Consider the following 70,676-nt stretch of genomic DNA (forward strand, 5'->3'; position numbering starts at 1 on the left):
ATGTAAATGATATGTTATCATTATGTTCGTATATCTGAGAATAAAATAATTCATACTAAAATATTAATAAAAATTTTGAGAAAACAGGATCTAAAATAAATAACTATATATATATAATTACACCAAAATAAGATAGGTCGTTTTCAGTTCTCGTAACTCGGAAAATTGATGAAAAAGCTGCATCAAATAACAATCTAAACGCTGAAGGGTAGTCTAATCTGCCGTTTTAAAGAGAGAGAGATAGAGAGCTCTCCGGCAAACGCTGCCGTTACCAAGGACATATATGTCCATTTGTGGCATTATCTTTTTGATTAAAAAAGGAAAGGAAAAAAAAAAAAAAAAAAAAAAAAAAGAACAGCTAGCTGGCGACAAAATCGTGAAAAACCGGCGCTCCGAGTTGTCTGGCGGAAAGGCGCCTGGCTACGGGGTCTGTTGCGGTTGCGTCCTCCTCTCTCGGCACTTATGCATTGTCTGTAATCTCTCCTTCCGAACACAGACTTTCGGGCTCTGGAAGCCACCTTCCGACCCTCGATCCGTCCGTTTCCCAGAAGAGAAGCTGCAGGAAAAAATACGGGTCTAATTTAGAAGATCATTATTAGTTTTTTGAATATTTTCCTTATTATTTAATTTGTCATGTCTTCGTTTATGACCACAAGTCATAATGATAATTAATCAACGAACGTGCGGACTTTCGTATGCAGATCGAGTGAGGGGGGCGGGGGGCCGGGTACGTACATCTTCAACATTGAAGAAATGCGCGGGTGACACCAAAAGATCGAGTAGGATTCCAGTGGTGCGTGGGTAAGGGCAATGATGCAAGGAAGCATGCATGCGAATCCACTGCCTCCGCCGCTCTCCGACTCCAACAGACGTATAATGGAAGATCCCAATGCTCCCTCCCAGCGTGTTTATCAAGTTTGGAAAGGAAACAATGTGAGCCCTTTATTTATCCCCGTGTCTTATTTACATTATCATAATCTTTGTTTCTTTATAAAGCCAAAGCAACTGGCTATAATTCTTCCAAAATTGTATTTTCTCGCAGAGATTCTGCCTGGGAGGCAGACTTATATTTGGTCCAGACGTGAGGTCCATATTCCTGACGCTGTTTCTGATTGTGACCCCAGTAATCATGTTTTGCGCTTTTGTTACTCGGAGCCTCATTAATGAATTCCAGCACCCTTTCGGCAATCTAATAGTAACTATATGCGCTGTCTTCACTGTATATGTGAGTACTTCATCTTTCTTTTGGTGGCTTCGCGAATTACCAGCTTCAAATCGCTGGTGATACTTATTCAATTCATATTGTTGCTGATACTTATACAAATTCGGGTGGACATACGAATAGGCATATCCAAGAATCTGGATAGAATTATGCAACTGCATTTAGAAAACAAACATTTTTGCATTCTCTGGTGGGTAACACTCAATTTCTATGTAGCTTCTATTTCATAAAGGTTCTTCTGGTTGCTGGGTAACCAAGGAGATCGGACAAAAGAGAAAAAACGATTTCTCTTCTAATCTGTATTTCAATTCAGAAGATAATGAAGATCCCTGTTTAACCAAGTTAATTGACTGCAAATACTTGGCTGATATTATTCTTTTTTATTTTCTTTTCTTCTAGAACCAAGTAAGGTTATGCCAGTATGAAATCCAAATGGAGCACAAGGAATGAAACAATTTAAATTTGTGTAACCGTAGAGTATATGGAAATGAAAGTGTTTTTATAACATTTTCTAAAAAACTTTAATTAAGTTGAACAATGTTAAAAAAATAAATAAATAAATCCCTGTTTGATTTTTTTGGTGTCTTGAATATTATTGCACTATCAACTTTGGTTAACAATTGGATAATTAAAGTTGTTGAGTTGCCAACTATTGCAGGTGATAACTCTTCTCTTCCTTACTTCTGGAAGAGATCCTGGCATCATTCCTCGAAATCCACATCCTCCAGATCCTGAAGATGAGGACAATGGCTCAGGTATCTCTGCTGATGGAAGGCAAAGTAGCGCTTCAAGTTTACCACCTACAAAAGATGTTATGGTCAACGACAAGGTGGTTAAAGTCAAATATTGTCAAACATGTATGCTGTATCGACCACCACGATGCTCGCATTGTTCTATTTGCAATAACTGTGTCGAGCGTTTTGATCACCATTGCCCATGGGTGGGACAGTGTATTGGAAAGGTATTGCTCATTCTAAAAATCTCCTCTTACATTTGTTGTCATTGAGTAAAACTTGGGTACCTTATATCATGTAGCAACTTGAACAGCATTGGGGACTTGATTATAAGATAGGAAAAATGCCAGTTTTTTTAGCAAACTTCTAGTGGTGTATGAAGGATGCTTATTTTTTGGATGCCCACCAGTCTATTATCTCTGCCTGCCTTGAGTCACTTCCGTGTCCTATGGAATATGAAGCTGTCACTTTAGAATCACAAGTCCTTGCTCTTATCTTAGAAGCTTCTTTCTTGAAAGAAAATAACTCAACATTGAATTGTATTGAGATAAAAATGGGGTTTTCGAAGATTATGTAAATTTAAATGGGAAGTAGGTTCACATTGAATATATTGTACACTTATAAACTTCCATAATTTTGTAGTAAAACCAAATGTCTCAATATTCAGAGTGTGCAGTTCATGTTAAATAAAATTTTCCTGGATAAGTAGGTTCACATTGAATATATTGTACATTACAAACTCCATATGTGCTTATTATTTTAATCTGTTTCATTTCACCTACAATAATGATTGTGTTCTAGTAGTTAAGTGTGTCCACGCATGTCCATAAATTTTTTAATCTTCCTACTCTTTGAACTTTATTACCTCCTACAGCTGGTGTATTTCCTCTTCAGCTCCCCTGTATGTTTCCATTTTTGTCTCTCACTTTTGTCTTTAGATCATAACCATTGGCATCCATTATGGCTGAATATTAATAAGCACGGGAATATGTTTCCCATTCAAGTTTGGTTGCATGTAATTCAAAGTCAAAGGATACCTGCCATCCTTGGGGGTTCACCCATAGGTCATAGGATCTATGGCTCTCATTTTCGCTGAAGTGAAACTGTTGGAATCATGGCACATAAGTCAACTGGGGAAAAAGAGGTTAAGATTATATGGATTTTTATTTGGATGCTTGTTAAAAACCTGCAGTCAATGAAGCAGATTGTTGTCATTCTTGAAAATGTATTAATGTGATTGCACGATTCTTGATCTAATCATTCACATGAATCTATTATTTAATAATTAGATTCATGTCGTATCTTCTCTACTTCTGAATAACTTTTGGCAGTGTGTATACCAGTACTCATATTTTTTTGGTGAATTTCTTTGTTGTGGGAAATTGTAATAACCTGGAAGATGGATTTATCAGAAAATGTCCCACTAATCCTGGTGGCTGGTATGGAGTTTTCCCTCTGGTAGAAGAAGCCTCTTGTATAACTCCTAAATTAATTTCCAGGGTTTTAAGTGAATTTTTTTAAAATAAAGAATTTCTGGGTACTCTGATCTGAATTGGAAGATTTTCAGTCTTCAGTATGATTGGGTAACTCTTTACTTTCTAATTGAAAGTTAGTTCCTTGAACTTGCTCAAAGAGTTCCAAAGAGTTCACTGTTTGGATGAGCTATCTGATCATCCTAGTTATTGCAGTGCAGGCAAATGATTTCGGTGTTGAAATGATTTTTAGTTCTGAGTTTTATAATGTTCATTATTCCCCGACTGGAGTTGTTACATCATCATTTGAACTCTATTTGGCAGCTACCTATATATGTGTATAATATCTATGTATAACATTCATTGACAGATGCACCTGCATCGTTCGCGCACACAAATATACATCTATGCATGTAGAGTTATTTTTCTCAATTGAGGTTGAGAGATGAATTTTCTTTATACTGTGCTTCTTGTCATTCTTGGATTTCTTGGCATATGTTATTCACTATGTCTGGTTCTTCACTGAACTAAGTTTCTAAATATGGGTCTCTCATTATACTCTGCTGGTTATCATTGTAGGATACATTCTTACCCTTCATTGTCCTAACAAGGTTGACATGTTTTCTTTACAGAGGAACTACAGATTCTTCTTCATGTTTGTGTCCTCTACAACCATGCTTTGCCTCTACGTTTTTGCCTTTTGCTGGGTCAATCTGGGGAAAATAATGGATGCATACCATTGTAATCTCTGGAGGGCTTTTCTCAAGTCCCCTGTTTCAGGAATTCTGATTTTATATACGTTCATAGTTGTTTGGTTTGTTGGAGGTCTTACAGCATTTCATGCCTATTTAATTTTCACCAATCAGGTTCCTATCTCCTACTTACCACTATCGTTGTTTATGTCCCCATTGGTTATTTTTGTCTTGTTAAGCCTTGTATTGCATTTCTGCAGACAACATACGAAAATTTCCGGTACCGGTGTGATGGGAAGAAGAATCCTTATAATCGTGGGTGCTCTGGCAATATTCTGGAGATCTTCTTTTCTAAAATTCCCAGTTCTAACAACAACTTCAGGTCCAAGGTCAAGGGGGATTCATCTTCGTCCTTAACCACTTCCATGCCATTGGGTCATGCCATGAGCCCAGAAATGCCCAAGAGAAGCTTTGACATAAAGACCGGAAAACGACAAGCTGTTTCTGCTGAAGATTTTGAAGATATACTGAGTCAGATTGAGAGTGTTGGTGGATTGGAGAGGTGTGGGCAGCCAAGACATGCAAACTGGGATCACAGAGCGAACTGGTAGATCTCACCTGATATCCGGATGTTGGCAGACAAACATAAAATTCATGGATGGCACTACAGCTAGCTTTTGATACCTACCCATTGCGGTGAGGATAATATTCTAATCTTGAGCCAAGATAAAATCGTAACCTGGCAGATTGAACTTGGAGAAGGATGTCTAGCCATGCTTTTTTTTTTTTTTTCCACGTGAAGAAAACTAGTTCAGTTAACATTCGGAAAGGCGCATGTACATCAAACTGCTTTCGTGGACACTTGGGGTGAGTGTTTTTCTACGATGTAGCTGTTTTTCTATGGGAGTTTGGTTGGGTGTTGATAAATCTTGCTTTGTTGGAGTCATCATCTGTGATGAAGTAAAACCAAAAGCAATATAAGCTCTAATTTTCTTGTGTCTTCTCTTTTATAGATAGTTTTAACTAATTATTGAACATTAAATGATTGTTTATATGATGAATGATTGGACCTGTTTTTTGGGGCCGGTAGGGTTTCAATGCCTTTCTCCTCTTTTTCCTTTTGTTTTCGTATCTTACGAGGTTATAAGAGACCTAGACTTAGTCATTACAAACATTTGAGGATATGTGAACGTGCACTCCGTCTGTATGAACGACTTCAATACCACCAAAAGCCATTGTGATTTGTGAAGTGTTTCATTCTTGTAATGCTCAAATGCATTCATACTTGATCGATCGGGAGGTCTCAAAATGGATAAACTAGTTACTGGTGACAAGCAGATCGAGGAGGTAGATAAATTTAAGTTTTTTCTTTAATTGCCTCAAAATTATCATACCTGAAAGCTTTGTCAATTGCCTTCAGCGGACGCTCGGAGCATCATGGATAGTAATTCACGTTAACCTGAAGTCGAATGAGTTTAGTACCATTCCGAGTGCACGCTTTGCTGTGCATTTGAATATTCCAACCCAATTACATTACCATCGTAACTTCTCTTCTTCCCAGCGCTTGAATTCCCAGCTGATTCCACCCCTAAGAAATCAACAGTCATTTTTTCTCCTTCTCCAATGTATACATGTCTTAGTAGATTACCAGCATGTCCAGGTCCATATCCATTTTCCACGTGCAAAGAAAGAGGAGAGTGAAACAATCCAGTTTGAGAGTGAGAGATAGTATAACTTGGTTCATGATCCGCGGGATCTAAGGTTTTAGCATATGGTTCTCGATCTCCCACAATAGAAACATTGGTGTTTGGCCCCATAATGCCTCCAGAAGAACCCACCTGGACAGATCCTGATGAGTTCCTGCTGCTAATAGGGTACCCATTAAATCCTTTGAGCATTATTGGGGCAAATGAATTATCGCTGGTTTTAGCACCCATTTCTGCAGCCTTCTGTAACAAGGCTGTTGCAGATGTGTAACACGAACCAATTGTCATCGGATAGGCATTTGATCCACCTTCAGAGCTAAAACATGTCCGGGTTGTTCTTGGATCCAAAGTTGGGTCCAAATTGCTCGATATCATGACTCCAGCTGAGCCAGAGGATAATGGCTTCAGTGAATTGTCAACGTTCTCATTAGATATTGATAGGTTCATCGTTGTGTTTGTACCTGAGCAGGAGTAGGAGCCGGGCATTGATGAAATGAAAAGCTCCTGTGCATGGCTCTGCAACATTCCTCCGGTGGCAGCAAACTTCTGGTTCACTCTGTTGTTCTCCTCCGTCAATGCATTGCAGAAGGCTCTATGTGTGACAAAGCTGTCCTTCCTGTACAAAGGCAAGACACGGACTGTATTAGTTTTGCGACAAAGCCTTCTGCTAATATATATTGCTCTAATCGATGTTTTGTACAACATATAATACCAGACAGGCTAGATTTAAACACTTATAATAAAAGCTTCTCACATTTGGAATTACAACAATAGAATCTAAAAATTGTATAGTTTGACCTCGAGAAGATTGTGCCACAATCACAACGATATTCTCGGGTTCCACAGATCTTTGTGTGAGCCTTCCAGCCTGATTGAACAGCATAACGTTTGGAGCACCTGTCACACTTCCATTTCTTTTCTCCATGCTTCCTACAGAAGTGTTTCTTAATGCGTGAGGAGGTTTAGGAGTATAGATGAGAATTTTGAATTTGAGATAAAAGTTTAAAATATTATTTTTAATATTATTATTATTTTAGAATTTGAAAAAGTTATATTGGAATTTGAAAAAGTTAAATTATTTATTATATTTTATGTAAAAATTTGAAAAAATTATAATAATAAAATAAAAATTTTAAATTAAAATAAAAATTTTGGAATGAAACATGTTTAGCAAACCTAAAGTTCGGCTTGGGTCATAATGCACACAGTTGCTCTGGACAGAGGTTCTGATCTCTCTGAAATCCCTTGTGGCATGCCTCACAAATGTACCTATTTGTTGCCATTAGTGTTCTTGGGGACAGAGCCACAACCTCTGCATCTGGGTCTGCACACAAGAAAAAATTACCTTTCCATCAATCTTCTCTTCCAAAGGCTTAGAGACTTTGACCTAACGATAGCTTGTGAAATTTCCCATGGCGTGTAATATTCTCTCTTTAGATCTTAGATAGGGTGAGAAATGAGACAAACTGTCCAACATTTATAGCATAGATTTCAATTACGACTCAGTAAATTTTAAAACTATACAGTACAATTTAACATTTGCCAAATATCTACATCTGCGTAGATGGTCATATAGATTAATAACTTATTGATTTGATGATTGTACAATTCACAACTTAACATTTGCCAGATAGTATCTCCGGTAAATTGACAAAGTAAATGGTTTCTAGCTAGGTAATCATATATCTATAAAACAAAGTCAGTTGACCACAAAGTGTAGTTTGGTGCAATCCATCTGTTAGACAGATGTGCTTCTCCTAATTCTAGTTCTCATAATGTACATATTTTCTGGAAAAAAATGCTCTTAGTTATTGTTGAGCCTCTAACCTATCCGAAAATCACATAAAACAATTTTAAAGTGGTTCAGCAAATTGCTTACGTCCACTGGAGCCTCTTTTATAGAATTTGTACAAGATTTTTAGAAAATCTATAAAATTCTATTTCTCTCTCTCACGTCCCTCTTCCTTTCCTCACTCCACTGCCTTCTCTGCAGATCAAAACTCTCCTATTTATAGGAGGAGTTCTCCTCAACTGCTGAATACGGTGCAGCAAATTTCTGCTAAAATTATGGGATCGGTGCCTAACAAAAAAAACAAAGCACCGAACGGTGCCTACCAAAACAAAGCACCTTACGGTGCATGTGCAACTCATGCCACTTGGGTGGCTTTCAACAATCACCCCCTCCACCCAAGTGTGCCATACCAGACTGTTTGCAAATTGATTCATTCTTCAAATGAATGCACCCCTTTCTTTGACATGAGAGACTTCTGCTATCGAATATGCTCTATTGCACCCGACGGTGCTCAGCAGTGTACAATACTGATCAAGTCCAAACAATGTTGGAACTTGATCCCTGTGACGACCTTCGTCAACATATCTGCTGGATTATCTTCAATGCCAATCTTCTGAAGTTTGATGTCATCTTCTTCTAATATTTCACGTACAAAGTGAAATCGGACATCTATGTGTTTTGTTCGAGAGTGATATACTTGATTCTTGGCCAAATGAATTGCACTCTGACTGTCACAGTAAACGGTAGCCTCTTGCTGCTCAAAGCCCAAATCTGTTACCAGTCCTTGTAACCAAATAGCTTCTTTCACAACTTCTATTACAGCCATGTATTCAGCCTCAGTTGATGATAGTGCAATTGTCGACTGCAAAGTTGATCGCCAACTAACTGGTCCTCCAGCCATAGTGAATACATAACCAGTTGTCGATCGGCGTTTATCAAGATCACCTGCAAAGTTTGAGTCAACATATCCAGTTACTAGACTATCTTCACTCTTCTCGAACCTTAAACCAACATCTACGGTCCCAACAATATACCGTAGAATCCACTTAGCCGCATGCCAATGAACCTTTCCAGGATTATGCATATAGCGACTAACTAAGCTAACGACCTGGGAGATATCAGGTCGTGTACACACCATGGCATACATTAAGCTTCCAACAATACTTGCATACGGGACATTCCTCATGTAGTCCCGCTCTTCATCGATTTTAGGAGACTGCAATGCACTGAGCTTGAAATATGAGGCCATAGGAGTACTCACCGGCTTCGTCTTCGAGTCGATGTTGAATCGTTGCAATATTCTCTTCAGATACTGCTTCTGAGTAAGGTGAACTGTACCTTTCACCCTATCTCTGCTAATCTCCATCCCCAGTATTCTACGTGCTTCTCCCAGATCTTTCATTTCAAACTCATTACTTAACTGAGTTTTTAAACGATCTATCTCCCCCTTACTTTTACATGCAATTAACATATCATCTACATATAAAAGCAGATAAATGAAAGATCCATTTGCAAGTTTTCTGAAATATACACAATAATCGTATTGGCAACGAGTGTATTTCAGATCCATCATAAAGCGGTCAAACCGCTTATACCATTGCCGAGGTGACTGCTTCAAGCCATAGAGAGACTTCTTCAGACTGCATACCCAATTTTCTTTGCCAGCTTCTTTGAATCCTTCTGGTTGAGACAGATAAATCTCCTCTTCCAGATCACCATGTAAGAAAGCTGTCTTCACATCAAGCTGTGCTAACTCAAGATCATATTGTGCAACCAAAGCTAGCAATATCCGAATGGAAGAATGCTTCACAACAGGAGAGAATACTTCATTGTAGTCAATTCCCTCTGTCTGAGCGTAGCCCTTGGCTACCAATCTAGCTTTGTATCGTACTCCATTTTTAGCAGCTTGATCATCTTTCTGATTGAAGATCCACTTACAGCCAATTACCTTCTTTCCTTTTGGAAGCGGCACAAGCTCCCAAGTCTGGTTCTGGTGAAGAGAATGCATCTCTTCATTCATCGCCTTTGTCCATTCAACTTGTTCACTGGACTGTACGGCTTCTCTGTAAGTGGTTGGGATCTCACCCCCTTCAGCTGGTAATGCATATGTCACATAGTCTGCATAACGTGTCGGTACACGTTTCTCTCGTCTTGGTCTGTTGGTTGCTATTGATTCGGGTTGACATGGAGGTACTGTGACTGGATTATCAGTCTCATCTTGTCCATGCTTCTTTGAAGTAATAAACTCCACATTCTGCGAATCATCTGATGTTTCGCCATCACTGCTGCCTTCACTGGAATCTTTATGCTTATGTGACTTAAGCATCTCAGATTCGTTGAATGTAACATCTCTACTGATGATTACCTTTTTGGACTCTATGCACCAGAATCTATACCCTTTTACACCGGTACTAAAGCCCAAGAATTTTGCTTTCTTGGCTCTAGGATCAAGCTTACTTTCTTTAGCATGATAGTAAGCAGGACATCCGAAAATGTGTAAAAAGTCATAATCAGTAGCATGTTTACCTCTCCACATTTCAATTGGTGTCTTCCCATCATTGGCAGCTACGGGTAGTCGGTTGATGAGGTGGCAAGCATATGTCACAGCTTCAGCCCAAAATTTCTTACTGAGTCCAGCATTCAGTAACATACATCGCACTTTCTCTAATAAAGTACGATTCATTCGTTCTGCCACACCGTTCTGCTGCGGTGTACCTCGTACCTTGAAGTGTCTGACAATTCCCTCTCTCCGGCATACTTCCATGAAGGGGTCTGAAGTGTACTCACCTCCATTATCAGATCTGAGCCGCTTAATCTTCCTGCCGGTCTAAGTCTCAACCATTTTCTTCCAATCAAGGAAGATCTTCAGCACTTCATCTTTATTCTTCATCGTATACACCCACACACGACGAGAATAATCATCAACAAAAGTTACAAACCAATGTTTACCTCCCAAAGATGCATTTTGGGTAGGTCCCCAAACATCAGAGTGCACATAGTCAAGAATTCCCTGTGTATTGTGTACTGCGGTTCCAAACTTGATCCGCCTCTGCTTCCCCAATACACGGTGCTCACAGAAAGACAGTTTACCAGTCTTGGCACCTTTGAGTAAGCCTTGCTTCACCAGTGTCTGCAAAGCTTTTTCTCCTGCGTGTCCCATACGCATATGCCAAAGACTGGTGGTGTCATCATCAGTCTCATCTAGCTTCTCACAGCCTGTGTAAGCTCTTCCAGCAATAGTACTTCCTTGCAAGAAGTACAAGTTTCCTCGCATCAAGCCCTTCATTGCCACCTGAACTCCCATTAGTACTTTGAGAGTTCCGTCTTCAATGACGATTCTGAATCCCTTCGAATCCAGAGATCCCAGTGAGATGAGATTCTTTCGCAAGTCTGGAACATACCGAACTTCTGTTAGAGTCTTGATGCTACCATCGTGCAGCTTCAACCGAATGCTACCTATTCCCTGTGTCTTACAGGCACTGTCATTGCCCATAAGTACTGCTCCACCCTCGATCTTTGTGAAGTCAGTAAACCAGTCCCGATTGGGACACATATGATAGGTACATCCGGAATCCATAATCCATTCATCGGAATGACAAATGGATGATGAGCTTATCAAGGAAAAATCTGAATCATCATCTCTGTCCACGACATTGGCTGTGGTGGGTTGATTCTGCTGTTGTCCCTTCAGCTTGGGACAATCCTTCTTCCAGTGTCCTTTGTTGTGACAAAAGGAACACTCGTCTCTGGCGAGCTTTCTTCCGACTGATGAACCACGTGATGTGGCTCGGGTTTTCGAATGAAAACCGTTCTTCTTTCTGGGATACCTTGACTGTGGTCTCCCTCTTGCTGTTAAAGCTTCACTTGATGTATCTTGATGTACCTGCTTATCCTTTTTCCGGTACTCATTGCTAATTAAAGAACTAGATACATCGTCAAAACTAATACTTTCCTTCCCATACAGTAGAGTAGTAATTAAATGCTCATATGTATCGGGTAAAGAATTTAACAAAAGTAAAGCTTTATCTTCATCTTCAATTTCAACATCTAAGTTTAACAAATCAGCAAGAATTTGGTTGTAACTATTCAGATGTTCAGACATAGAAATACCTTCACGAAATTGGAATCTGAAGAGCTTCTTCTTCAAGTGCAAACGGCTCTCAATGCTCTTCTTCATGAACTTATCCTCCAATTTCTGCCAAAGTACCTTAGCATTTGTCTCTCTCATGACAAAATACTTTTGTTCTTTGGTAAGGCATAATCGGATTGTACTACAAGCTTGAGTATTAAGCTTCTTCCAATCCTGATCAGTCATATCATCTGGCTTTCCTCCCAACGCAATATCCAACTCTTGTTGGATCAACACGTCCATGACTTCACACTGCCACATGCCGAAATTTCTTGTTCCATCGAACTTCTCAACTTCAAACTTGGCATTTGACACAGTGGACCGACGCCCGGAGCTACTGGCATTATCAGAACTCCTATCTCTTCCAGATCTTTCCATTTGAATTTAGAAATTTTAGACTCAAAATTTCAAAATTCTAACTGTACGGATGAGTCCGGAACGATCCAAATAGTAGGAAAGCACTATTTGATTGTTGAAATCGGACTCCGAATGGCTCAGATCAAGCCGAAATTGGATCTGAAAAACGGACGGTTCTGATCTGTCTGGCGCGTGAGATACACGCGCTGCACAGTGCGCGTGGGCAGCGACTAGGCGCGTGTGTTACACGCGCTACAGTACCTTCTGCGCGTGGGGTAGTGTGGCGCGTGGATTACACACGCCGAACCTTTGTAGGGCGCGTGGGGGCGCGTGTCTGTCACGCGTCTTCAACCTTCGGGCGCGTGGGGGCGCGTGTGGCTCAGTCATCTTCAACCTTCGGGCGCGTGGATGACAGCAAATACACGCGCTGACCTTCTAGGGGCGCGTGTGGGCTCTTCCGACCTCCGTTTTCGATTTCGTTTGCGGCAACGGATTCGTCTCGACGCGAGGAACACCCTGGAGTTGTCAAAAATTGATTTTGAGCAACTTGAATTTTCAGACAGCTCGAACCAGAGCTCTGATACCAATTGTTGAGCCTCTAACCTATCCGAAAATCACACAAAACAATTTTAAAGTGGTTCAGCAAATTGCTTACGTCCACTGGAGCCTCTTTTATAGAATTTGTACAAGATTTTTAGAAAATCTATAAAATTCTATTTCTCTCTCTCACGTCCCTCTTCCTTTCCTCACTCCACTGCCTTCTCTGCAGATCAGAACTCTCCTATTTATAGGAGGAGTTCTCCTCAACTGCTGAATACGGTGCAGCAAATTTCTGCTAAAATTATGGGATCGGTGCCTAACAAAAAAAACAAAGCACCGAACGGTGCCTACCAAAACAAAGCACCTTACGGTGCATGTGCAACTCATGCCACTTGGGTGGCTTTCAACAGTTATTTCCCAGCCAAGTTCTTAGATGAATGGACACTATTTAGAGAAAAAGATATGTAGAATGTTTGCTTGCCTGATTCCCTGGAAGATTCCTTTTCTTTTTCGATACGGTGGATGGAGTGGATCCATCACCACTTTTTCTGCGTGAGGCGGACTGCCCGTAGAAGACTTGGAAACAATGGTGCTTTGGAACTGCTCATCATCTTCGAATTCCGGAGCAAAGTTTGCCATGTTTGGTAAGACTTGTTGTGTAAAACGACGATAATGAATTGAAGAAAAGAGAATAAAAATATGGAACAAGTAAAGCAATCACACACGATACAAGATTTACGTGGTTCGGCAAATTGCCTACGTCCACGGGAGCTACAAAGGATTTTATTATTGAGGAATATCACACTACAAGATGGATCTCAACACAGTACGTCCACTGTGCTCTCTCATACATCAACCGTACGACCATATGATGTAAAACATCATATATATTGTTAAACGACGGAAAACCTTAAAAATGCATGTTCAATCGAGTGGCGTGTCAAGCGCGCGTCGAGTGAACTTCCCTTCCGCATCCTGCTTGAGCTCACTGTCGAGCAGACATCGAGTGTTCAACTCTGCCTGACTTCGCTCGAGCGGCCAATGCCTCCGCTTGAGCGAAGGCTTCCTACTCGAGCTCACTGTCGAGCTAACATCGAGCATTCGACTCTGTCTGAATTCGCTCGAGCGGCCAATGCCTCCGCTTGAGCGGGGTGGACCAGACTCCACAACACTCAACAGTTCTCCCACTTGGAGACTGGTACACTCGCTGTATCGCCATCTTCCTCAAACATGATATCCTCCACCTCTGCAACTCACTGCCCCTGTCTTCATGCTAGAAGACCAACTGAAGTTGCGCACAACTTCAGTTTCTCAAGCGTAACACCCTTTGTCAACATATTAGCAGGGTTCTTGCTTCCACAAATCTTTTCAAGTAACAACTGTCCGTCATCTAACAATGACCTTATGAAGTGATACCTGATCTAAATGTGCTTGGTCCTGGAATGGAACGCTGGATTCTTGGCAAGGAATATGGCACTCTAACTATCACTGTAGAGAGTGCATTTCTGATTCTTCTTACCCAATTCCTCCAAGAAGCCCTGTAGCCATACCATCTTCTTTGCAGCCTATGACACTACAATATACTCAGCTTCTGTTGTAGACAAAAAAACTGTTTTCTGTAGATTAGAACCCCATGACACTGCAGTACCACCAAGTGTATAAACAAAGCCCGTGGTACTCTTTTTGCTATCAATATCTCCAGCTAAATCAGCATCAACATAGCCCTGCACCTCCAAGCTCTCTCTAGAGAAACACAAACAGGTTTCTGAGGAACCCTTTAGGTACCTCAAAATCCACTTCACTGCTTCCCAATGTTGCTTTCCTGAGTTACTCATGTATCTACTCACAACTCCCACTGCATGGGCAATATCCGGTCTTATGCAAACCATAGCATACATAAGTGAACCAATAGCTGAGGCATAAGGAACCCTACTCATGTAATCTTGTTCCTCATCTGACTCTGGTGACTGATTCTTGCTAAGTCTGAAGTGACTTCCTAAGGGTGTGCCAACTGGTTTGGCCTTGTCCCTATTGAACCTGCTGAGTACCTTTTTCACATACTCAGCCAGTGAGAGTCTCAACGTACCTCTGACTCTATCTCTGACAATTCTCATGCCAAGAATTTGCTTTGCAGCTCCCAAATCCTTCATTGCAAAGTGCTCTGACATTTTCTTCTTCAGATTATTGATCTCATCAATACTAGCCCCTGCAATCAGCATGTCATCCACATACAACAACAAAATAATATAAGAATTGTCAAAATGCCTGACATAGCAACAATGATCTGCCTGACATCTAATGTACCCTGCACTGTGCATGAAGTTGTCAAATTTCTTGTACCACTGTCTAGGAGCTTGCTTTAGGCCATACAAGCTCTTCTTCAATCTGCAAACTGAACCTTCATTTCCCTGTACCACAAACCCCTCAGGCTGGTGCATATAGATGTCTTCTTCAAAGTCTCCATGAAGAAATGCTGTCTTCACATCTAACTGCTCAAGAAATAGATCTTCAGTAGCAACCATAGCCAGTACTATCTGATAGTTGTGATCTTCACCATAGGGGAAAAGATCTCAGAGTAATCAATACCCTGTTTCTGCTGAAAGCCTTTTACAACAAGTCTAGCCTTGTACCTCTTATTGCCATCATGCTCAGTTTTCACCCGGTACACCCACTTGTTGTGTAATGCCTTCTTCCCTGATGGAAGTTCTGTCAACTCCCATGTCTGATTTCATAACAAGGAATCCATCTCATCTTTCATGGCCAGCTCCCACTTGCTAGAATTTTCATCTTGCAAGATTTTTTCGTAACTCTGCGGTTCTCCACCATCTGTCAATAGAATATAATTCAAAGTATGTGAGAAATGCTATGGAGGACGTATAGTCCTAACTGACCTGCGAATTGCAACTGTAGGAGTGGACGGTTCTGAAACTGCCTGCGAAATAATAGGAATGGGTGCACTCACTTTCCCCGTTACTCACATCTCTACACTGCACTGTGACCTCTGGTAGGCCATCCAATCTTACGAACTCGGACTCCTGAGGAGCTAATGCAGAAGCTGTACTAGATTTATCCTTGTACATAATTTTCTCATTGAAAATCACATTCCTGCTTCTTATGATTTTTCAACCCTGATCATCCCAGAAACGATAGCCAAATGCCTCGTCTCCATAGCCAATGAAATAACATTTTTTTGACTTAGCCTCAAGTTTACTACGAGCATCAGAATCAATTAGCACATAAGAAAGACAACCAAAAGTTTTAAGGGGAGAAAATTTAACCTCTTTCCCGCTCCAAACCTCCTCAGGCAATCCACAATCCAGTGGAACTGATGGCCCTCTGTTTATCAAGTAAACGACAGTGCTGACTGCATCTGCTCAGAAAGTGGGTGGTAGTCCAGAGTGCAACCTCATGCTTCTAGCACGCTCATTGATGGTCCTTTTCATACGTTCAGCAACTCCATTTTGTTGTGGTGTCCCAGGAATGGTCTTCTCCATTCTGATACCCAGAGCTGCACAATACTCTTTGAACCCGCCATCGACATACTCACCACCATTGTCAGACCTCAAACATTTCAGTTTCAAGCCTGTCTCTGTCTCAACCATAGCTTTCCAATTTTTGAACACATTAAATACGTCAGATTTATGCTTTAAAAAATAAACCCATACCTTCCTACTATGGTCATCAATGAACGTAATATAGTAGCGAGAAACTCTAAGAGATGCCATTGGGGAAGGACCCCACACATTTGTGTGCACAAGATCAAGTCTTCCCATCTTAGGCGTCCTGTCACTTTTCAAGAAGCTGACATTTTTTTGTTTCCCCATCACACAAATTTCACACATACTGAGATCAATTGACTTTAGTTCTGGTAGCTTGCCTCTAGACAGAAGTTCTTTCATACCCTTCTGACTCATATGGCCAAGCCTGCAATGCCACAAATCTGTTGTGCTCTCTGCAACGGTAGTAGCAATAGTGTCAATCAAACCAATAGTCATATATAGTGTACCAGTTTTCTTACCCCGAGCTAGTACCAATGCCCTTTTTGTGACCTTCCAGGTGCTATCTGAGAACACCACTGAATGACCACACTCATCGAGCTGCCCAACAGAAATGAGGTTCTTCTTCAACTCAGGAATGTGCCTGACCTTTTGCAAGGTCTATTTGTTCTTGCCAGGGAGTGCAATATCAATGTCTCTCATCCCCACTACGTTCAAAGCCTCACAATCAGCCAAATACACCTTCCCAAAATCACCTGCAACATAGTTCCGCATTAACTCCCGGTGGGAAGATGTACGTAAGGAAGCCCCTGAATCTAGTATCCAGTCATCAATTGGACTATGAATTGCAAGTAATAGTGCATCCTGTACTTCTTCAGTTACCACATTAGCACTATCATTCTCCGTCTTCTTAGGGTTTTTGTAGTTCTTCTTTATGTGGCCAGCTTTGCTACAATTCCAGCAAGTTGCCTGACCAAGCCTCGACTTGCTCTTGCCCCTGTGCTTTGATTTTGATCTTCCTCTGTTTGAGTTCCTGTCGTGTGATCTCCCTCGATAATCAACATTTAAAGCTGAACTCAAACCCGAGGTTTCGCCTGAATCTTTCCTGCGCACCTCCTTAACCAAAATCTAATCACGAATATCATCATATTTTAATTTAGATTTTCCAGCAGAATTATTAACAGTCATTCTCATGGCTTCCCAACTATTTGGCAGTGAAGCCAATAGTATCAGTGCACGTATCTCATCATCAAATTCAATTTCAACAGACGACAATTGATTTGTGATAGTATTAAAATCATTCAGATATTGTGCAACAGACGTACCATCTGCCATCTTTAAATTGAATAACTTTTTCATCAAATGTACCTTGTTATTCACTGATGGCTTTTCATACATATCTGACAAAGCCGCCATGAGATCCGCAGTCGTCTTATCCTTGATGACGTTGTGTGCAACGGATCTCGACATGGTTAATCGAATAACCCCCAGAACCTGTCGATCCAACAGGTTCCAATTAGCATCATCCATCTTCTCCGGTTGCTTCCCCAATAGTGGAAGATGAAGTTTCTTCCCATAGAGGTAGTCCTCTATCTGCATCCTCCAGTATCCAAAATCCGTGTCATCAAACTTCTCGATCCCCGATACCTTCAAATCATCTCCAGCCATCGTTTTTCCTCAGACCCGAACCTTGGCTCTTGATACCAATTGTTGTGTAAAACGATGACAATGAATTAAAGAAAAGAGAATAAAAATATGGAATGAGTAAAGCAATCACACACGACACAAGATTTACGTGGTTCGACAAATTGTCTACGTCCACGGGAGCTGCAGAGCATTTTATTATTGAGGAATATCACACTACAAGATGGATCTCAACACAGTACGTCCACTATGCTCTCTCATACATCAACTGTATGGCCATATGATGTAAAACATCATATATATAGTTAAACAACGAAAAATCCTAAAAATGCATGTTTGCTCAAGCGGCGTGTCGAGCGCGTCTCGAGCGAACTTCCCTTCCGCATCCTACTCGAGCTCACTGTCGAGCAGACATCGAGCATTCAACTCTGCCTGACTTCGCTCGAGCGGCCAATGCCTTCGCTCGAGCGAAGGCTTCCTGCTCAAGCTCACTGTCGAGCTAACATCGAACATTTGACTCTGTCTAAATTCGCTCGAGCAGTGTGGACCAGACTCCACAGCACTCAACAGGACTCGTCTATCCAATGCTAAGAAGGGTGGGGGAGCAGCTGATGATATAAGTCAAGAGAAGGTAGGACTTCAAAGTAGCAGACAAAAAGAAGTTCCATACATACCAACGTCAAAGAAAGACCTTGGTCTACAAATTAGTATTTAAATTCAAATAAGAATTCTCTGAGAAGACATTGTTCAATTAAATAGCATTATGTAATAGGTCAAATATCAATAAAAAAACACATCAGAAGTTGGGTCTGTTTGTCCTTTTTCTAGGGGAGAAAATCATCAGAAATACCCTTTGGAGCTCTTACAATACTAAAGACACAGACATAAATGCATTGCATTTCTATTTTGAAATGCACACAAGTGTATCTTAAAGATACAGATCACATTTTTTTGTTAAAAAAGGTGATTAATGCTCATGTCTTCACATTAAAAACTGGTTGAGGTTGGTAACCATAAGACCAGAAGGATGGATACAATTCAGAAAAGACATAAGAGTGGATCCGAAAGGAGAGATCCATAGAAAGAGACGACTTTAGCCTTCTAATTTAATTATTTTTAGATTGTCATACCTACCTGCTTCCATGATCCACCTGTGACACCGATCACCCTTTGGCATATTTGAGCTTGTCTTTCCTGTTTGTCATTTAGTTTGATCAATCAGAACAAGTTCATTTACATCATATTAATGCGGACCTAAAATGAAAAGGTAAAAATGGCAGCCTATTACTTGAAGCACTTCCTGTTTCTTCATGCCACTTCCAATAGTTTCTTTGGTCAGTTATGATTGTCTATTTGAAGTACTTCAATGGTTTAATTTGGCACATAGGGATAGACTGTGTTTCTGGGAGCCTAAAACTTATTGCTCTCGAACGCTTCCCCAATCTTAGAAACAAAAATATCCACTCAAAGTTCGTCATGGAATAACGAAAAATATACTGATCAGCAGCATATACCATAATAAGATTCTCCAGGGTTTTTTTGTTTTTCCATTCAAATAGTAATAATTTTCTACATGAGCATAGCTACCAGAATGATCCCATGAATACAATAGGCACACAATCTGTTGTGAAACGTGCGATTGTTAATGAATTGTACGGAATGATCAAAAGAGAAAAGTAGAAATCGACACAGAAATTTAACGTGATTCGGCGATGTGCCTACATCTACAGGGAGCGAGTGGCACGACATTCACTATCATTCAATTAGAATTACATAATATGTATTTATACTAACTCTAGACGTAAGGATGTATTTAAAAAAATTACAAAAATACCCCCCATACCATATCGTGGGGGCTTTGTCCCCACATCCCCAACCTAATGAGCGTCCCAAAAAATATATCAATCCCGAAAGGCAAATAACCTAATCTACCTACTTTCAGTGTATGAACCATATACTTCAACACAATCTTATCTCACAAGCCTACCGGAGCTGGATTTGCTCACTTTAAGATTCATTTCTGATGGAAAAAGGTCTAATCTCACCAGTAATATTGTTCAATATGATCATAGAATTAGTTCAATTGGATCGATCATCTGAAAAATTTCTTTTCTTTTTGGATTCATGGAAAACTGGTCTTGGTCTTGCACTCAACGTACCTCGAAATCTTCACTGGCAGGACCAGAAACACTTTCATCACCTTTGAACTAGTAAAACCATTTTATTTATTAAGCTCTGGTAAAATAAATGAAACTGGAGCCATCAGCGTGCGGCTTCCAGTTCCCTCACAAAGGACCCCTTTGTTTTAGGCTTTTGTTTTTTTCCTCTTTGTTTAATGAACTTGCAAATTTACTTGGCCATTGGAGTTGTTCTCGGCTGCAATGGCCAAGTAAATTTGGATGCTTCATTCATAAAACTTGGTAATTTGAGTTGGTGTGGCATAAAACATTTTCCACTAAAACTTGAAAATTTTACAGATGTTTTACATGTTGTCATATTGAGATTGTAGAAGCAGGCTATCACGGAAAGCGATACACGTACAGCATGTTTATTTGATTTTACAAAGATTCTGAAGCTCAGATCTCATATGTCATTCCAACCCTTACAAGCCTAGTGTGGGGAATAGCCAGAACTTTCTCCCCCTGCCTAAAATTTTTTCTCAAGAAACTATAGGCATGATTGACGACTATCTTCTTCAAGAAGGATGCTTTCTGTTCTGCCACAACTTCTGCTTCTCCAAGGAGGTAAACCACACCATTCTCCCTCGCTTTTTGGACAAACTGCATCTCCTCTTCAACTCCCTGGATTGGAACAGAGACAGTTCGGTTAGAAGAATTTGTCGATTTAGCTGCATTGACCGACCGAATGGAATTAGACCCAGATGAAACCCCGGATGGATTAGGCAGTTGTAGTAATTCCTCAGTGTGAACAGCTGATCCTCTTGCGTTTCCATCTTTCACCAATAGAGAAGAATGCTGGAGGTTCACTGGTTCAGCAATTTGTTCAGTGGTTCCTTCCTCAAGCATGAAGTGTTCATGGCGGATGAATTCTTTCAACTGTTCCACTAGCTGCCTCTCAAACTCCTCAGGTTCCTCGATCACATCATTATAGCCATACCTCACCACACAGCGGAACATGTGATATTCCCTCGGCTCAACTTGTCGGAACAGAAATCTCTCCTCCAGTACAACTTTGCTAATCGGGAGGGACTTAATTGAGACACACACTAGAACAGAATGGATAGATGGTATATTAGAGATGAAGTGGGGAAATATTGGAGGAATACCCTGTACAAGCTCGGAGTACAGGAATCCCATTCCTGGCACCCGTTGTATATTTGGGTTGACAGCCAATTCTTTGATGAATTCACTAGAAACCTTGTTCCTGAGCTCAAAGATGTATCTTTCTTTGTGTACATAATGCCAAATCGCCATGATTGTCATTAGGACAAGCGCAAAGACCAATGGAAGGAACCCACCTTGCGTAAACTTGTACAGGACAGACGATAGATAAATCCCCTCTATGGAAGCAAACACCACAAAGAAGAGAGCAATTTTCCATATCCTCGTCTTCCAGATAACAAGCATTATTAGAGTAAGCAAACTGGTTGTGATCAACATTACAGTAACCACAGCAATTCCTGCATTCATTATAATTATAAAAAGTGTCATTGTTAATTCCGTCCCCAGTTTCCTTAAAGAATTTTAATCTTACCATATGCATTGCCGATCTTGTCAGTAGTCTTGAAGGCCACAGTGACTATAACACAAGCAATCATGAGAAAGTAGTTGGCCTCCGGGATGTAAACCTGGCCCTCATACTTTGCAGAGGTATGAACGACCTTTATTCTAGGAAAACAACCTAGATTTTGCGACTGAGAAAGAATTGCAAATGCCCCAGATATCATAGCTTGGCTGGCTATAATGGCAGCAGCTACAGCCACAACGAATGTTGGCCAGTATATTGGGTCTGGATTGGGTACCAGTTAACTTACATCAGTTGAATATTGCTCAGAAAACACAGTTGTAATTACCCGGAAAAGATTTCCTTAGACTGGATCTACACATATATGCTGCGAGAAAAAAACACTAAACCTGGTATGGAGTCGTAGAAAGTGTTGTCCACGTTCCTGGGGAATTTCCTGAGGTATGCTGCTTGCCCACTATATGCAGTTACTAATGCGGGAAACGTGATGCAAGAGAAACTGATCTGCAATAATATCATGGTGAAAAATTATTGATTTTGTCTATCATGCTAAGCTTGAATAAGTAGAACGGCTGGTTTAAGAGAACAGAACCGTGGTCATTGAAGTTGAAATTCGTCAAGGATTATGAAAGAATTTACGCAAATTAACTAGCTAGCCTAAGAAAAGAATGGCACTAATGCATGCGCCTTGCACTTGGCCATCAGTGCAAGTGCTAGGCAGTGTACGAGGGATATATGGCTTTCGCTGTAAAACTCATGAGATGTGAGTCACTTGGCCATCGGTTGGTAATTCAAAGAAATGGGGGAAACCCATTTGACTGTGGCGTTTGATGGTTTTGTTAAAGTTTGGGGACATGAGTTGGAAAGACTTGCCGGAAGTCGGAGGCTAGCTGAGCGGCCCCTCTGGAAGCCGCTTTTTGTACAAATTAATTATAATTTTAAGAATAATGCTACTTAAAGTCATAGAATGCATAAGCATTTAGTAATCATTTTGAAAAAGAATATAATTTATTATTAAAAAATTAATTTTTTTTTAATGTGAATCTTATTTTAACTCATTTCTTTTAAGAGATTGTATGGTAATTACATACTCTACAACTGTAAATATAATTCCTCTAATTTTAACTACTTGAGTTTTTAGGAGTGTAATTTAACGTGTGCCTGTGCATTTGATCATTTAATTAAAAAAAAAAAGTGTCATGAATGTCATGTTTTGAAGGTACTTACTGATGATTGCGTAATAAAATTTTTATTTTTCTGAAGGAAAAAAATCATATATTCAAGGTGCATCCCTCGCACAGAAAAAGAAAATAAAAGACTTGAATCTGCTTACTTGAACCGCTTGAACATTGAAGTGACCCAGATCTGCAAACATTGCCTCGGTCCCTGATTTATGTCACTAGTCAGATAGAGAACCCAAGCCAGACGGTAGAAATTAATGTAAACAACATTAAAAACGAAAAAACAAAAAACTAGTACTGTACCACTAACCTGTAATGCACAGAAAAACTCCACCAAAGGAAATCCATCCTCGTTTGCCATTTCGTTTGAGGTAATCAATTATGTATGCTGGATTGAAAGCACGTAAAACTCCAACCTCATATGTGAACAAGTTGTGAAGACCAATGCCACTGATGACCAAAAACCACAAGAAGATGACTGGGGCAAACGAAAACCCCACTTTATCCGTTCCGAATCGTTGAACAGAAAACAGAACTATCAAGATTGCCACTGAAATCCCCACAACAGCATCTGGATCGAAGCATGTTTAATACGTCAGAGATAATAATCTAAAGAACTTTCTAGTTCGCTTATAAAAGATTAATGATTGACATATAACATATATAGTACTTTTGCCTAGCGAGTGTATCCCAGCCACCGCAGAAAGAACTGCATGCATGCAAAACCCATTAATTTGTTAAATGTTAGAGATAACATGTTTAGGCTTGTACTGTTTTCATCAAGTGCGAGAATTTTTCTGTCAAACTGACCTGAAATGGATGGAGTAAGAATCCCATCTCCAATTACCATGGAAGTTCCCATGATGGTTACAACGAAAAGCAAAATTTGTGCAGTTTTGCTATTCTCAAGCTTTTCCTTAATCTTAGAAGCCCGTCTCGACTGGTTGGATGGTGTTTCAAGTCTGTAGTTGGATAGCTCCCTGTCCTCTGGCTCCTGATTTGGAATCAAGCTCACCTTTGCATACCGGCACAACAAGGAATAAAGTGCAAACGTTCCACCTATAAATACCTTGCAAGGAGTCAGAAGATCAGAAATATATATATATATATATCTTTGATGTATATAGGATCCAAAGACTGCATATCAAAACAGGAATTAAGGAAGATGAAGCGGTTTCTTTTCTTACCATCACCATTGTCATTGGCCCACAACACAATAAAGACATACTTCAGCATGGCTATAAGCGCTATGGTGTAGATGATAAGGGACAAGACACCAAGAATGTCGTCTTGGTGTTGAATACCATCGGTGAAAGTGTTTTTGTACACATAAAGTGGAGACGTCCCTATGTCCCCATATATCACCCCAATGCTCTGAAATGCTAAACTCAACGTCCTCTTCCAACTCACCTGCTTCACACCACACCCACCAAGCAGAAGTTAAAAAAGACAAAAAAAGAATCACTCAAGAACTTGATGGGTTTCTAAGCCCAATGAGGCATAAGTCAAAACGAGCAAAAGAAACTATGACATTAACATGAAGAGAGACCTTGGAGGCATGGCTGTGAGAAGATGAAACCCTTCCAGCCTCTATATTCAACGAGTCCACCCGGCGCAGCTTCGCCCACGATATCTTTCGCTCTTTCATGTTCTTCCCCACAGCTGTTGTTGGATCTGTTCCTTCATTTATTTCTGTTTCTCTCGTCTCCAGACTCTCCACCTCTTTCTGATCTGCCATCGTTTGATATTCTTTGTGCTTCTGATCCAGTGATGGCTTTTTACCGGTGCTTTGCTGCCTTCATGAGTCTTTATAGGCGCTGATGTCAAACATGCTTTTTTAGTTTATCATATATGTTTGGTTTGATTTGTTTTTTATTTTATTTCTTTTTTGCCATTCAGTTTATTGAATTTTGCAGAAAGTCCTCATCGCTGATCAAAGTCAGAATGGAGCCTTGTCTTCACTTGGATGATCCGATCGAAGATTCATAAGATTAGCAGCTTTGACAATTTCATATATATTGTATTTTTAATTCTAACAAGTGTACGAATCGGCATCTCATTGCTCGGAATCGATTCTTTTGCTTATATTTGGAGGAAATTTTATTCTAGTTTTTGTCACTTGAAAAGTACTCTTTCCACCCATCCATCTCCGGATTCCTAATACCACTGGCTCTTAATCATTGTAGACGTACGTGTTATACGGAAAAAACTAACGAGATACACAGCTTCAAAATGTCCAAGAGACACTCGAATGGTATTAAAAGACTGTCATAAAAGAAAAATTCTATTCATTATTTTTATACACTACACATTATATATAATTTTTTTTAATTTTTATATTTTTCTTATAAAATATATAATATATGAATGATGAGGAGAATAATTTAATTAATTTAAAACGAATAAAACTAAAATAATGTAAAAAAAATAAATGAAAAGGATACTAATACATCTACAAATGAATTACACAAAAATAATTTCACAAACTATTATAGTTTCTTCTTATCTATTAAATCTACTTTACAATAAAAGTAATTTTACAATCTAACGAATCATATTAAATTACATTAGTTTGTGTGATTACTTTTGTGTAATCCTTTTGTTACTAGAGTATTTTTCAAATTTAAAATAAGTGTGATGTATGGTGTGTGAAGATAATGAGAAGCAAAGTTCTAGAAATAAATAAAGAAAATAAATCTTACAATAGTTAGTCTCTTCGTATAAATATTTCAGATAGTAATAAATATAAATCTCAAAATATTTATATAAGAGAATATATTTACAATCTTATAATGTGCAAGACTCGTGCACCCCTCTTAATAAAGTAATTAAATTTGAGATATACATGAAAAATCATTCTATTAATGCTGGACTCTATTTTTTTAAAAGTGCGCACGATTTATATATTTATTGCCTCGTTTGTTTATCCAGAACATCTTATCTCATCTAATTTTTTATAATAATTTTCACAAATTTTTACATAAAATATAATAAATAATTTAACTTTTCTAAATTTTAAAAAAATATTAATATTAAAAAATTATATTATAATAATATTTTATTTAATTTTTAAAAAAATATCACATCACATCTATATAACGAAACGATTTCCCTAACATTACAAATTTGTACAGCCAAGTTGTAAAGAAAAATATTTGCCCTTATAATCCACTTACGAATCTACGTTGTAAAGAAAATACAGAAAGGTTTAGTGGATCCTTAATTACTAATCTACGTCATCAATTGTATTATAAAATCTCATAATCCACTTCCTATTCCATTATATTATCATTCGTTTTGTTCTACACAATGCAACCCCAAATCTAAAATATTTTTCCAACAAAAATGATTAATTTAAAAATTAAAAAGCAGTTGCATTATTCAGACTAATTTCAGAGTTCTTCTTATTTCAATATTCGATTACATGCCAAGTAATGGTTGGTTTGGGTACAAATAATATTTCAGAATATTTATAAGTAATGGTAAAATGATTTATAAATAGTAGTGAAATAGTTTAAATTAAAATGTTTTATTAGATTTTAAGAAATGAGAGACAAAAGTTAAATAAAAATATTATAAAGTTAAAAAATAATTTTGTCAATATTAATTTTATTTGATAATTTAGGAAAGTTATAGTGATTAGATAATAATCATATCAAAAAGTTGAAAATTTAAAATTTAAAAGTGTTGTGTTTGTGTGATATTTGGAAATTAAATATTTTAGAATATCTAAGAAAAATAATGTTATATATAGTCATGGATGGTATAAATGTTACACTTCTTGAAAAAGAGTAGAGTTTATTATTAAAAAATCTGAAATAATATTTATAGTTATAGAGTACGAAAGTTCTGCTCAGTCATTTTAAAAAAAGAGTAAATATGAGACTTGCATAAAAAAATAATTTTTTAATGATGAACTCCACTTTTTTTAAAATGAGTGTACGGCACTTGCACAAATTATGACTGTATCTAATATTACTCTTAAAAAATTAATTTTTTTCATATAAATCTTATATTTATTCCATTTCTTTTAAAATGAACGCACGGTATGTGCGCATTCTATGATTACAAATATTATTTTTTATCTAAAAATATCTAAGAGCAATTGTATTTAGGGGTAAGATTCGGCCGGTCTGGACCAGACTAGACCCAATTCAGTTCGGTCTAATTTTTGGAGGACTGAACTCATTCAGTCCAGTCCCGATCCAAGGGTTTTCCACCATAGACCAGACCGAATGAAAAATAAAAATAAAATATAATTTATATAAATAATTTTATAAATTAATTATATAATATTTAATTAATACTAATATTTATAATTATATACTAATACTAATATTTATACTAATACTAATAGTCTAATATAGTATTAAAAAAATAATACTAATAGTCTAATATTATAATATACTATAGTTATACTTATACTAATATAGACTATATGATTATATTAAATACTATAAGTAATACTAATACTTATACTAATATAGTTATAACTAAATCACTATAATTATAACTATATATATTTAGTATGATGTATTATTATATTATTTAATGTATAACTATAATATATAGTACTAATATATATTAATATATTACATATTATAAGAGTTATAATATAAATTGTAATATAAAAATTATAATATACTAAATTACTATAACAGTATAACTAATACTAATATATAGTTATACTATTAGTCTACTATTAATACTATTATATAGTTATACTTTTCACTATAATTAATACCAATATGTAGATATACAGTATACTTATACAGTTATATTAATAATATTAGTCTATTATATAGTCTAAGACTCTCTATTCTAATATAGGCTATATAATTATAACTAATAATAATATTATTAATACTAATAATATAGAAAATAGTTATACTATCTGACTGATTTAACATACTAATATTACTAATATAATATAGCTATACTAAATTACTAATAGTCTAATACTAATACTATTATATAGTTATACTAATCATAAATTCATAATAACTAAATCATTATAAGTCTATAACTATATATATTTAGTATTAATGTATTATGATATTCTTTAATATATAACTATTAACTATAATATATAGTACTAGTATATATCAATATATTAACATATTATAGGAGTTATGGTATAGATTATAATGTATTATATATGTATAAATTTATAATAGTATTATTATAGTTAACTTAATATGTAATATGTTAGTATTAAATCACTATCACTATATAGAGTATTAATAATATAATATTTAATATAATTACATAGAGTATTAGTAATAAGAGTATTAGTATTATTTAATATAGTATGATATAGAGTATTAATAAATGTGTGGGGTTTGAAGAGATATAGTAATACTAATATATTACACATAGTATTACTATTATTTCATATAGTTATTAGTTCTAATATTAATACTAGTGTATTATTAGTTATAGTAAATAAGTTAATAACTATTACTAATTTACTATATACTAATAGACTAATAGTATTAGCGTATTACTAATATATATATATATTAATATATATATATATATATATATAATAGTATACTATATATATATTAAATATATTATAATATAATTATATAAGTATTAAATAAAATTCATTTGGATTAAAATTAAAAAAAAAAAGAAGTTGAAGGTGGACCGAATGGACCGAACCTTCCAGACCCTTAGGGAGTTCGGTCAACCGAATAGGTCCTGTCCGATCCGGTCCACAAAACCTCCCTAGACCGAACTCCTCCTAGTTGTATTTCCAAACAAATCTAATCTTTTCTGTACGTTTCCCTCTATATAAGGGAAATGCTCCCATGCTGCCAAGTGTACTGTTAAGGTAAAAAATATTATTATTATTTTTATTTGCTTAATAATTAAGAAAATAATTTTAAGTGTATTGGTATATATATTTTTTTATTTGGTGATTAAGAAAGTGATTAAAAAAATATTAAAAAAATTAAAAAAAAATAAATAACACTGGGCGGCGCCCAACGGCAAGGATGGGGCGGCAGATCGAGTAGCCCCATCCCTCTATATAATGTCTCTCACAAGTCTTAACTATATATTCATTTATAATTCTCTATCAAATTTTAATGCATTTTTCAACGTCTGAATGTGGAGTAGTTTATCTCCAATTATTGCAATAATTTTTAATTTATTCCATTTGATTATGATGAAAATGCATGAAAGCGATCTGAATATAAAAAACCATTAATCTACCTCTAATAATTGCGATAATGATCAATACAATAACATTAACAATTAGGAGAAATGAGAACCAATAATGCCTTAAAATAAACCACCAAATTAAGGTCAGCTACCTGTATATATATATATATATAGTTTGAACTGTTGAAAAATTCAATTACGCGGACTCTCAGCAGTTTTTGACTCTTCCTGCTATTATTATGCAAACTACAATATATTAATACGTGGAGTTCAATATAGGGTACTGGATGCATCACCTTTCATTTACGGCACTTATTCTGACTTTTTTCCTCTCCTCTTTGGAAAGATTTGTCATAAAAACAATATGACTAGCTACCAACTACATTTATGATATATTTAAAATTCACAAAAAAAATATTATTTTTTTAATAATAAATACTATTTTTTTATCATAAAAAATACGTAAAACTTAAATACTCTATAATTATATCTAGTACTACTCCAATATATCCATTCTAAGCGGTAGTGTTAGATGTTGTTTATTTTTAATGTTTTGTTTTAATAAATTGATTTGAGATGTTACAACGGTGTTCTTCTTCCAAAAGCGAGAATTTTTTCATTAAAGTTTTGGAGGTTATGTCTTCATTCGAAAAATAAAAAAAATATAACAAAAAAATTTATTAGTTTATTATTAAAAAAAATACTAGTTGTACTTTAAAAGAAGACACAACACCCTTCACAATACTTTTCACGACACATAATATAAAATGAGAATATTTTTGTAAAGTAACGTTTTTTTATATGATATTTTACGATAATATCCTTTATTTTAAAACATGATTTTGAAATATGTTATAAAAAATATTGTATATATATTATTTTTCTTTCAGAATCTTTATGTACTTATCAAAAAGCTTATCAAAAAGGAAAAAAAAAAATCTTGATGATTAAAAACAAAATTGAGAAATACCACGTCTCTAGGTATTGCAGACGACGTAAAAGTGTGAGTAACACTAGCATTACTCTGATTATTATATGGCGCCGCAGCGTAGACAAGTTGTACTTGCGTAGAAGTTAAATGTATCTGTAGTTTTCATAAAGAAATGATCATTAATAGGTATAATATATTCACTGACAAGAACACAAGGCGTTTTAAAATCATGGTCAATAGCAGTTGGTTTTACCGCCCCCCTTTTCTTTTACCAGTTACTTAAAAAATTTATTAGTTATTTATTTTCTCATCATTTCATAATATAATATTAAATAATAAATTTATAAATAAAATATTATAAATAATTTACAATCATCTAATATCATATTATAAAATAATGAGAAGATAATATTACTCTTCGCTCGAATTTACTTTTTGAAAAAAATAGATCAGATTAACAAACTCACTTGACGAAACAACATAGAAATCCATGTAAAATGAGGAAGATGGTAACAAAATATGTTGCAGATCATAACCTTCCATGTCCAACAATTCTTAGACTTGAGCATAGCTTTGTCATCATCATTAGCCGGATTTTTAATTCTGCATACCCTTTTCATTACAATTTACAACTCCTGGGCTGTGATATCTGCAGTTTGTGAGATTTAACAAGATATTGGGTTTTCTCACGAGTAATTGTGCATGAATTCTGGTCAAATGTTTGGGGACCTGGCTATCTACACCATAATTGAGTTGTGTAGATGTGCTGGACAAAAAGTTGTTTATGTAACCAGATTTTTATTCTCCTAGATACTGACATGTTGCCAGAAAAGAAAGCAATACCAAATTCAATGTGTTTGAAGCTTCCTTACCTGATGAGGGGTTTGGCATTGTCATCTTGCTGGTGAAACAAAAAGACACACTTGAATCTGTTATTGGTTTTTAACCACAACAAACAGAATATCCTGCGAGCCATGAAATACGTTGTCTTGTAAACTACTTTTATTATGAGGAATCTCTAACACATTACAAACTCAACAATGTAGTTATATTCAAACAACACCCAGAATATTCTCACTGATGCTGGAGTAACTAAAACCAACATTGATCTTCCATTATCCTATATCTAGAGGGTCATATGTGGAATTAATCATGCCTTCTTTATCATCAACTAGGTTAAAAGGAAACTGTCTGGTTCCAAAAACCATATTTTATTCAATTTCATAGAAATTTCCAGCCTTATATCTCATATGTCATTCCAACCCTGACAAGCCTCGCATGTGCCAGAAGTTATACACAAAGTTGACAAGAATCTTCTTAAGCAAGGATGATTTCTGCTCACCACTTCTGCTTCTCCCAGGAGACAAACCACACCATTTTCCTTTGCATTTTGCACAAATTGCAGCTCCTCTTGAATCCCTTGGATCGAACAAGGGACAATTCGGTTGGAGGAATTTGTTGAGCTAGAGGTATTGAATGAGCGGATAGAACCTGATGGAATCCGTGATGAGCTACCTTATTGGGGTAGTGATTCCTCAATGTGAATTGTTGATGCGCTTGATTTTCTACCTTTCACTAATATACTGGAATGCTGGATGTTTGCTGGCTCAACTGCTTGTTCTACAGTCTTGTCTGCTTCAAGAATGAAGTGTTCATGGCGGATGAATTCCTTCATCTGTATTAACAGTGACTTGGGGAAGAAGATGAACCAAAGACACAATTGAAATAACTGAATTATATTCCAAAATGTTGTATACTGCATGCACGGCGTGTGCTGCTGCTATATATAGTTTACATAAATGAATAATGAATAAAATGACAGATCATGCTAACAATTCTAACAGAATGTACAATGCGTAGTGTTACTGCTCTTCCTTTTTATCTGGTGGATTCGTGTGCATGGAAGGTTGCTGTGAGTTCAATACCCCCTCGCAAGATGGAGAGTAAATGTTGATTACTCCCATCTTGGATAACAACTTGTTGAACGTGGGAGAATGTATTGGCTTAGTGAACAAATCTGCTAGCTGACTTGCGGAAGGAACATGTGTAGTGGATATTTGACCAGTCGATATTTTTTTGTGAACGAAATGACAATCAAGTTTGATGTATTTCGTGCGTTCATGAAACACTGGGTTTGCATGTGATGACCTGCTTTCGCTTGTGTTTTCGCTGAAATGATTGTTTTTATTTTAATTAATATATTAGTTTATTTATTTTAATTTATTACGTTTTAAAATTAGTTTTTAATTTAATTGATGTTGTGTTTTATTTCTTTTAGTTGTTTACGGTTTTTAATCTCGTTGCGGCGGTTTAGTGTTGTTTTCCCGGAATGAGGATTAGACCTCATCTTCTTTCCCTACACCTCTTTTCTTTTTCTTTTTTTCCTTTTCTTTTTCCTTTTTCTCTTTTTCTTCTTTCTTTTTCTTTCTTTTTCTCTTTTTTCTTCTTTTCTTTTTTTTTTTCTTCTTCCCCTTTCCCTCGTCGACCCCGTCCCTCTCTCTCTCCTCCTCTCTCACGCCGGAGCTCTTCCTGCCCTCGACCTGCCGCCGTCTGGCCACCGTGCGGCTCACCGCCCCCACCGGTCGACTCCCCTCCCTCCGGCGCATCTCCCCACCAATTCCCACCCCCATCCGGCCGGCCGTTTGGCCGGAAAACCCCTTTAAAGCCTGCACAGTTTTTGGCTCAATCCGCCGCCGTCGCTCCACTTTCGGCCACCATTTCTTCATCACCGGTCCCTTGCCGTCCTAACCCACCTATTTTCGGCCTCCAACGGTCACCGGAACAGCTCCCACTAGCTAGCTTTCCTTTTTGGGAAATCCGGCCTCTCTCCAGCGTTTTCACCGCCACCCACGGCCAACCACCACTTCCAATAGCTTCACAATCATCCCTAGACCATTCCCTATCGATCCCAAGCCCTGGTTTGTCCCCGTTCAAAAGTGGATATTTCACAACCCACCGCCACAGTGATTTTTCACTGTAACGTTGCTTTTTCTCCGCCGTTTGCAACGTCGGGTGTTTTCTAAAATTACCGTATAGCGCTGTAAGTATTTTTCAAACCCTATTTTCATATTTAAAAATATATTGCTCATTCAATTATTTTATCTGTTGGTTGGCTGATTCCAGACTGAGTCCGAGGAGTTCGGGGGTCGGATGGATGGAGGACGGAGTTGCTTGTTTAATTGATATATGTTGGTTGTTTATTTTGGTGCATTGATATGGCATTTACATGGTGCATGCACGTGTGTTTTTGTGTATCTGTGAAAAGCCTGTTTATTGGCGTAAGTGGACTTACGGGTGCGTGTGTATCACGACCCCAAGCCGGGATGGGGTATTATTCCGGTGGAGCTCCTCTGGTCACTCGGGAGCGGAATAAACTGAGTGATGTCCCCTGGGTTGTCGCTGGGCGACGACGGGAGCGGGGGCTAGGGGATGCTTGGCTACGAACGCGCCGGGCGCAGAACCGGGTATCGCTCTACGCACCGACTCCGTGGCCCTTCGCTGGCAAGGGCTAGAGGATGCTTGGCTACGAACACGCGGGGCGTGGAACTGGGCATCGCTCGTTAGGTGTCACATGCGTGGTGGTACTCTGCGGTGTGGCACTGGAGCCAGGGTGTGCGGATGACCCCTAGGGGAGGTCATGGTGCATACGGATAAAATGGATAATGGTTTGAGATGGATATGGGCCAAATGTGACTTTTGGCGTGATATTTGGAAATGATATGTTTTTGGGACAAATGAGATTTTTGGCGTGTGTGGAAAAATCATGTTTTATGGGATTTGTGCATCGGGCATGCTTCATGCATTTTGTTTGAGTTCTATGTCTTTTTATCTGGTAGTGTTTGAGTTTTACTTACCTGCGGTACCATTTTTGGTTCCGTAGCTTTTGGTGCAGGTTTTGAGGATGAGGAGGAGGAGGCTGAGCCCGAGGATGCGGCTCCGCCGGGTTGCTGATGTTATGCTTTGTTTTTGGTTTAAAGCTATGTTAGTGTTTTGTAATATTTTATGTATGTTTTGAACAGCTTGTATTACGTTAAGAAAAATTCTGGTACTTAGTTGTATGATTTTCGTTATCCGCTGCGTGTTTCTTCGTGCACATATGTTGCCTTTGCACACACTTGGCACCCGTCGTTAGGGTGGTGACCCGAGTTGTCACCATCTGGACGTCTCGATTTTCCCGTGTTCGTGCGTGGGGATTTGGGGGCGTCACAGGTGGTATCAGAGCGGTTTGGCTCGGGGTAAAACCACATGTCCCGTAGGCAGTACCATAATGCTTTTAAAGTTGTGTTTTGAAAATTATGTTAAGTAAAATTATTTGATTTGTTTTATTTGTTGGAGCTTGTTTGTTTGTTTTTATTTATTTGGTTATGTTTTTGCAAGTTGGTTTTTTTGTTTTCTGTGATGTGGTGTTGGTCTGTGGTTCTGTTTTTGTTTATTGTTGGTTTTATTTGTTTTTATTTTTTGAAAGGGGGTTAAAGGTTGTGGTGACAGGAAAAAAAATGGGGAGACCAAGGAAATCTACTCAGGAGCCACGGGACAATACCTCAAGGGATAACTCCATAGCCGAAGCAATACGGCAGATGACGGAGTTTATGCAGCAGAATATTAGGCCACAACAGGCAGGGCCTTGGCCACAAGGAGGACCTTGGCCACCACAAGGGGGTCCCTGGCCACAACAAGGAGGGTCTTGTCCACAGCAATGAGGGTTTTGGCCACAACCAGGAGGTCCTTGGCCACATCAGGGAGGTCCTTGGATGTACCCGGGAGGATCCAGTAGCATGGTATAAGCCGGATGCACCTATGAGCGCTTCCTGGCGCATAGGACTCCACACTTCACTGGAGAAGAAGATCCACTTCAAGCTGGAAAATGGATCAAAGATCTGGAAAGAACATTTGAGGTGTGTGGTTGCACCGAGGCGCAACAAGTACTCTACGCTAGCTATCTCTTGCAAGGCATGGCGTCTGATTGGTGGGATACCAAGAGGGTGATGCTGGAATCAGAATTGGGGTCTTTCGCTGCTGTGACCTGGCAGCGCTTCAAGAAGGAGTTTAATGACCGCTTCTTCCCCGCAGCGGTAAGGAAGCAAAAGGCAAGAGAGTTCTCAAATCTGGTCCAAGGGGGCGCGACAGTGGAACAGTACGCCCGGAGATTCATAGAACTTGGGCGATTTGCTCCCCACCTTATCGCCACAGAGGAGATGCGAGCTGATCGTTTTCAGGAGGGTCTACGTCATGACATACGCCGTATGGTGGTCAGCCATCGTATATTCACTTTTCAGGAATTAGTGGATGTGGCCACCCTTGTAGAGCGGGAAAATAATCTGAGTGTGGGCTCCCCTCCAGGGCATAAGAGGTGGAGTTTTCTGGTGAAGGAAGTAGCTTGGGTTCGCCCCAGAAATTTGTTCAGCGGACCGGAACTCGACCTCAAACGTCCTCAGGTGTTCGTATGGGAGGACGGGTACCAATTTGTGGAGCATGCAATAAAGCTCATGAGGGCGAGTGTCGGATGAGTAGTGAACCCCAGTGTTACCGGTGCGGCCAAGTTGGACATATTGCTCGGGATTGCCCCGTCAGAGTTCAAGGAAGCCGTGGAGGTAGACACGGTGGAAGAACCAACCCGAGATAAGCAGTGCAAGCCCGGGTTTATGCTGTCACACCCGGAGAGGTGGATGATGAGGCGCCAGCGGCCCATGATGCTGGAGTAATTACAGGTATGGATTAATTTAATTTTAAATTGGATTTAATTTTTGGTGTATTTGGTTTCTTCTTTGTTTTTTTTTTTTAATTTCATGGGTTGATGTGTTGGTTCAGGAAGAGTTCGTTTGTATGAGTTTTATGCTTGCACTTTGTTTGATTCCGGTGCGTCGCAGTCATTTGTATCTTCCACGTTTGCGCGGGTGTGTAATTTGGTTACGGAACCGTTGCCGAAGTCTATGGTAATGGCTCTACCAGATGGTGAAATGGTGTGGTGTTCCAAGGTTGCTTTGGGATGCCCGTTAAATTTTGAGGGAAGATTCTTGGATGCTGATTTGGTGGTATTCAAGCTGTTGGGTTTTGATATCATCCTCGGAATGGATTGGCTATACCGTTATTCTGCGAGTATTAATTGCAGAAGTCGGATAATTAGTTTTCGACTTCCAAATGGTGATTGTCTGGAATTTGCGGGAAGTAAATTAAAACAAAAGCCGATAATTATATCGGCGATTCAAGCAAGAAGGGAGATTGCATGGGGAGCGGATGCATTCTTGGTTCAGATGGTGTCCACGACGTCTGAGGAGAAGTCTTTGACAGACATTCCAGTTGTGGAAGAATTCTCCGATGTGTTTGTGGACGACTTGCCCGGACTACCCCCTGTTCAGGAAATGGAGTTTGTTATAGACTTGGAACCTGGAGCGGCTTCTGTGCATAAAACTCCTTATCGCATGGCACCGGCTGAATTAAAAGAGTTGAAGACTCAATTGCAAGAGCTGGTAGAGAAGGGATTTATTCAGCCTAGTACTTCACCGTGGGGTGCACCAGTTTTGTTTGTTAAAAAGAAAGATGGAACCCTCCGTATATGCATAGATTATCGGGAATTGAATAAGGTGACCATCAAAAATAAATATCCTCTCCTGCGGATAGATGATTTATTTGATCAGCTTCAAGGAGCAGCCGTGTTCTCTAAAATTGATCTGAGGTCGGGATACTACCAGCTGAGGATCAAAGACAAGGATGTGCCTAAAACTGCCTTCAGGTCGAGGTATGGACATTATGAATTTAAGGTGATGCCGTTTGGGTTAGCTAATGCCCCTGCTGCTTTCATGGATTTAATGAATCGAGTGTTTTGACCTTATCTGGATTCCTTTGTGGTAGTATGTATTGATGATATTCTGATTTATTCCCAAGATGTTGAAGAGCATGTGTATCATCTTCGTCTGGTACTTGGAAAATTGAGAGAACACCAACTATACGCCAAGCTCAGCAAGTGTGATTTCTGGTTGGAAGAAGTTAAATTTCTTGGGCATGTAATTTCCCGAAACGGAGTGGCTGTTGATCCTAGTAAGGTAGAAGCCATTTTGTCATGGCAGCGCCCGACTACAGTGCGCGAGATCCGGAGTTTCTTGGGGCTGGCCGGATACTACCGAAGATTTGTAGAGGGTTTTGCTCGCCTATCCGGACCTCTCACAGCTTTGACTCGGAAGAATACAGAATTTGTTTGGTCAGAGAAATGTGAGAGAAGCTTCCAAGAATTAAAGAACAGGTTGACGACGGCACCAGTATTAGCGCTCCCAGAACCGCATAAGCCATTCGTAGTCTTCAATGATGCGTCTAAGTTTGGTTTGGGTTGTGTCCTTATGCAGGAAGGACGAGTTGTTGCCTATGCATCTCGTCAGCTAAAGGACTATGAGAAGAATTATCCGACGCACGATCTAGAATTGATTGCGATTGTTTTTGCTCTCAAGATCTGGCAGCACTTCTTGTATAGGGAAGCTTGCGAGGTATTTACTGATCACAAGAGCTTGAAGCATTTGTTTTCCCAGAAAAATCTGAATATGAGGCAGAGGCGATGGCTGGAGCTAATCAGTGACTATCAGTGTGAGATCAAGTACCATCCGGGTAAGGCTAATATAGTTGCTGATGCTTTGAGCCGGAAGTCACACTTGGAGGATGAAGCCGAGCCGTCAGAATTGGATTCGTTGCTTTGTGGGATGAGAAGGCTCCTTATAGAGAGTTTGCAGCAAGGAGAGATTTTATCTTCAGTTCTTGATATTCGGGTAATTGATTTTGAAGAATTGAAGACTCTCCAAAGGAAGGATCCGGAGCTGCTGAACATCAGGAAAAGAGTCAGAAAATCTCGAGGGCCATTGCATTATAGCATGGATAACGATGAGATACTTCGGTTCCGAGATCGCAGAGTGGTCCCTAAAGACTCAGAATTTAAAGAACGAATCATGGCAGAAGTTCATGCAGCCCCTTATTCAGTTCATCCTGGTAGTACAAAGATGTATCGGGACTTGAAGAAAAATTACTGGTGGGATGAAATGAAGAAGGATATTGCCTTGTATGTTGAGAAATGCCACACATGCCGTCAAGTGAAGGCCGCGCATCAAAGACCTGCAGGTATGCTCCAACCCCTCCCTATTCCTGAGTGGAAATGGGATGACATCACGATGGACTTTGTAGTGGGTTTGCCGAGAACGCCTAGTGGGAAAAATTCTGTTTGGGTGATTGTTGACCGGTTAACGAAGAGTGCTCATTTTCTGCCTGTTAATAACACCGACTTTTTGGGGAAGTTGACCCGCTTGTATGTCAAGGAGATAGTGCGGCTACACGGCATACCAAAGAGTATAGTGTCGGATCGAGACCCGAGGTTTACGTCGCAGTTCTGGAAGAGTTTGCAGGCAGCTTTGGGTACTAAGTTGAAGTTCAATACTGCATATCACCCGTAGACAGACGGCCAGTCAGAGCGCACCATTCAGACCCTTGAAGACATGTTGCGAGCATGTGTCATGGAATTTCAAGGGAGTTGGGAAAACCATTTGCCGCTCATCGAGTTTGCATATAATAACAGCTTCCATGCGACCATTCAGATGGCTCCTATGAAGCTCTTTATGGGAGAAAGTGCAGGTCGCCCTTGTGTTGGGATGAAATCGGGGAGAGTAGGATAATTGGACCCGAAATAATTCAAGAAATGCAAAGCCAAGTCCGGATCATCAGAGATAAAATGGCGGCAGCTCAGAGTCGCCAGAAAAGCTATGCTGATACCAGGAGGAGAGAGTTATCTTTTGAAGTTGGTGATTGGGTTTATCTCAAAGTCTCTCCCATGAGAGGTGTTAAGCGTTTTGGTAATAAGAGGAAGTTGGATCCGAGGTATGTCAGCCCTTTTCAGATTCTGGAGAAGGTAGGGTCCGTCGCCTATAGAGTTGCTTTGCCAGGATATTTTGGGGATATTCATGATGTCTTCCATGTATCATCCCTGAAGAAGAGCTTTGGACAGCAAGAGCCACGCTTCGTCGACCCAGCGGATATTCAGTTGCAACTGGATCTCACTTATGAAGTTGTTCCATCGCAGATCATGGATTGGAAGGAGCAACAGTTGAGGTCCAAGACGATACCTTTGGTTAAGGTGGCTTGGGGAGATCCGTTAGCTCAAGACTTCTCTTGGGAGCAAGTAGCGGACATGAGGGAGCAGTACCCATACTTGTTTGAATAATGAAGGTATGTATCTTAATCTTGGTCACAGTTGGTTTATGTGCTTTTATGTGGCTTGCTTTAAGTTGGTGGTTGATCTTGCAAATTTCGAGGACGAAATTTGTTTTTAAGGGGGAGGATGTGATAACCCGCTTTCGCTTGTGTTTTCGCTGAAATGGTTGTTTTTATTTTAATTAATATATTAGTTTATTTATTTTAATTTATTTCGTTTTAAAATTGGTTTTTAATTTAATTGATGTTGTGTTTTATTTCTTTTAGTTGTTTACGATTTTTAATCTCGTTGCGGCGGTTTAGTGTTGTTTTCCCGGAATGAGGATTAAACCTCATCTTCTTTCCCTACACCTCTTTTCTTTTCTTTTTTCCTTTTCTTTTTCCTTTTTCTCTTTTTCTTCTTTCTTTTTCTCTTTTTTCTTCTTTTCTTTTTTTTCTTCTTCCCCTTTCCCGCGTCGACCCCGTCCCTCTCTCTCTTCTCCTCTCTCACGCCGGAGCTCTTCCTGCCCTCGACCTGCCGCTGTCCGGCCACTGTGCAGCTCACCGCCCCCACCGGTCGACTCCCCTCCCTCCGGCGCACCTCCCCACCAATTCCCACCCCCATCCAGCCGGCCGTTTGGCCGGAAAACCCATTTAAAGCCTGCACGGTTTTTGGCTCGATCCGCCGCCGTCGCTCCACCTCCGGCCACCATTTCTTCACCACTTCATCACCGGTCCCTTGCCGTCCTAACCCACCTATTTTCAGCCTCCAACGGTCACCAGAACAGCTCCCACGAGCTAGCTTTCCTTTTTGAGAAATCCAGCCTCTCTCTGGCGTTTTCGCCGCCACCCACGGCCAACCACCACTTCTAATAGCTTCACAATCATCCCTAGACCATTCCCTATCGATCCCAAGCCCTGGTTTGTCCCCGTTCAAAAGTGGGTATTTCACAACCCACGGCCACAGTGATTTTTCACTGTAACGTTGCTTTTTCTCCCTCGTTTGCAACGCCGGGTGTTTTCTAAAATTACCGTATAGCGCTGTAAGTATTTTTCAAACCCTATTTTCAGATTTAAAAATATATTTCTCATTCAATTGTTTTATCTGTTGGTTGGCTGATTCCGGACTGAGTCCGAGGAGTTCGGGGGTTGGATGGATGGAGGACGGAGTTGCTTGTTTAATTGAGATATGTTGGTTGTTTATTTTGGTGCATTGATATGGCATTTACATAGTGCATGCATGTGTGTTTTTGTGTATTTGTGAAAAGCCTGTTTATTGGATTTACGGGTGCGTGTGTATCACGACCCCAAGCCGGGATGGGGTATTATCCCGGTGGAGCTCCTCTGGTCACTCGGGAGCGGACTAAACTGAGTGATGTCCCTTGGGTTGTCGCTGGGCGACGACAGGAGCGGGGGCTAGGGGATGCTTGGCTACGAACGCGCCGGGCGCAGAACCGGGCATCGCTCTACGCACCGACTCCGTGGCCCTTCGCTGGCGAGGGCTAGATGATGCTTGGCTACGAACACGCGGGGCGTGGAACTGGGCATCGCTCGTTAGGTGTCACATGCGTGGTGGTACTCTGCGGTGTGGCACTGGAGCCAGGGTGTGCGGATGACCCCTAGGGGAGGTTATGATGCATACGGATAAAATGGATAATGGTTTGAGATGGATATGGGTCAAATGTGACTTTTGGCGTGATATTTGGAAAGGATATGTTTTTGGGCCAAATGAGATTTTTGGCGTGTGTGGAAAAATCATGTTTTATGGGATTTGTGCATCGGGCATGCTTCATACATTTTGTTTGAGTTCTATGTCTTTTTATCTGGTAGTGTTTGGGTTTTACTTATCTGTGGTACCATTTTTGGTTCCGTAGCTTTTGGTGCAGGTTTTGAGGATGAGGAGGAGGAGGCTGAGCCCGAGGATGCGACTCCGCCAGGTTGCTGATGTTATGCTTTGTTTTTGGTTTAAAGCTATGTTAGTGTTTTGTAATATTTTATGTATGTTTTGAACAGCTTGTATTATGTTAAGAAAAATTCTGGTACTTAGTTGTATGACTTTCGTTATCCGCTGCGTGTTTCTTCGTGCACATATGTTGCATTTGCACACACTTGGCACCCGTCGTTAGGGTGGTGACCCGGGTTGTCACCATCCGGACGTCTCGATTTCCCCGTGTTCGTGCGTGGGGATTTGGGGACGTCACATTGCAACAATGTGCAAGGCTGCCAGGTTGTCGCAATACAAGGTGGCAGGCGTGGTGATGGAAATGCATAAGTCATGGAGAAAGTAGCGAAGCCAAGTGAGTTCACAAGAGACAGCTGCCATAGCTCGGTATTTAGACTTGGCGGAGGATCTTGAGATAGTACTTTGTTTCTTTGATTTCTAGGATATTAGGGAGTGACCAAGAAACATGCAAAAACCAGTTGTTGATCGACGTGTATCTGGGCAATTTCCCCAGTTTGCATCAGAGTATGCAACGAGTTCTATTTTTGAAGATGCAAGAAAGTATAGGCCTTGACCAGGGGTGGCCTTAATGTATCGAAGGACTTTCAAAATGGCATGATAGTGAGGAACCCATGGTGTTGCTATGAACTGGCTAAGAAGATTCACACTATAGTTGAGGTTAGGTCTCGTGTTGGTGAGATATATCAGCTTCCCAAAGCTAGGTCATGAAAGGGATCACCATCATCCTTTGTTAATTTGAGATTGGGTTCCCTAGGGAGGGGGGAAGGTTTAGCAGCAAGTAACCCAGTTTCAGCTAGGATGTTAAGTGCATACTTGCGCTGACAGAGTTGGATACCAGTCTTGGATCGAGCTATTTCCATGCCAAGGAAGTACTTGAGGGAGCCGAGTGTTTTAATCTTGAACTTGGTTGCCAAAAAAAACTTGACAGCATCACTGGAAGCAGTGTTTGAGCTGAGAAGGATGATATCGTCGACATATATGAGGAGGGCAACAAAGGAGTCTGCAGTGAGCTTTGTGAATAAGCTATAATCGACTTTGGACTGTTGGAAGCCAAATTCAGCCAAAGATAAGGATAGTTTGTTGTTCCATTGGCGAGAAGCTTGACATAAGCCATAGAGGCTTTTGTGCAAACGACATACTTTGTTGTTTTTGGCTGCTGAATGACCAGGGGGAGGCTTCATATATAATTCTACATCAAGCTAGCCGTAGAGAAAAGCATTGTTGACGTCTAGTTGCTGGAGATCCTAGCCTTTGATGGCTGCCACAGCAAGAACGTATCATGGAAGTCGATTCCTTCAAGCTAAGTGAACCCCTTTGCAACCAGACGAGCTTTGGCTCGTTCAACAGACCCATTAGCTTTGAATTTTTATTTATAAATCCATTTGCATGCTATCGGCTTCTTGGTGTGAGGGAGATCAACTATAGACCATGTCTCATTAAGCTCAAGTGCAGTGAGCTCCTGTTGCATTGCTTCACGCCATATAGGATGTTTGATGGCTTGAGTATATGAGGTGGGTTCAATGTAGGTAGAGATGGAGGTGGTGAAAGCTTTAAAAGATGGTAAGAGTGAGTGATATGAAATAATAGATGAGAGAGGGAAATGTACCTTTGAATTTTGGATATGAGAAACGCCACACCCTTTCTGCTTGGATCTCGACTGAAATGAGGTGTGTGTAATGGCTTGATTACAATGGAAGTCTGCGAGGTAGGTGGGGGCTTTACGTAGGCGAGTGGAACGTCTTGGACTAGAGGGAAGTGTATTGATAGTGTTGTCGGAGTGGGATGGGTCATATGTGGTGTCCGTAGGGGAGGGAGATATGTCTAAAGCTGAATTGGGAATGTAAGGGTCGATGGAAAATGGAATAGGGGTGGATTCAATAGGAAGGGTGGGGTTTGAGTGTGTGGAAAAATCTGAGATGGATGTGGTTGTTGGTTGTATCATCGGGAAAATATTTTCATGAAACATGACATCACGTGAAAGGAATATCTGTTTGGTTTGGAGGTCGAGCAGTTTGTATCCTTTGACTCGATAAGGGTAGCCAAGAAATAGGCATTTTTGTGCTCGTGGGGCAAACTTGGTGCGAGAAGAGGAAAGTGTGGAGGCATAGCATAGGCAGCCGAAGACTTTGAAATGTGAATATGATGGTTTTTTGTTAAAAAGTAATTCGAAGGGAGTTTTGTAGTGAAGATTGAGGGAGGGTGTTCTGTTGATAATGTAAATGGCAGTGGTGATGAAATCTGTTTAGTATTGTAATGGAATGCCTGACCAGAATTTTAAGGCTCTGGCAATGTTGAGGATATGCTGATGTTTACGTTCAGCTAATGCATTTTGTTGGGGCGTAGCTACATAGGTGAGTTGGTGTAAGGTGCCTTTGGATTGATAAAAGGATGGCATATTGAATTCGGCTCCATTATCGGATCGAATTGTTCTTATCTGGGTGTTAAATTGAGTTGCCACGAGGGAAAAGAAATTTTGAAGTGATTGCCGAGCTTCTGATTTGGATGACAGCATGTAGAGCCACGTACATCTAGTGAATTGATCGACTATTGTGAGGAAATATTTGGCACCATTGTAAGCTTAAGTTTGACTAGGCCCCCATATGTCTACATATATTAAATCAAATGATTTGCTAGCAATGATTTCAGATGGTGGAAATGGTAATCGATGTTGTTCTGCAATGGGACAAATTTCACACGGATGTTTTGAAGATGCTAAAGCTTTAGAACTGTCTTTGCGTATGTCATTTAAAATGTGCTTGGTCATGGAACTATGCCCAAAACGATAATGCCACAATGTAAACTCATTAAATTTTGAAGCATTGGAAATGTTCACATAATTGTAAGGAAATGCAAAAAAAAAAAGAAGAAGATAAAGTTGTCGGGTGCGGTCTTGAAGTTTGGAGGTGGTATAAGCCATTAAGCACCTTCCCTAGTCCAATCGTCATCCAAGATGAAAGGTTATGGATGTAACATAGTTGTGAGAAAAAAAGAGACAACAATGAGAGTGAGTAGCTAATGATTTTGCCGAAATGAGATTAAAAGAAAATGAAGGTACACACAAAACATTTATGAGAAGTAAAGATGGAGTAAGCCGAACATCACCAATATGAGTAGCTTGTGTGGTGGATTCGATTGGAAGCTTGATGGTGCCTGAAATAGGAGTGATATTGTGAGAAAAGAGAGTGAGGCTACAGATCATGTGGTTTGTAGCTCCGGTGTCTATGATCCAAGAGGTGTTAGTGGTTGTGACAATGTGTTTTGAGTGAGTCAAATTGCAAAATGATTTACCAGACACAAGAGAATTTGAGGTGCTGGTAGTGTTGGAGGCAGGGGCAACGGTGGGGAGTTGAGGAGATTGAAGCAAAGCAAGCAAGTGACTATATTGCTCCTGAGTAATAGGTGGTCCATGGCTGAGTTGCTCCTGTTCAAGAGTAGACTGATTGGCATAGGATTTAAATTTAGAGCTATTCTTATGGCCAGGAGGAAAACCATTGAGTTTGTAACATTTCTCTTTGGTATGCCCTAGTATGCGGTAGTGAGCGCACACAGGGAGGTTTGGGTTGGCTTTGAAACAGCGTTCCAAAGAGTGTCCAGGAATGTTACGATGCAAACAAAATAGGCGATCCTTGCGAGCTAACGATGTGATGCAATGGTCCGGTCCTCTGGTAGCCATAGCAAGAGGTGCTGGAGAAGGGTGAAGTTGCCAGCGTCGTTCCTCCTATTGAACAACTGAGAGGACTCGATTAGGTGTAGGGAGTAGATCCTAGAGTAGTATTTGAGCGCGTATTGAATCAAATGAGTCATGGAGACCCATGAGAAATTGCATGACTTTGTGTCAGTGTGCATATTCTAGTAATGTTTTCACAGAACTGCACGTACATATAAGCATGGGCTCATAGATATCCAACTCATCCCAAAAACATTTGAGTTTATTATAGTATTGGCTGGCAAAGTCATCTTCCTGCAGGAGAGAAGAGATGGATTTGGATAGTTGGAAAATGCGTTGTGCATTCTGGATTAAGAATCATTCACGAAGGTCATTCCAGACCTATGTAGCTGTATCCGTGTGAGCAATGCTTGATCTATGTTCTGGACCAACAGAATGTTAGATCCAGGCAATTATCATATCTTTACATCGTTCCCAAGGAGCAAGGAGAGGATCAAAGGCATTTGTAGGCTTAAGGATTGTGCCATCGATAAATCCCAGTTTGTTTTTAATGTTCAAGGCTCGCCGCATGGTTCTGGCCCAGGTGACATAATTTTCTGTGTTGAGGAGATCTGGAACAAAAGGAGATGAAGCTCCTTCTCCTGGTTGGATGAAATAAGGACTGGCCGGATGATGGGGATTGGTGGCAGGATTGCTTGGGATATGGGAATCTGTGTTTGGCATATTTGAATCAACGTTTTCAGGGTTTGAATCTGTATCGGAGGTTGGAGGTGTCATGCTCTTGATACCATATTAATAGTGACTCGGGAAAGAAGATGAACTAGAGGCGCAATTGAAATAACTAAATTATATTCCAAAATGCTATGTACTGCAGGCACGACGTGTGCTGCTATATATAGTTACAGAAATGAATAATGAATAAAATGACAGGTCATGCTAACAATTCTAACAGAATGTACAATGCGTAATGTTACTGCTCTTCCTTTTTATCTGGTGGATCCGTGTGCATGGAAGGTTGTTGTGAGTTCAATAATCTGTTCCAGTAGTTGGTTCTCGAACTCCTTCGCTTCCTTTATCACATCGTTATAACCATATTTGACAATACAATGGAACATCCTGTAGTCTCTTGGTTCAACATGTCGGAACAGAAACCACTCTTTTGGTGTAACTTTGCTGATCATGATGGGCTTAAACGAGACGAATACCAGCACAGAATGGATGGATGGTATGTTTGAAATAAAATGAGGAAATATTGGAGGAATTCCCTGTACAAGCTCAGAGTAGAGAAGCCCAACTCCTGGCACTCTGTTTATGTTTAATGGCCAATCCTTGTATGTAATCACTAGAAACCTTGTTCCTGAGCTCAAACATGTATCTTTTCCTGTGTACATAATGCCAAATCCCCATGATTGTCATCAGAAACAAAGCGAAGACCAATGGGAGGAAGCCACCTTGTGTGAATTTGTATAGGACAGATGATAGATACACAATTTCAATGGAAGCAAACACCACAAAGAAGAGAACAATCCACCATATGCTTGTCTTCCATATAACTAGCATTACTAGAGCAACCATACATGTTGTGATCACCATTACGCTTACCACCGCAATTCCTGCATAAACCATGTACTTGTCATTGTTTTTGTTTTCACTAGAGAAGAATAATAAATGTTGCATATTGACATATACAATTTAACTATAAAAAATTTTAGGATTTCATGACCAGGGTTTATTTCCGAATAATTTGTTTGCCAGTTGCTACTCTTCATTCTAGGTTTTGTCATCTGATGTGTCACATTTTAAGCAACTTCATGAGTCAATCATTTAAATGGAAACTTACCTAAAATGTGACACATATGTTCATGGGACCAGAGATGATAAAATTTAGAATGAAAAGCAATTTGAACAATATCTGTTCGTACTAGATATCTGCCTTTAGGAGTTCGTCTAAAAGTTGATGAACTTCCACGGCTTCTTGAGCTTACCATAAGCGTGGCCGATATTCTGTGTGCTCTTGAAGGTCACGGTGACAAGAACACAAGCTATCATAAGCATGTAGTTGATCACAGGAATGTAAACCTGACCCTCGTACTTAGCAGAGGTATGAACAACCTTAACCCTTGGGAAACAACCTAGACTCAGCGACTGAGAGATAATCGAAAATGCCCCAGATATCATAGGCTGGCTCGCTATAATGGTTGCGGCTACAGCTATAACGAAGGTTGGCCAGTATATTGGGTCTGCAAGCAACCGTGAAAGAAAACACTGATCATTTATTTCCAAAGCTTAATGCTATTACTGATGCATGCTGCTTGAAAGACAACTTACCCGGTACGGAGTCGTAGAAAGTATTTGACACATTGTTGGGGAATTTGGTGAGGTATGCTGCTTGCCAAATGTAGGAAGCCAATATTGTAATGCACGTGAAAATGGATCCCACTTAAAAAAAAAAAGGTTTTTTTAAATTTTTTTTTTTTAATGATAAAATCTACTTATTTGTAAAGAGCCTACACGAAACTTATCTATAATTCAACATTCTAATTGATATAATATATTAACTCGTGGCCAACATGATTGATTTGTTGGACTTCCCTAATTATGTACGTGTTATCTAGATATTATTGTTTAATTGTTCATTGCTTGATTTAAAGTTTAAACAATATCCTTATTTATTTATTTTGCACAGTTGACATTAAGGCCAACAAAGAGAGTCGTTTTTCTTTTTTCACTTTTGATGTTACTTTCATTTTATTTGCGACAATATATAATTCTGGACAATTCCTTTTCAATCACATCACCTGTTCTCCGAAACAGAAAATAATTCCGAAACGCTTTTTCCTGCATCGTGAAAGGGTAATGGCTAATATTTTATAAAAAGTCATCCCAATTATTATCCATAATAATGCCTAATATTGTATAGCGTTGAAGAGAAGTTTGAATCAATAATGCTTTAAAACAAAAACAATTAGACCACCGCCATTAATTGACAGATATATAGTTTAAGAGTAATGCTATATATATAGTTATAGAGTATGCAAATACCACACGATTGAAAAAGAATAAGATCCACAATTAAAAAGTTAGTTTTTTTTTTCATGTAAATCCATTATTAATTCATTTTTTATAAAAAGACTGCGCAATACTTGTATAACTACGACTGCAAATATCATTTCTCATAATTTAAAGCTATAGAATACTTTAACTATATAAAGATTATGTTAAAATAAATTCATAAATTGATAATTATTTTACATAATATGTGAGATTTATTTTATAATATAAAAATAATTTTACAATCTAACGTATTATATCATGTCAGACTAATTTGGAGATTTATTTTGATAAAATTTTTATGTATCTAAAACATTTCTCCAATAATTTACTGAACATTATAGCTAAGTAGAGCCAATAAGTCTTTGTTTTATATATTAAAAAAAAATACTTGCTATAAGTGGACAGGAGATTAGAAATTCCTCAACTATTTGGAGATTTTGCGGCTACAAGTTATCGTAGATGATCGAAGGCGTGGTGGTAATAGTTTACCTTATCCTTAAATATTGATATTAGTTTTACTGATCTAAAGTCATGGTGGTACTAGTTTACCTTATCCTTAAATATTGATATTTCTCTATGCTTGATTATTTTATTATGGGTTTGTCATTGACATTAAGGTACAATATTGTACAAGGGCATTATAAACTGGGCTGTTGGGGCTGACCTAGTATTAGCATCAAGAGCTGTTACCCTGCATCCTGCCTACTCGAATCGTTTATAGTGATTTATTTGTTTATTTTATGAGAATAACTTCGTTTATTCGTTGTTTACAGACGGCAGCCGATGGATCTGGGCCACACAGGAAATACATCCTCAAGTTGGTGGGGGTGCGCTGTACAAAAATAAAATCTTCACATGCTCAGTCGAGACCCAACCCCGTATGAGTTTTTTTGATTGGCTTCTCCTTTTCATTTATATGGTTAAAAGGATTGAGCTTGATTTGTAGCTATTGGGCTTTTTTTTGGTAGCTAGTGTGAAAGTTTGGCTAATGAAAGAATTCAATTTGGCTGAGGAAAATTTGTAAAACCAAAAAAGGGATGCGACTGTGGATGCATCGGTCTACAAATTGTGGGTGCGATGGTCTAGGTTTTTCGGAAGGGTTGCTCCTCCACCGGTATGGCATGTGGCTGGTTCTTCTGTAAATCATGTTAGGGGTAAAAACTGACCCATTCGACGCGATTTTTAGGCAAAACTGGCATTCGACCGACGAGAGAGAAAATGGTAGAGCAAGCGACAGTAACCGGTCGATAAGGAGGAAAAAAACCAGCGGTATCGACTCCAGTGGTTTACGGTCGATTCTCGATTCCTCCTAGCAGCGATGGTCGTCTGAGAGAGAGAGAGAGAGAGAGAGAGAGAGAGAGAGAGAGAGAGAGAGAGAGAGATAAGAATGGAAGGTAGAATACAACTTATTATTGAAATGATGCCGTTCATTCTACTTTTTTTCTGTACCTTATAAATAAAATGACAATGTATTAATACCAAATAGCATTGTTTAATTTGTGTTTAAAACGTAAATACAGCAGTAAAGTGGAACGGCGTCGTTTCAGATTGATATAATTGTTTAAAAAATAATGTATTAGTGCATCGGCCAGTTCGGCTAGTTGAGCCAATCTCAAACCACGACTAAACTGACAATAGTCAGTTTTGTTAAAACTCTGCTGCTCGTCGACTGGTTCCTTGTCGATTTTGGACGGTTCCAATCTTCGGCGGCCTGTCTGTGTTAGTCACGAGCGGTTCTACGATTTTTTGTACACCCCTAAATCGTGCGGCTGAATTTTTAGAATTTGAAGGAAGAGTTGAAATCGTGTATGCTAGGTATTCTATAAATGGGATAGCCTACACAATGGTGTGGCCGTTTAGTTTAGTTTCATGTACTTAGCTGATTTGTCATTTTATTAGTGGTCTCCGATAAACTCCCTTTATAGGATTCATCGATCTAAAGAGGAACTATTATTTTATACATAGAAAAGAACGATAGTTTAATTTCATTAATATACTTTTATTTATTGGGAAAGAATACCTTTTAAAAAAGGAGATTGACGATTACAAAAATATCAAGACCAGATTCTTAGAAGCCAAAATCTAAAAGATACAATGAAAAAGGTAAATTCATCTCAAATCAATTATTGAAGAGATTTAATATTTTTTCAACTTCCGTTAAAAAATTTAACTTATCTCAATGTACTTCATACATTTCAACCTAAAAATTTATATCCATCTCAATTTAAAAAAGTTAAATCCATCTGAAATGAACCCGCAAAATACTACTATTCACAATTCAACTTAACTCATTTTAACATCCAAATACAATATTAAAAATAGAGTCTTATCACTACATGCACCCATTACAAATCTACTAATCTTAGTTTGAATCCCTTATTGGTTAATCTCCATTTCAAGCGTTATTGGGTCACTATATTTCTCCAAGGATTTTATTATTGTAGCATGAAAAAATACCACACTATATCACATTATTTTATTCTTCAAGATTGCATTTGGATAAAAGTATTTGTATTTGAATCTCAAATGAATAGATTTGTCATTTGGCATGCCTTCTGGATGGGATATTTGAGTCCCCACAACTTTAGCTAAAAGATAAGATCAAGAAATAAGAAGAAGGGATTCAGACTCCTAAGAGGGAAATGACTTCTACTTCTAGCAGGATATGGACTCACACTCCTAAAAAAAAAAGACTTCACAATGCCAATCAGACTCATATTCCTCCAAGGAATAACCTCTATAAATAGCCTACAAGAGGTGACAAATTTTAAACTCAACTTGATTTACATACACTCTTACTCTCATATTATATTTCTGACTTTGGCATCGGAGTTTCCACAGGGCAACCAGTGCTGCCCCTTCATTTGTTGCAGGTGAGTCGTGTGGTAGGTGGCGGTGAAACACATCCTTAACAGTGGCGCTGTCTGTGGGATCTATATTTCCTGCAACCAGCGTGTTTTTCACATGCCTACTACTACGCTATCACAAGCAACCAGAGACCGAGAAGCAAACACAACAGAGATGGAGGCCAGGTGGGCAAATATGGAAGAAAAACTTAAGAAAGTGACAGATCTAGTAGAGCAACTGCAGAAAGAAAATGAGGAGTTAAGGCGACAGCATGTTGCTATGCCGCCAGTCGTTGGACAAATGGAAGAGGATGCCCATAGTGCAGGTGGGGTCAATACTGAAGAGCTGGAAAAGAAGAAATTGCACGACGAACTAAAAAGTCTTGTTGACAAATATGAAGAAAGAGCAAGGAAGATTGGAGGATCTTCCTCAGTAGAACAACTGTTGAATCGTACAGACCTCCTCTACAGTGACGAAGTTATGGTAGTGCCCCTCCCGCCTAAATTCAAGGTTCCCCAGATTGACGTGTACGATGGGTCCAAAGATCTGGTGGAACACTTGGAGAACTTAAGGAGCATATCACACTCCACTGCTTCCCTAGAGAAATCACATGCCAATCTTTTCCCTTGACCCTAAAGGGAACGACGAGAGGATGATTTAGAACCCTTCGACCAGGATCAATCAAAAACTTCGAGGAATTGGCTGAGCAGTTCTGAACACAATTTATGCCAAGGAGAAGGTGGCGGCGCCCATTGGCATACCTTTTAACATTTAAGCAGAGAGAAGAAGAGAATATGAAAACATACCTCACCCGTTTTAATATAGAGAGGTTGACAACCGAAGATCAAATGAGAAGATCACTCTGGTCGCCCTCCTGGATGGGATCTGGCCACGCAGCCCTTTTATGGCTGAGGTAGCTAGGAGGACCCCATCTACTCTGAGGGAGTTCATGGACAAGGCAGATGACTTCGTAAATGCTAAAAATACACTGCAAGCCCTTGTAGACCCAAGAAGAGATGAGCAGAGGGCAGAACATAAGACCAACCTAAGCAACAAGAAACTTACATCAGGTCATCGGGATAGAAGACAAGAAAGGCGACCAGAACACAACAATAGATTGATCTACAACAATCTATATGTGCAAGAAATAAAGGAGTCGGATAGAGAGTATCGCCAGTCTAGTGCAGGCAATCGTTATTGCAAATACCACCAGACAGGTTCGCATTGGACAGAAGACTGCACGACCATGAAAAAAATGGTCACTGAACTGGCGGGCACGGGAGAGTTAGAGCAAATGGTCACAGAACGCTCAAAGCCTAAAAGACGGTATGAATGAGAACACAGCCAACAAAGAGAGGACAGCCCAGGTAGGCGGCAAGATACTCGTGGCAGTAGTAGAGACCTCGTGGTGCCATGAAAAAAAGGACCCGTAGGTCCTCAGACCACGCCGACCCTAAACACCAAAAGCGAGATATCAACTTTGAGGTGCCATGAAATAAAAGAGCGCATAGGTCCTCAGACCATGCCAACCCTAAACACCAAAGGCAAGCCTTATCAGCTGGCGGTGCCATGTAAAAAGGGCGAGAAAGGTCAAGGACTGCCTGACCCCTAAACACAATGACGAGCTATCAACCTCGCGGTGCCATATAAAAGGGGCACGGAGGTCAGTAGACCACGCCACCCCTAATCACCAATGACAAGCTATCAACCTCGCGGTGCCATAAAAAAAAAGGTGCGTAGGTCCTCAGACTACGCCGACCCTAAACACCAAAGGCGAGCTATCAACCTCGCGGTGCCATGAAAAAAAAGTCACGTAGGTCATCAGACCACGCCGACCCTAAACACCAAAGGCAAGCTATCAACCTCACTGTGCCATGAAAAAAAGGGCGCCTAGGTCCTCAGACCACGCCGACCCTAAACACCAAAGGTGAGCTATCAACCTCGCGATGCCATGAAAAAAAGGGTGCCTAGGTCCTTAGACCACGTCAACCCTAAACACCAAAGGTGAGCTATCAACCTTGCTGTGCCATAAAAAAAAGGCGCATAGGTTCTCAGACCACGTCGACTCTAAACACCAAAGGCGAGCTATCAACCTCGCTGTGCCATAAAATAAAAAAAAATAAAAAAAATAAAAAGGGCGCGTAGGTCCTCAGACCACGCCGACCCTAAATACCAAAGGGGAGCTATCAACCCCGCAGTGCCATGAAAAAAATGGTTCGTAGGTCCTCAGACCACGCCGACCCTAAACACCAAAGGCGAGCTATCAACCTCGTGGTGCCATGAAAAAAAAGGCACCTAGGTCCTCAGACCACACCGATCCTAAACACCAAAGACGAGCTATCAACCTCACGGTACCATGAAAAAAATGGCATGTAGGTCCTTAGACCACGCTGACCCTAAACACCAAAGGCGAGCTATCAACCTTGCGGTGCTATGAAAAAAACGGCGCCTAAGTCCTCAGACTGCGTCGACCCTAAACACCAAAGGCGAGCTATCAATCTTGCGGTGCCATGAAAAAAAAGGCATATAGGTCCTTAGACCACGCCGACCCTAAACACCAAAGGCGAGCTATCAACCTTGCGGTGCCATGAAAAAAAAGGCGCATAGGTCCTCAGACCACGCCGACCCTAAACACCAAAGGCGAGCTATCAACCTCGCGGTGCCATGAAAAAAAGGGCACGTAAGTCCTCAGACCACACCGACCTTAAATACCAAAAGCGAGCTATCAACCTTGCGGTGCCATGAAAAAAAAAAAGAGCGTGTAGATCCTCATACCACGCCGACCCTAAACACTAAAGGCAAACCTTATCAGCCTCGTGATGCCATGTAAAAAGGGTGGGAAAGGTCAGGGACTGCCTGACCCCTAAACACTAATGATGAGCTATCAACCTCGCAGTGCCATATAAAAAGGGCGCGGAGGTCAGTAGACCATGCCACCCCTAATCACCAATGACGAGCTATCAACCTCGCGGTGCCATGAAAAAAAAACGCGTAGGTTCTCAGACCACACCGACCCTAAACACCAAAGGCGAGCTATCAACCTTGTGGTGCCATGAAAAAAAAGGGCGCGTAGGTCCTCAGACCACGCCAACTCTAAACACCAAAGGCGAGCTATCAACCTCGCGGTGCCATGAAAAAAAGGTCGCGTAGGTCCTCAAACCACGCCGACCCTAAACACCAAAGGCAAGCTATCAACTTCGCGGTGTCATGAAAAAAAGGGTGCGTAAGTCCTCAGACCTCGCCGACCCTAAACACCAAAGGCGAGCTATCAACCTCGCGATGCCATGAAGAAAAGGGCACGTAGGTCCTCAGACCACGCCGACCCTAAACACCAAAGGCGAGCTATCAACCTCGCGGTGCCATAAAAAAAAAAAGGCGCGTAGGTCCTCAGACCATGCCGACCCTAAACACCTAAGGCAAGCTATCAACCTTGCGGTGCCATGAAAAAAAATGAGCGTAGGTCCTCAGACCACGTCGACCCTAAACACCAAAAGCGAGCTATCAACCTTGCGGTGCCATAAAAAAAGGACGAGTTGGTCCCAAGACCACGCCGACCCTAAACACCAATGGCAAGCCTTAGCAGCTTGTGGTGCCATGTAAAAGAGGCTGGAAAGGTCAGAGACCACCCGACCATTAAATATCAATGGCAAGCTATCAGCCTCACAATGCCATGTACAAAGGAAACTCCTTGACACCCAAGTTAATCTTCTCGCCAGGAAGCCCATCGCTACTAGAGCAAGACTCAAGTATTTAAATCTCAACTTTGTACATTTTTATTATACTAACCAATTTTGTTTTTAGTAAACCAACTCCTTTGGGCGAGCAACAACACAAATGCCTATAGGCGAGCAAGAATACAAACGCCTCTAGGCGGTCAACTATACAAATGCCTCCAGGTGAGCAACAGCACAAATGCCTATAGGCGAGCAAGAATATAGATGCCTCTAGGCGGTCAACTATACATACGCCTCTAGGCGGTCAACTATACATACTCATCTAGGCGGTCAACTATACAAACGCCTCCAGGCGAGCAACAACACAAACACCTATAGGCAAGCAAGAATATAGATGCCTCTAGGTGGTCAACTATACAAATGCCTCCAAGCAAGCAACAACACAAACAACTATAGGCTAGCAAGAATATAGATGCCTTTGGGCAGTCAACTATACAAATGCCTCCAGGCGAACAACCATATAAACGCTTCTAGGTGAGCAATACGACCAACAACTCTGGGCAAATATTCACAAATTCAAAACTGAGCCCCACGCTCACACTCAATGCGGTCGAGTACATCTCTTGCCTATCTCTCCAAGCTGAGCCTCTCACTGCTTAGCACAACACAAACAAAAAATCAGGGATTGGACAACAAACTAGGGATCGAACAAGATACCAGTGACCAAGTTTCTAAATATTTTGCAGATAATTGACTTGAAGATTTTCAAGGCCTTCTAAGGCTTCGCAGCTACCATAACTGTTTTTTCTACAGGTTACCTCAATTACGGTTGACTTGAAAACTCCCAAGACAACCAAAAGGCCAAGCTACCAAAGGTCGAGCCTCATGCATGGTGCAACCAGCTGATAGCTAACCAAAAGGAAGTGAAGACACCCATGCGCACTAACTAGCATGGATCCTCGGCGGGGTAGGAAAAACCAAAAGCAAACGAATGCCCACGGGTAGATGGGGTAAGAGGTAGGTACAAAGAATGAAAAGTGTTTAATTTCCCACGTGATAATCACGAAGGAAATTAGCGGGGTAACTGGATGGGATATTTGAGTCCTCACAACTTTAGCTAAAAGATAAGATCAAGAAGAGATAAGAAGAAGAGATTCAGACTCCTAAAAGGGAAATGACTCCTACTTCTAGTAGGATATGAACTCACACTCCTAAAAGGAAAAGACTTCACAAGGCTAATCAGACTCCTATTACTCCAAGGAAATAACCTCTATAAATAGCCTACAAGAGGTGACCAATTTTAAACTCAACTTGATTTACATACACTGTTACTCTCATATTATATTTCTGACTTTGGCATCAGAGTTTCCACAAGGCAACCAGTGCTGCCCCTTCATTTGTTGCAGGTAATTCATGTGGTAGGTGGCCGTGGAACATGTCCTTAACACCTTCATTCTAAAATGTACTAATTTTAAAAACAAATAAATTTGAAGTTCGTCGTAACATATTTTTTAGAATAATTTCAAATTTATTTTTAACAAATATAATTTGAAGTCCAAAGTTTTGAATGATCCTCTCTCTCTCTCTCTCTATATATATATATTTGCTGTATACTCAACACAAGTAAAGCCTTTCAAAGCAATAATTTATAAAGGACTTAATTTTTATTTGAGAAATTTTATTTGCAGTATCTAAATAAAAATTGTATATACATATCTTTTATTAAATGAGAAAAAAATATCATTTTAAGATAAATATTTTTATAATTTTAAAAATAAAATTATCTAAATCTACATTACAATCCTTAAATTAAGACTATACGTAGCATTGGTGACCCGTTTTATGAATCTGAGTTCAAATACATATATATTCTAAGGACTTTTAGTAAATATTTGAGGCTCCAAATGAAGTTGGGCCTCAAGTCGGGGGCATTTTATGGACCGGATCTTAAATACAAATGAAGGCCACTCTGGGCCCAATCCCATCCACGAACATGATCCACCACTGGTGCTGCCTCTACACCGCCTTCTGGAAGAGTCTGGAAACTGAAGTAACCGTCTTTGTCCCCTCCCCTCCCCTCCTGCACTGAACCAAGCGAGAAGAAACCTCGGCATTCTGCCCTCAGAGTCAGTTGGCATTGCCATGGCCACGAAGCGTTCCATCGAAGACGTTTCCGCCGTTAGCAGCGTCCCCAAGAAACCAGTCTTCCTCACGAAAGCCCAGCGCGAGGAATTAGCCCTCAAACGTCGTCAACAAGAGGCCGATCAAATACAGAACCACCGGCAAGATATACTCTCCTCCCTTGGCCAATCCGTCTCCGTCTCCAACAACGACCTCAGGCCCTCCGATTCAGACCGCCATCGCGACCGCGACCGAGAGCGCGAACGCGACCGCGACCGCGAACGGGACCGACGCGATCGTGAACGTGACCGTGAGCGGGAACGTGATTCTGAGCGGCGGAACCACCGCGAGAGGGAGCGGGAAGATGATGCTAAGAGTCGTGAGCGTGAGCGTGAGCGGGCGCGCATTGAGAAATTAGCTGAGCGAGAGCGTGAGAAAGAGCTCGAGGCGATCAAAGAGCAGTACCTCGGGTCTAAGAAACCTAAAAAGCGGGTCATTAAACCCAGCGAGAAATTCCGATTCTCTTTTGACTGGGAAAACACTGAGGACACTTCTCGGGATATGAACTCTCTCTACCAGAACCCTCACGAGGCCAGGCTCTTGTTCGGACGAGGCTTCCGCGCCGGCTTAGACCGCCGCGAGCAGAAGAAGCTAGCCGCCAAGATCGAGAAGGATATGAAGGAGATTATTCGCCGGAAGGAGGGGGTCGACGAGAGGCCCGAGGAGGCCGAGGCACAGAAGCTGAAGGAGCAAGCTGCTGATATGTACGATACCTTCGATATGAGGGTCGATCGCCATTGGAGCGAGAAGAAGCTCGAGGAAATGACTGAGAGAGATTGGAGGATTTTCAGGGAGGACTTCAACATTTCGTACAAGGGCTCCAAGCTCCCTCGCCCTATGCGGGCCTGGGCTGAGAGTAAACTGAGTCCGGAGTTGTTGAAGGCGGTAGAGAAAGCAGGGTACAAGAAACCTTCTCCGATTCAAATGGCGGCCATTCCGCTCGGTATGCAACAACGCGATGTGATCGGGATTGCAGAGACCGGCTCTGGTAAGACTGCTGCTTTTGTTCTTCCTATGCTGACATACATTACGAGGCTTCCCCCAATGAGTGAAGAGAACGAGGCCGAAGGCCCTTATGCCGTTGTAATGGCTCCGACCCGTGAGCTTGCGCAGCAGATTGAAGAAGAGACTAATAAGTTTGCCAAGCATTTGGGGATCAAAGTGGTCTCCATTGTTGGTGGTCAGTCCATTGAGGAGCAGGGGTTTAGGATTAGGCAAGGGTGCGAGGTTGTCATCGCTACACCAGGACGCTTGATTGATTGCTTGGAGAGACGCTATGCGGTTCTCAATCAGTGTAATTATGTTGTTCTTGACGAAGCCGATCGTATGATAGATATGGGTTTCGAGCCTCAGGTTATGGGTGTTTTGGATGCGATGCCTTCGAGTAATCTAAAACCTGAGAATGAAGATGAAGAGCTTGATGAGAAGAAGATCTACAGAACCACTTATATGTTCAGTGCCACCATGCCGCCTGCTGTTGAGCGCCTTGCAAGAAAGTATTTGAGAAATCCTGTTGTGGTAACAATAGGTACTGCTGGAAAGGCCACCGACTTGATATCCCAGCATGTCAACATGATGAAAGAATCGGAGAAGTTTTATAGGTTACAGAGATTGCTCGACGAACTTGGTGATAGGACTGCAATTGTGTTTGTGAACACTAAGAAGAATGCAGACACTGTTGCCAAGAACTTGGATAAGGCAGGGTACCGTGTGACCACTTTGCATGGTGGGAAGTCTCAGGAGCAGAGGGAAATTAGTCTCGAGGGTTTTCGAACCAAGAGATACAATGTCCTTGTTGCCACCGATGTTGCAGGACGTGGGATTGACATACCTGATGTGGCCCATGTCATAAATTATGATATGCCTGGGAATATTGAGATGTACACACATAGAATTGGTCGAACAGGCCGTGCTGGCAAGACGGGTGTGGCGACTACATTCTTGACTCTGCACGACTCTGACGTCTTTTATGATCTCAAGCAGATGCTTATCCAGAGCAATAGTCCTGTTCCTCCTGAGCTTGCAAGACACGAGGCTTCCAAGTTCAAGCCCGGTACGATTCCCGATAGGCCTCCACGGCGCAATGACACTGTTTTTGCTCATTGAGAGGTTTGAAGTTTTTTGGAGACACTTTCGAGTGATGCAAAGGCGAAACTCTATGTTATAATACCACAGTTTTTGGTAGCTGAATCTTAGCGCTTCAGGCAAGGAACTGCAATTGTTTATTTTATTTTCCAATTCTATGGGAATATATATCATTGGGTATCTGATTTTGGTATCTAGAGGAATATCATATTTAACCTCTCATTTTGCTTTCGTCGACAGATGTTTAATTTGGTCGATCAATATTTTATCGACTGCACTGATTTAAATAATCTTTAATTGTTGGTCATATATTGACATCCTACACCATTTGCTCTATTTGGTTCGTGGAAGTCCCATGAAAGGTTCGAGTGCCTATTCACTTCCCCACAGGAGGTATTAGACACGACGCTTTCATTGCTTTGAGCTTATGCATCATATTCCAGCTGAAAGTTTGATAAATTTGTAAAGCCGTAGAATGATGAAAGGTTAGTCAAAGGGTAAAATAAATACTTCGATTGGGAAAGGATGCTCTTTTATTTATCACAAGTTACGAATAAGAAGACAGGACAAGAAGAAGTCTGGAACAGAAAAGATAAAAAGATATTTACGGTTATAGAATGTGGAAGCGTATTCCCTTCTGTTCATATTCACATTTAAACAACCATGACTGTCCCTAATATGGCATACAGCTCCTACATTTTATTTATAAATTGCTATACGATATTGAAATTCCAATTCATGTAATGCTGCCATGTATCCATTTATCTATTTTTTTTTTTAGGTCAAAAGATCATACAGCATGATTTGTTTGATTCACCTGTCATTTGTACTCATCTCACAATCTGCGAACTGGGTTTCATCTCTCTCGCTCGCTCTCTAGGGCTAGAAGACTGGAAAGAGATCAACTTTCAGTGGAAAAGAATGAGCGACTGCGACAATCAATGATTAACAGAAGAGGAATATGTAATTTAGGGACTTACATGGCCGTCGGATTCATTCCATGCGCTAATTACTTACTGTATTTTGTGAAAACTAGGGGATGGTTCCTTTAACTGTAAACTAGTTTGGCATTAGGTGTCCGACACTAGTGCCTGGTTCTGAAAATTGACAATTTGACTCGATATCTGTTCATTCCGTGAGGATGTGCGTATATTCGGATGTTCATGTTCAAAAACAACTAAAGATCTCTGATCATCCCAAGCTGTCTTTTGGTCCAGATATTTCATTTTACGAAATTCTATCGTTGGCAAGGGCACCATATCATTGCAATGGATGATTGCCACTTCAACAGATAATACCTTTTAGGCTGCGAATCACGTGAATTATAAATACAATGGTGTCTTTTGCTTTATTCGACCACACAAAAGGGAAAACAAGAAAAGAGAAGCCACCTTTCCTCTCGCCCGAGCGAGGGAGGGCTCATTTCATTTGGCACTCAGAATAAGCTTCTGAACCAAAGCAGGAAAATATAAAAGGCACACAACTATGTACAAATGTGACACCATCAAATTCTGACAAGATTATGTCTGAAAGGAGACATATTTGGCTCTCGTGGATATTTGTTTCAGCTTATCCTAGATATAAGATTCTAGAAAAGTCAGTGGCGTGCAGGATCCACTCCAACCGATTTAAGGGTCTCTGCAGTTCGAGGCCTGCACTTTCCAACAACGATTTTTCATCAGAACGTGCATGGGGAAAAAAATAACTCCAAAAGTTTAATTTCGTGCCCAAACTTAAAAGGTAAAGATCAAGTGCAAGATTCAAGAGCAAATGTTATCGGGGGAAATTAAGCACAGACCTAGTAAAGGGGTCAGGGCGGACGGGATCAGGGAGGGTGCGGTGGGGGTCCTGGATGTGAGCCACCTTCCTGAGGAAAGACTTGTTGACAAACTTATCGGCATAACTAATAACCCGGTCCGGATCCTCCACCTCCGGCAGGGATTCTCTCCTCTTCTTGTTGACATAAACCGTCGGAGAATGCATGAGCTGCTGCTTGGCCGTATGCGTTCCCATAGTCACTGCTACCATCACCATTCCCAGCACCATATACACTGGAAAGAACTCCCCCTTCATAGCCAACCTGCAACGTCACATCATCACAAAATGACGGAGAAAATTAGTAGCAATGCACCTCTTATATACATGTTAGGCTGTAATTGAATTGGGCCGAGTCGAGTCGAGTCGAGCCAAGCCGATCTTTGACTTGCTGAGTTGGTTCGACTCAAAATATTAGAGTTCAAGAATTTTTTTATTTTTGTTCGAACTCAATTCAATAAGCAAAACTTTCAACTCGACCTCGATTTCGAGTTGATTCCACAAACAAGTTTGAGTTGAGTTAAGCTCGAACTCAAATTATTTATTTATTAAAATTTTAAAAAATTTATAAATAATTAATATCTAACTAATTAATATTTATTCAAAATAAGAATATATTATATATTTATATGTATTATATATATACTTAATATGATAATATATATCTATTTTATATATGATTCTTATATATTAATATATAAAATTATTAAATTTTATCTAATAATTATTATACAAATTATAAAATATATTTATGAAATATATTCATTATATAAACATAAATAATTAGATTATATATTATATTATTTAATTATAAAAATAGTATACTTATATTATTAACTTATATATTTATAAATATATAAATAATTTTAATCGTTTACGAGTTCGAGTTGACTCGAACATAAATAAACAGAATTTAAAGAGTCTTAATCAAGTCAAATTTTATAAGATATATGTCATTTAGAAATCAAGCAAATATCTATTTTTACAGATGAGTTATTATTATTATTATTTTTTCACAAATCGAGATTGAGTCGAGTTTAACTAAATGAATACCGAACAGACTATCAAACATACTAATTCATTCATAGCCTTACACATATATTTTTCACCAGTATATGATGACTAACCTCGAATTATGGGTATCGCCGTGAGCTGCATCGACCGTCGGTGCAAACAGTTTCATTCTGGGAGTGGTTGAGGAAGCAAACGATCTGTTTCCTCCCAGTCGCATCAGCGTTGATCTCCAATAGCTCTGCACCCATATCACAAGAAATTTTACGTACGGATCATATATATCGCAACAACCAAGCGAACAACAAGAAAGGAACATATATATTAAGCGTAAAGAAGCAGTACTTACAGTAGCCCTGAAAGCCATCTTTTTCTGAAACGGAAGAATATTGATCTTTATCTGTGACTGGATGTTTCCGGGTTTTCATTATATAGACCAATACGAACGCTTAAGAACTTTCAAGATATATGTGGCAAACGTTGTGGCCGGATGACACGTGTATCCCTAACATAGAAGCAGCGTGCCCACAGGATGTGAGTAAAGCAACACGTGGCTTACATGCACAGTAGGGGCCGGGGAATCCAATCCTTTGTTAACTATCCATGCATTGGAATCCCTTGAATGTTGGGTCGCCACTCTTTCCATGGAAATACCTTATTACCCTTTTAAGGTAATTTTCTATAAAACATAAAATAGAACACGGGTTGTTCGATCTATATTGGTCATAGGTTTCGGTTACCAATGAATATATATAACCCCTGCCATTCCGAGATAATTGCTTTTTACTTACACACCACAAACTCAATTAACATGTTTATGGAACAAAGATTTAAAGAGTTTGGAATAAGATAATTAATGTTTGCAATTTTAAGGTAAGTTTTGTACATTTTTTTTTAAAAAAGTAGATAAATATTAGATTTATAAAAAATATATATATTTTTAATGATAGACTCTACTTTTTTTTTTTTTTAGAAAAAAGAGTGATTATTCTTGAAATAATATTAGAATATAGAATTGAAGTATGAATTTTTAATAAGATGAAATATGTGAGAAAATGAGAATATCGCATATTGAAACTCATGAATTTTTTTTAATATATGTAGATACTATTTTTTAGGTTGTGTTTCGATGGTAAAGTGATCTCAAATATTTGGTGAATAGTAATAAAAAAATAATAATAAAATATTATATATTAATAAATAATAATATAAAATAATTCACTATCTAAACCCAGCCTTAATCACGTGAAATGGTAATATTCGTGATTCAACGTGGCGTAGCAAGTATTATGGGCTTTGAAGGACCAAACTTTTTTAAAGAGGACGAGAGCCGTAGGCCCAGAAGTAGTTGTCCGTTGCACGTCCATCTTCTTATTGGATTCATCTCCCCCATCAGATGCCCAATTTCGATCTGCATGTGCTGCCAAGCTGGTTATAAAAAGATGGTTTGGGTTTCCGATACTCTCTCGGGCTTCGATTATGGTTGTTCTGTTCTCTCTGGACCTCTAATGCCGCTGTCTCGTGCATGTATTATTTTGACCTTCGATCTCTGTTCGTAGACTGGGACGAGTTCTGTTCAACTGGGGGAGACTGCGGTGTGACAGACACTTTGTGCTACCCTACCGAGAGAGATGGGACCAGCAGGAGGGTAAGCGGGCCACACGTAAACGATTTTCCCACTGTTTTTTCATTTTCCCTCAAATGTGACCTTTTATGATTTGAGCTCAATTTGGTTTGAATTTCCTTCTAAAATTGTACCCAAGGATGATCTTTATTATTTCTCTAAAGAGTTTAATTTCTCCAGTCTCTGATAGGTTGTAGTTACATTTTGAAGTTAGGCGCAGCTTTTGTTCCTCCACCTTTTGAACATTCATACGAGTTCCGAGTAGTGCCAGTGATAAAAGAAAAGATGAGAAGAGTGTTTATTATATGTGTTCAACACTTTCGCATAACACTTTCCGAAATTTATAAGAAAATCTTCGATCCAAACATGCCATGGGTGTTTAAGGCTTCATCCAAGTATAGGAAAAGCTAAAGCTGATTTTAAGCTCCCATACTTTTTTCTCCCCCACTTAAAGTATGGTTCCAATGTCTATGGTAACTTATATGTATTGCATATAATCAGATCTTAATCTTGTAATAATAATAAAATCTTCGATCCAAACATGCCATTGGTGTTTAAGGCTTCATCCAAGTATAGGAAAAGCTAAAGCTGATTTTAAGCTCCTATTCTTTTTTCTCCCCCACTTCAAGTATGGTTCCAATGTCTATGGTAACTTATATGTATTGCATATAATCACATCTTAATCTTGTAATAATAGTTACTGAGACTTTGTGGTTTTCAGTTTCATGTATCCATATTATCAATGCCATAGAACCATGATGACAATGGAGACCATGTGTGGCAGACTTTGCATGTAAATTTGCATATTGTACATTTCATTCAAAAAAGAAAATCATACAAAATAATTTCCAAGAAATAAAATAATAGTAACTATCTTAGTTCTCTACTTGCTAAATGCTGCCTTCCGTTTAGGGGTGTTATTTTGCTCAGTCTATCTTCGGGGTTGACTTTGGACTGAACTTAATGGCTTCATTCACAGAATCTAATTTCAGCTGCCGTTGCAGGTGGAGAATGAATGAAAGGTGGAATTCAAATTGAAAAATTCTACTCATCATATACATACCACACACCACACTTGATTTTTTAATTTTTAATTTTTAATTTTTTTCCCCTTAGCAAATGTGTGGTGTAATGGATGATGAGTAGAATAGTACATTTAGTTTAGCAGGAATAAAACCAAAAAATAAAAAAATAAAAATAAGTGTGGTGTGTGGTGTAAGGATGATGAGTAAAATTGCTCATTCAAAATAAGTTCAGTGGGAGAAGCAGGATCGAGGGAACTCCCTCTCTAAAACCACCCAATGAATAATAACTCAAGCCTCACAACCCCACTTTTGGAGACGGAAGAGACTTCTATGTGAGGGCAACATTGCTGAAATATGCTAGTTGGCAATATTATGGTTGTTGTGTTCCTGGAGATTCCCATATCCGTCTTTGAATTTGTGAATAAAACTCACTAAGTTATAGAATGCGAATTTTCTGCTTACTTTTGGCAGCACATCTTGTCTTCTTGGAACCAATAGTAAGCATGCTGGTAGTCTTATCTCACCAAGAAAAATACTGAATTTTTCTTAGCTGAAGTTCTTGGGCACATCCATGCTCCTTTCTCAACTATCTGTGAGCCCTGTTGTGGTGTTCTACTGTTGAATACCTGATGCTTAACTGTAATTTCATGCTATAGAATCAAAGGAATTCAGAAGTAAAAAGATTGTTCTGGAAGAATCTTCATTTGCTTAAGCACCAAAGCTACTTTTTTCCTGAGATGATTCTCCTGACGAAGCTGGATGAGGATCCCCTCATACTGCTGAAATAGTGGCTAGGCGATCTGTGTATGGCTTAGAATCTTCTGGAAGAGGTCTAGGGCTTTAGCTTTGGCAGACAAGGAACCCTTCTCCAGGATTCATAGAATGGCCACCACTCCTTGGTTGTCCACGATGGCTGCAGTAGCACGAGACAGTATGCTATGTTCTGTCAGTAATGTTTCCGGTGCCATTAAAGCAGCTTCTGCTACACCGGACTCTGTTTCACTCAAAGTTTGTACCAGTGGCTTCACTGCATCTACCTTGACGAGGCAAAATGTATCTCTATCTGAACAAGCAACACCATGAACAGAACATGAAATTCCATTCCCTGCTGAGGTTGAGTAACACCAAGACATGTTTGGTAGGAACTTCATGATCACATGCACCACAGGTGTGGAGTGCTTGGCTTGCTCTGCTATTAGGGTTCCATCAGAGAGTGACAGGCTGGTGGACTGGGATAGTTTGGCAAGTGCAATGGCTGCCTGCTGCTTGGCTAGTGAGCTGCCCCCTGAGAGAACACAAACTAGTGATGGGTACTGTTCAAGTTTGCCCACTTGAAGTTTGGGCTTGCTAGGTTCTGTGTATCATAAAAGTGCTGCTAGAGCATGTTCTAGTAAATATGCCATGGCGAGCAGGTGCCATGGTTCCATTATTTTCCTCATTAGCACTGCAAATCACCTCATGAATGGCTTTTTAACGTGTCCGATTTGCAGAGTATCTCATCAATTATAAGATCATCATCAGGAAGCTAGCTGATGATTCCAGTGGCAGTGGACCTTTCTTCAATATCTGGTGAAGAGGTGAGGATACATGCCAAGGTCTCAATTGCTGTTTCTTTTGCAGGAGAAGGTGGTAGCGGAGCCCCAGCCGGATGATCTTCCGAAATGAGGTATATAAGCTTCATTGTCCACAGTCTCATTCCGGGCTGGTCACTGTGAAGCAAAGATAAGAGTTTCCCAACTGCATCCATATTTGATCGAATTAGGTTCTGAGCTGTCTCTGATTCATGGTAGAGTTCAACCAGTAGGTGTAAGAACTGGACCTTAGTTTGAGGATCAGAGTTGGCCGCACCCTGCAGAAGGAGACTGGCATTGTACTTTGATTGCAGCTCCTGCAAACCCCGAAATTTATCGAGTACTTGACTGGCTCCAATTAGTAGAGCGAGAATCTCAGCTGCTTCTTCTTTCACATGCGAGTCAGACCTGAAAAATGAAATGAGACCAAGCAAATGGGGTATTGTAACAAGATCCTTCAGAAGTCTCTTTACCATCTTGGGGTACTGTATGAGCTTTTTGATAGATCTGAGACAAGCTACTTTGCATGCAGGGGCCCTTTAAGAAAGCATCTGGACTAGTTTATGTATGAATTCCTTATTTTGTAAGTCATTAATATTGCTCTCCTTGAGTTGCATCTCTATCAATGCTGCAGCCATCAATGTTCTGGTTTCTTGAGGTCCTACAAGGAGATTTAGGTTAGCATATGGTTTGCCAGTGGATATGCATCACATGATCGATAATTTGACCTTGGTTAAAGCGAGCCACAAATGGTTGGAAGTGTCCCACTTCAGTCATCTTGACAACAAAATGTGTGTTGGAGGAGAGTTTTTGCAACACCTTGTTGGCATACTGTGAGACGTCAAGGTTATCGTTAGGGAGTAACGAAACAAGAAGAGGAATACTGTCTTTTGTACTTCCTATTTTTTCTGAAAGGGTTTCTCTTTCCAGCAGCTCCAACAAGATTGCAATAGCAACAGGTTCTATTCCATCTTTATATATCTGCTTCACGATGTAGCGTACAGCCCCTGATGTAACAATGGATTCCTGCAAGTTCCAACCAACAAAAAACCCTTAAATTTAGCTTAGTGGAAGATGAGGACGAAATATGATAAGCTTCTACTATTCTTAGCACTTGCTTACCCTGTATTATCACAGTATTTAGCTCGGAAGTAGAGGCATTTTAGTGTGGCCACCATGTTTAGTATAATGGTTTTTAGTATCTCCACCAACTTTGGTACGAGTCCTTCTTCTGCAAATTTTATTGCATACAAAGGCATCTCCAGCAAACCTTGCATATCTTCTAAGGCCTTCTTCTGTCTAGAATGGTCATTTGATAGAGTCCAGCCAGTGCAGCTTGGAATTTTAAGTCCATGTCTCGCTGCTTCCATTCTTCAACAGAGATTCGAAAGGAAAGGTTTGGAGTAAGGTCCAGCGATAGGAGCTCCTGTTTGCAAGTAAGGCACTATTTCTCTCCCCTTCCAAAGTGTTCCTGAATTGCTTTCCTCTCAAAGCTGCGACCACAGGGGATTGCAACTGGGTCTGTCATCATCTCCTTGCGCAATGGACAGATAAATGAATCAATTGGGTAATGCTGGTGGTGTGAGGCAATTCTCTCATCGTCTGGTATCGTAAAAATTTCTGTACTGTACAAGAACTGTATCAACTGCGACAATTGAAGTGCCTCTGCCTGCTTCTTTTGAGTTTCCATCTCTTCTTTTTCCTGCTTCAAAAGTTCCAGCTCATTTTGAACCATGGATGCATTCACATTAGCACCAACAGCTTCTGTAATCTTCTCCAAGAGCTTTACAGCATGCTTCTGATTTTTACATTCCCTGGATATTAAATTCTCTATTTCTAAAGCAACTGCATCTGTTGCAAATGCTGCCGATCGGAACTCCATTTAGCTCAGGTTGCCCATGATCTGGGTAGCCATAGCAAGATTGATCAGCTGAAATGAGGAAATAGTACTGGCAATATCTTTGGCCACGTCCTGCATCTGCGAGAGCATCGAGTGTGACTTTAATATGAGATGGACGTGGCTTCCGGATTTGTAATCTTTAATGATCTTGCAGGCTTTCTTCAGCTGAAAATTCAAGGTCTCTAATGCAGCTTTTGTGGACTCTAAACCCTTTGCATCAACAACTTTCTTGAAATTCAATGTACCAAGCAGGTTTTTAAGCTTAGAAATATTCCTTAAGAATTCCTGAAAGCAATCCTTGTTAAGCATCACTTCCTTTGTTTCATTTACAAGCTCTGTTGCCTGCACTACTGCCTTATTACATAGTTCCTGCAGCACTTTCAGAGATATATCCTCAATTCCTATATTGAAGCTCATTGAATTATCGAAATTTGCAGAAATTTTAAGGTCTGTTTCAGGTATCTCGGTCTCCCTATTGGGTCAGTCAATTCTGCCAACACTGCCTGTCAACTTGAATGGCATCCAGTCCTGCATATCCTCGGATTAAAGAAAAAAAAAATTATGATTTGGGATTCACTATACCAAATTCGACTACGCCAAATTAACCATTCTGAGAAGCAAATTATTTCAATTATCTATATGAAGGTGTCATTACTAACATGTTGGGATTCACCAAAAAATCTGGCAAGAGATCACGTTCGACTGGAATTGAGCAAGTAAATTAGTCATATTCCTAGAGGAAGGATGTCGCCTCACCGTCGACTGATCGCTTCTAAGAGAAGAATGCAAGAAACCATTTTGCTTAGAATTTCAGTCGTCCTTTCAACTTTAGCAGCAACAGTTGCTAAAATAAATTGGAGACTATATCTTCAGCAGCGGGAAAAACCTTGACAAAAAGACCAGGCAAACAGAGAGGGAAAGAGAAGCTCAAGCCAATATGGTGACAGCTCTCTCTCTCTTTCTCTCTGGGGTGTCGGAGTTTATATTGTTATCAATAGTCAGAAAAAGGAGAATTTTTACAACAGTTGTGTCATCTGGGTTCGAACGAGGCTAAAATTCTTAATGGCGAGAAACAGGAGGGGATTTAAACAAAAAGGAGAATTCAATGGGAAAATGAAGAGGTCATCGGGTCAAGTTCTAGGGGAAGGAAGAGACCCAGTCGAAGTTTTCATACCTCCAACACTACCAGTCTCCCTTTTGATTTTCTAATTACGTGTAGAAAAAAGAATATATGCTATTTTCCCACTATTAAGGTTTATTTATTTATTTATTTATTTTTGTACCATTTGCAAATTAAGCGCGTCGGCTTCCAAAATCCGCTTTACATCTCGAGTTCACAGGGCGAAGTTAGCAACGATACAAGGTAATGATATTAACCTCGACCTTGTTCTTTATCTCAAGTGTCATTTTTTATTTTTTGTAGTCAACATATATATAAAAAACTCTGTTTTTGCACAGACCCCACCCACGAAAGCAGAGTATTTTTTTTATATAAAAAAAAAATACTGACGAGTGAGAAGAAGGTCTTGGTCCTGGGTGATTGGAATGCCTCCTCTCCTCTCATCTCATGTTTCAGTATTTTCTTGGAAATTTCACTCTCCAATCCGATGCAGAAAAATAAAATAGAAAAGCGAGTGTCAGCGCATACGTCAGATAGCTCACCACTGAGCTTGAATTTGAGTTTGAATTTGGTGGTCAGTCACCCTCTGGGAATGAAAAAGTCACCCTTCTTGGATTCATTCTCTCAAGAAGCCATGTCTTCGTGATTCAGGTGATCAACGTGTGACCGAGAGCTCTGTTACACTTTATTGAGCTCACTTCCGGCTTCAGACATAAAGCAGTTAGACTCGGGATTTTTGTCCACGAGTGCAAAAAACGGTTATTGACTATCTTGGCTGGTAGTCATCCCAAAAACCCTTCTTAAAAGGTTATATTAGCATATTGGACTACAAGCCAAGTTTTTGGTTTTAGATAAAGGTTATATTAGCATATGGTATATTATATTAGGGACTCTACCAAAAACACAAAAAACAAAATGAGTTTTGGGTAAAAAAACAATGGAATCATTGTCTCTTTTAGGGACATAAATCTCGACAGATTTAGTATATTAGGGACATAAATCTTGTTTACTTTACCATCTTTATGGGACGGAAAGAAAAGGCCATCAGGCTGAAGGTATGTTGGTGTGATGTGAATGAAGTTATTAAAAACAAAGCAAACATTACATGTACTAAGTACCAAAAGAGTTTATCTCCTTGTCATTGACACCGGAAGAGTAATTTTTTGGTGGGAGTGGGAGGGATAGTTGTTGTGGATTGAAGGTCTTGGAGACCTTACCATACTCGACCATTGGGCAGCCAAACTACGAATTTTAATAAGGTCAAAATCTTGCAATAAGCTTAATCAAACCCATACAACTCACTTTTAAGGATAAGGCTATACTTGCCTCCCAAAAGAAAACAAACAAGCGATAAAAAGGAAAAAAAAAAGTAAAAAAAAGAAAAAGAAACAGCAGACCTTTGGCATTCCCCCGCCACAATCACAAAACGAAAAAGAAAAACACACCCCAATATTGAACTGACATGTAGATTATATTACAAAAAAAAAAAAGGGGGTGAGAGGGATTAATAGTAGTAGGCAGATGACGAACCATCATCAAATCCATCGGTACCTGAATCTGGAACCGGTGGCATCCTCCCAAAGAGTGGGCTGTGCTGCACAAACTCATTAGAATCAAAGCCCAAATATGGAGCGGTAACTGCTGAGTCGAGCCCATTTGTAGTTTGCTCAGAAAACCCTAGAAAGCTGGTGTCACTCCAAAGTTCTTGGCCCATATTGGAGCCCATCCCTCCAGCCCCGTAGAAAGTGGATGCGTCTGGAGGCAAAGGCGGGAGCTCAGTACTGTCATGGGATTTGTACGTGTTAGAGTGTGGGTGTTCTTGTGACTGTGATTGCCCACCATCTATGATAGTAGTAATGGGTTGGTATTTAGATCCACAAGCAGTTGTCCCCTGAACCCAGTCGTCTCCGCCGGAAAATGGACACGCTGAGATGTCGAAGAAGGGTTCCTGGCCGAAGAAGAGGTGGGTGGAGGAGTGGGTATTCGTATCGTTTTGCTGTTGATGGGGAGCGAAGAGGGCGGAGATGTCATGCTGTGTTTCGTCGGGCGAGATGATGGAGGTGACAGAGGAGCCGTGCGGCATGTCAGAATAAACGAAGTTTGTGCGGGCCTTGGAACCGCGCATGGAGCGAGCAGCACGGTCGTAGGCCAAGGCAGCCTCCTCGGCAGTGTCGAAGGTGCCGAGCCAGTGCCTCTCTTTAGTGGAA

At 39.9% G+C, this 70,676-nt stretch overlaps 5 protein-coding genes, 1 long non-coding RNA gene and 2 pseudogenes across 6 annotated transcripts in view; 3 read left to right on the forward strand and 5 right to left on the reverse strand.

Moving 5' to 3' along the window:
- Positions 1-333: 333 nt before the first annotated feature.
- Positions 334-5,130, forward strand: LOC122311752 (probable protein S-acyltransferase 7). The gene is made up of 6 exons (XM_043126411.1): positions 334-574; positions 702-933; positions 1,043-1,225; positions 1,881-2,183; positions 4,061-4,294; positions 4,381-5,130. Exons 2-6 carry the CDS (start codon positions 811-813, stop codon positions 4,729-4,731), a joined length of 1,194 nt encoding a protein of 397 aa, XP_042982345.1. The 5' UTR covers positions 334-574; positions 702-810; the 3' UTR covers positions 4,732-5,130.
- A 100-nt stretch (positions 5,131-5,230) lies between these two features.
- Positions 5,231-13,283, reverse strand: LOC122311753 (annotated as a pseudogene).
- Positions 13,284-20,228: 6,945 nt separating this feature from the next.
- LOC122309591 (potassium transporter 5-like) lies at positions 20,229-24,465 on the reverse strand. The gene is made up of 9 exons (XM_043123117.1): positions 24,221-24,465; positions 23,859-24,081; positions 23,482-23,730; positions 23,342-23,380; positions 22,982-23,242; positions 22,824-22,876; positions 21,880-21,994; positions 21,500-21,754; positions 20,229-21,425 (listed from the first exon to the last, which is right to left on the reverse strand). Exons 1-9 carry the CDS (start codon positions 24,407-24,409, stop codon positions 20,362-20,364), a joined length of 2,448 nt encoding a protein of 815 aa, XP_042979051.1. The 5' UTR covers positions 24,410-24,465; the 3' UTR covers positions 20,229-20,361.
- Positions 24,466-31,026: 6,561 nt separating this feature from the next.
- Positions 31,027-47,406, reverse strand: LOC122310080 (annotated as a pseudogene).
- Positions 47,407-56,158: 8,752 nt separating this feature from the next.
- LOC122310810 (DEAD-box ATP-dependent RNA helicase 21-like) lies at positions 56,159-58,710 on the forward strand. Its single transcript, XM_043124962.1, has one exon. The coding sequence runs from the start codon at positions 56,280-56,282 to the stop codon at positions 58,422-58,424; it is 2,145 nt and encodes a 714-aa protein (XP_042980896.1). The 5' UTR covers positions 56,159-56,279; the 3' UTR covers positions 58,425-58,710.
- Positions 58,711-59,725: 1,015 nt separating this feature from the next.
- Positions 59,726-61,700, reverse strand: LOC122310811. The gene is made up of 4 exons (XM_043124963.1): positions 61,579-61,700; positions 61,346-61,470; positions 60,202-60,483; positions 59,726-60,055 (listed from the first exon to the last, which is right to left on the reverse strand). Exons 1-4 carry the CDS (start codon positions 61,594-61,596, stop codon positions 60,001-60,003), a joined length of 480 nt encoding a protein of 159 aa, XP_042980897.1. The 5' UTR covers positions 61,597-61,700; the 3' UTR covers positions 59,726-60,000.
- Positions 61,701-62,596: 896 nt separating this feature from the next.
- Positions 62,597-67,660, forward strand: LOC122310936. Its single transcript, XR_006242703.1, has 2 exons — positions 62,597-62,877; positions 63,858-67,660. It is a non-coding gene; the product is annotated as an uncharacterized LOC122310936 (long non-coding RNA).
- Positions 67,661-69,595: 1,935 nt separating this feature from the next.
- The window catches only part of LOC122311644 (ethylene-responsive transcription factor LEP-like), a 1,458-nt gene continuing 377 nt past the window's right edge, over positions 69,596-70,676 (reverse strand). The window contains exon 1 of the mRNA XM_043126267.1: positions 69,596-70,676. This exon is cut by the window's right edge and continues 377 nt beyond it. Within this exon, the coding sequence (XP_042982201.1) occupies positions 69,974-70,676 (703 nt within the window). The 3' untranslated portion in view covers positions 69,596-69,973.

Source organism: Carya illinoinensis, chromosome 5 (assembly GCF_018687715.1).
Source record: "Carya illinoinensis cultivar Pawnee chromosome 5, C.illinoinensisPawnee_v1, whole genome shotgun sequence".
Classification (NCBI taxonomy): domain Eukaryota; kingdom Viridiplantae; phylum Streptophyta; class Magnoliopsida; order Fagales; family Juglandaceae; genus Carya; species Carya illinoinensis.

Bases quoted from the DNA above. Each gene is read 5' to 3' on its own strand.
- LOC122311752 (XM_043126411.1), top strand. From the start codon at position 811: ATGATGCAAGGAAGCATGCATGCGAATCCACTGCCTCCGCCGCTCTCC. The intron at 1,226-1,880 runs GTGAGTACTTCA...CAACTATTGCAG, and splicing joins GCGCTGTCTTCACTGTATAT to GTGATAACTCTTCTCTTCCT. The intron at 4,295-4,380 runs GTTCCTATCTCC...GCATTTCTGCAG, and splicing joins ATTTAATTTTCACCAATCAG to ACAACATACGAAAATTTCCG.
- LOC122309591 (XM_043123117.1), bottom strand. From the start codon at position 24,409: ATGGCAGATCAGAAAGAGGTGGAGAGTCTGGAGACGAGAGAAACAGAA. The intron at 24,082-24,220 runs GTCTCTCTTCAT...GGTGTGAAGCAG, and splicing joins CTCACAGCCATGCCTCCAAG to GTGAGTTGGAAGAGGACGTT. The intron at 23,243-23,341 runs GTACTATATATG...GCTTCGATCCAG, and splicing joins GATACACTCGCTAGGCAAAA to ATGCTGTTGTGGGGATTTCA.
- LOC122310810 (XM_043124962.1), top strand. From the start codon at position 56,280: ATGGCCACGAAGCGTTCCATCGAAGACGTTTCCGCCGTTAGCAGCGTC.
- LOC122310811 (XM_043124963.1), bottom strand. The intron at 60,484-61,345 runs GTTAGTCATCAT...GTGACGTTGCAG, and splicing joins GGCGATACCCATAATTCGAG to GTTGGCTATGAAGGGGGAGT. The intron at 60,056-60,201 runs GTCTGTGCTTAA...TGGAAAGTGCAG, and splicing joins CGCCCTGACCCCTTTACTAG to GCCTCGAACTGCAGAGACCC.